The 65,671-nt window shown below is 43.1% G+C and overlaps 1 protein-coding gene across 2 annotated transcripts; it reads left to right on the top strand.

The window, feature by feature from the left end:
* Nucleotides 1-3,496: 3,496 nt before the first annotated feature.
* On the top strand, nucleotides 3,497-53,614 carry dnase1l4.1 (deoxyribonuclease 1 like 4, tandem duplicate 1). 2 transcript variants are annotated; one of them, XM_078543242.1, is made up of 9 exons: nucleotides 3,497-3,621; nucleotides 16,326-16,435; nucleotides 22,623-22,711; nucleotides 28,903-28,986; nucleotides 42,138-42,250; nucleotides 44,040-44,152; nucleotides 48,515-48,672; nucleotides 53,159-53,255; nucleotides 53,355-53,614. In XM_078543242.1, exons 2-9 carry the CDS (start codon nucleotides 16,355-16,357, stop codon nucleotides 53,421-53,423), a joined length of 804 nt encoding a protein of 267 aa, XP_078399368.1. In that variant the 5' UTR covers nucleotides 3,497-3,621; nucleotides 16,326-16,354; the 3' UTR covers nucleotides 53,424-53,614. The 2 variants fall into 2 exon arrangements, with proteins under 2 accessions (XP_078399368.1, XP_078399369.1); XM_078543243.1 differs by lacking the exon at nucleotides 3,497-3,621 and having other exon boundaries at nucleotides 16,328-16,394.
* The last annotated feature ends 12,057 nt before the right edge of the window (nucleotides 53,615-65,671 follow it).

A 65,671-nucleotide genomic window follows, 5' to 3' on the forward strand; every position in this document is an offset into this window, starting at 1 on the left:
CTCTGAAAATCCAAGTCCCAAAGTTCAACAGCATACTTCCACCTGCCTAATGGCTCAGTCGCTAACCCTACTGGAAATCACAGCACTCAGCTCATTAGGGTATTGCTGGGTAGGACTTAGGCATGAATGGCAGGGGCGGGGGGTGTAGTGGGTGCCAGGGGAACATAGTTGAAGGGTGATGCACTGGTTTGAGAAAGGTGAAAACATGGCTTAAACAGGAATAAGTAGCAAATTTGTAGCTGCAACAGAATGGAAATAGAATAATCTCTCAATCTGGGCAGGAGTAATTACTACAGTCAATCATATGAAAGGTCTTTCCTTTAACAGCATCCCCTTATTACACTGCCTGATGCACACGTACAAAATTTAATCAATCGGAGTGAGCCAGAGGAGCAGAATGTTATTTCCTCATTTTACGTTACAGATGGAACAGTGACATTAGGACTGCAAAAGACAAAAAGTGCAGCAGGAGGAGAATGACCCAACCCTGACTTTTAGGAGCCCCCACTGGTTATGCTGAGTTGTATCTACTGAGCAGATGGATGAATAGTTGCATTTCGAAATGCAGTCACCACAGGATTTTCGTTGTTAGCAGATGATATCTCCAAAACACCACAGAAAGTGTGTTCCTTTCCTTTGCAGACCACACAGTCAGTCAGACGACTTTGTGCAGTTACGCAGAAACCAGCTTGATGTTGAGAAAAGATCTTCTTCCTTTTTTTTAACGTATTGCCATGAAGGACACTTGATGTGCCCCCATGAATCTCAAGTCTTTGACGACCTCATAACACTTGGACCCCAATCTCGGGTGTCATGAAAGGGAAGTTAAACAGATCCTCAAATTTAAAGCATTGCTTCATGGAAGTGTGCAAGTACACACAAATGGAGGACAAATGTTTTCTGTGTTTGACAGATAAGAGTAGGTTTAAGGAACTGAGCTTGTGCCAAAAACAACACTTTGATCAGATCACGACACTCTATAAGAGTTTTTTTTTAAGAAAACCAGAAACCAAAGATTTTAAAATCAGCCCCAAGAAGACACAATACCAACTGCCATGTCCTAATTTATATTGTTACCTGTTCAACGCGTTACTGTCTGCTGTCTTCAAAGTGAGGAACAGTTTGGAAAAGCAGGAATGAATTTTCACTGCTTATAACAATTTGATCAAATTCAAGAGCTTCATTTATGATGCTCTTGGTTGGAGCCAGATCCAAGATAATTTATGTTTTGATATAAAGATAATATGCTATACATGATACACAACATAATTCTCTCTCTTCTTTGTACATCAGAAGCACAAATGAGGTCAAACTAGATAGGGGTGAATGCACAATTATGTTTTAACATAAACACTTCTTAAATCAAGTCTGAGCAAGCTCAGTCATCGAACTGAAATTATTAGCTGTTAATAGATTGGAAATACTTCACACCCCTTTCTAGCTATTAGACCACCTATTGGATGTAATCTCACACAGACTGGTTTTGGATTCAGTTTCAATGGGAGCAGGACCAACATGCACCTAAAGGAACCTTGCATTAATGTAAACGTTGTAAAATAACTGCAGCCTAAGAGAATACAAGAAAATGCAAACTACAGAAGGGTGCAGACTGAAAGCAAGTGTATTCTGCTTTTGACAATAATTAAGAGCAAGGCCTAGATAATGTTGGATTAACAATGTTAAAAGGAGCATGAAAAATAAGCAAAAATACAAGAAAACGAAAAGAGTGGAGTGAGATTCACAAAGGGTAACTGAGGATACCTAAAAAGAAAAATAAGTAAAGGAAAAAAATCACTAAGGGTAGCAAAGGACAAAAACAAGCATTAATAACAAAAGAGAAGTCAAAGAACAGCTGAGGTAGTTAAAAGATAAAGTGAGTTAAACTATTACAGATGATCAGGATCTGGCATCTACCCAATTCCAAGCTGTTCCAGTACAGTTACAACATTGGCATCTGCCCAACAAAGTGGAAAGTATAAAACAAAAACAGAATTACCTGGAAAAACTCAGCAGGTCTGGCAGCATCGGTGGAGAAGAAATCAGTTAACATTTCGAGCCTTCACGACCCTTCAGGGTTAACTGATTTCTTCTCCACCGATGCTGCCAGACCTGCTGAGTTTTTCCAGGTAATTCTGTTTTTGTTTTGGATTTCCAGCATCCGCAGTAGCTTTTAGCTTTTTGCTTTTATAAAAGTGGAAAGTATCCCAGTTATATCCTATCAACAAAAAGCAGGATAAATCCAATCTGGCTAATTATCGCCCTATCAGTCTACTCTCAATTATCAGCAAAGTGATGGAAAGTCTTGTCCACAGTGCTATCAAGGGACATTTACTCACCAATAACCTGCTCACTGATGCTCAGCTTGGTTCCACCAGGGCCACTCAGCTCCAGACCTTCATCCAAACATGGACAAAAGAGTTGAATTCTAGAGGTGATGTGAGTGTGACTACACTTGATATCATGGCAGCATTTGACTGAGTGTGGCGTCAAGGATCCCTAGTAAAACTGAAGTCAATGGGAATCGGGGCCATAATTCTCCTTTGGTTGAAGTTATATCCAGCACAAAGGAAAATGGTTGTGTTTTGTTGGAGACCAATCATCTCAGCCCCAGGGCATCACTGCAGGATTTTTTCAAGGCAGCGACCTAGGCCCAACAATCTTCAGCTACTCCGTCAATGACCTTCCCTCCGTCATAAGGTCAGAAATAGGGCAGTTCGTTGATGATCGCAGAGTGTTCAGCTTCATTTGCAACTCCTCAGATACTGATGCAGTCCGTGCCTAGATTCAGCAAGACCTGGACAACATTCAGGCTTGGGCTGATAAGCCCACTTTATCTGTTCAACAATAAATGCTGGTCTTGCTGTTAACGCTGTTACCTGAAACAGTTTGTCTTAGGAAAAATTAGGAAATTGAGCATTTACATTCAGTGCTACACCGCTGTGTCACATGGGGAGATTAGGCAGTTGTCCATAATTTTAATTTATTTAAGATTCCTTTGAATTGGAATTACTTTTCAGATACCTTTTTCTTTCCAAAACTTCAAAGACTGAGGGGTTAGCTTTCTTTTTTTGAATTGCATGAAAGCAACTTTGTGCATTTGAGATTCTATAATTTTACATATAGCATGCTCAGAAACAAGGGGTGAGCTCTAACAGAAGAAGGGGACTGCGCGTGAAGCTCTACTAGTGTTACATCTGAAATACCATTTCTTATCTGGGATATTCATAGCATTCCAGGATGCATTAGTCCGTAGCGCAGTTGATTTACATGATAGTGAGTGAGTGCGTGGGTGTCTCTATGCGTGGGAACATGCAAGATGCTCTTTGCCTTCAATAAAGGCATACCAAAGGTTCTTTGAACAACGTGTGGCTGGGGTTTCTAGTCTTAGATCTAGAGGAAGTGGTTATTGCAGAAAATATACTGGAACGCACGCAAACTCCTCCGGCATACCCATATTGAATTCAAACACAGGCTGTAACCCCTGTAAGATAGGTTGCTTTCTTCACTTCTAACGGCACAGCTCATCTATCAGGTTCTACCACATTTTAGCTGTTGCTCAAAACCTCCACAGGCTAAAATTGTTCACCCAAAGAAACACAGACCAGATCCTGCTGGTGACAGGTAAGGAACTCTTTCATTCGTTCATTTGCTTAATGCATTAGTACTAGTAGGGGGGTTTAACTGAAAAATGGGACATTACTTATTTTTCTCCATGGCGAACTACTTTTGAGAATGTGAAGCTTTGAAAAATAATGACTTCTGAGAATGCAACCTTTTCAGGAGAATGTTGACAATCACTCTCATAGTTCTTGTTAAAGAAACAATTTTGTCTCGACATTATTATGAGAGGACAGGGTTGCTGCTATTTGTAAATCAGATGAAAATTAGCCTGCAGTCTAAGTGAAATGTTGGTTATCAGCACTGTAGAAAAACCTAACAATGCAATGCTATTAAAGTGAGCTCAGCTTGAAACTACTTCCCCTTTTTGACACATGGATCTCAGATTTTGAGGTAATTTTATTCAAGATGGAGAGGAAATGTATGAGCCTGTACAAGTGAACCTGATTTTCTCATAGCTAGATGGTGGAACTGGTGGGGAAAAAAAGTATCCATTCAAAACTGGTTTACGTGATAATTTAGAGAACTGGAGAAGGTTTTAATAAGGAGATGGCCAACTTCTGCCTATGAGATGGTGATAATAAAGAGATGATTTTTCCTCTTGATGAAAGCCCAGGCAATTAGATTCTCCACAGAATGGGAAACATACAAAACATAGTCCAGAGTGTATTGCTTAGTCTGATGATCCATGTCCTTTTTCTGCTAAACACGCACCAGTTCAAACTGCAGTTTGCAAAAATACTCCTGACTGTATTCCATGATGTGTGAATTTTTTTTTGAAAACCTTTGTGCAAGTCTAAAAACAAACCATGCTAACACTAACTGCAGCAAAGCAAAGCTTGCAGTATGTGGTGGGGACAGGAAGAGGGACACAGACATAAATGCCTCACCACTGAGGACTATGCCCACATCCCATGAAAGAATAAAACAAAAATCAAAAAGAAATCTTCTGGTCATTATCACGTGTTCGAATTAGCTGCTAAGTTTCCTACATTACAATGTTGTAAGCTTGTATGTTGGCTCACGAAGAGGTCCAGAGGCTTGTTTGAATGACAATAACTGTTTATTAATAATATATAACTATATACTTATATACAAGATAGAGTTCTGACTAGGTGCTATCTTCATGCCAACTGCTACCAGACTCACCACTACACGCTACTACTCCCATGTGACTCTCTACATCATAATGTGAGCGATACTGTTTCCCCAGTCCCACATTAACCTTTACGGTCCCAAACACCCTAAAATTACACCTGCCCTCCAAGTCTTTACCCAAATGTATTTACAATTATATTGACATGCTAACCCTTCTCCCTCCAAGTCTCTGACTTTACAGATTCAGATGGTCTGGAGTCTTTATGACTCTACCAGATCTTATTCTTTTCAAGTTTGGAGGAGTGGTAATCTCAAATGCTTTGGGCTGATCTTGTTGGTCTGGAGTTGAAGTTCTAGTACTTGGTATTTCACATACTTGGGTGTCAACATCTGGTTCACTTTTTGAGCTCCTTAGAGTTATATTTTGCTTTGTTGACAATCTGTCTCCTTGGTCCGATATCATGGGCTTAACCCTCTCCTTCCAGGGGGAATGTTCTCTCCGTTCATTCATAGAGTGGATTCGGGTTTTCTTTCTCAATGGGGTCCACCATGTTCTTCTTGAAAGTTGAAGATTTACCTTATTCATGTTTTTATGTTCCTCATCCTTGAGCTCAACCTGCAGTTTGGCTTCTAAAGTTGCTCTCTGTTTCTTCATGTGCACTTGTGCCTCCCTGAGTTTTGTCTTGTTGAGCTGGTGGTTGCTTCTCTCCTGCTCCTGGGTCGACTTCATGTTTTGCGTGTGAGCTTGAAGCTTCAGCTTTGTTGCTGTAGATTCCCTGGTTCTGTGGCAGCAACTGTTTGACTCTGAAGTTCGGGCCCAACCTTCTGCTGCTGCTCCTTCTCTTCTGTATCTTCTGTTTTAACTGTGTTGGTGCCCATCAGGAGGTTTGGCTGATTTGACTGAAGAAGAGTGTTTTCTGTCATTTGGAAAGGAGCTGGAATAACTGCCTCTGCAAACGGTGAGGATAATTCCAAACTGACATCCCAGTCGAGATCATCAGCACTGGTGGACCTCCTGGGAGCCTCCAATTCAGTGTAGTTGACTACAGTGGTTGTTTTGATGTCTTCTGCCATTTTGAGGAGGATGAGGGCAACACAGGCCTCTCTGCTCAGGAGATAAAAGGGTTGATTGCAGATGACATACAGAATTTCGATTATTTGCTTATTGCCATTATGGAACAGCTTTTGAATGATGCCCGTGACTGGCAGTTGGATTCCTCCGGGACCATACAGTTGTGGGTCTGTCATCCATAGCCAGGGGTCTTTTAGCCCCGGTTCCTGATAGGACCATCACACTGGCCCCTGTGTCTAACTTGAAATTCATAATGGTGACCATTTACAGATATGTCAGAGTTCCAAAATGTGAATCCGGGGGGGGGCTTGATTTCTATCAAGAAGCATTGTTGGACTTCATCAAGGTGTGGCTCATCTATCTCATGGTCTTATTTGGAATCCTCCACACATCTTGAGGTTTTGGACTTGTACATCTTTCCAAAGTGTCCCAGATGGTTGCAGTGAAAGCACTGTACAGTGATTGATGGACACTACTCACGCCTGTGAAGTCTTTTGGTGCCACCATTTTGTATTTCGTTTGGGTATTGCTTTCCTTGCCCTGGAGATTCCTTGCCCTGATGTTGCTTTATGAGCTGGATTGTTGGGGTTGCTCTATACCACGGTTTAACTTTGTCACACAAAATGGTGGTGGACTTTTGATTGTCTGATGATTTGGATGGCTTTTTCCAAAGTCAGATCTTCTTTAGATCAGTGTACATCTGAAAGAGTATCATCTGCCACTCCCACTATTCTTATGAGGCCTCTTAATGAGTTCTGGCTTAAGGTCACCATAGTCACAGCCTTCAGCCAATCTATATTGCACTCTCTTGATAAATTTTTGCTCACCCCAACATTTTGTCGCTTCTTAGGTTAAAATTGGTGTCTAAGGATGGAATGACTTCTTCAAAGTTATTGGGAAAGTTCATTTATTCTTTGAATGGCAATTATGTCATTGGCAATTGGACCTACTGAATATAATAGTGTATTCGCTTATTCAGCCTCTGTCCAATTTTGTGCCTGGTCTGGCCCTTCCATCTGCCTTAATTGGTCTGGCACTGTTGATTTACCATCCATGGCTGTTTTCAGTCCAGGGGAGTACAGCTTTAATTTTTTTTAAATGGTGCTGAAGTAATCTTTTTTTTTCTTCCTGTGCTTCTGGGGATTTGGTGGGTTCCCAATGCAGTTGTGAAGCCATTTTAAATTTCAGTGATTCTGTAGAAAATATTTTGAACTAATTGTTTTTGGCCAGCTAGTTGTGAGATAGCAAATGTGAAGAAATGGCAATATAGTTTCAAGTCAGGATGGTGTGTGGCCTTGTGGGGAACTTGCAGGTGCTGCTGTTCCCAAACACCTGCTGCCCTTGTGCTTCTAGGTGGTAGTGATCACGGGTTTGGAAGCTGAAGTTGAAGGAGCCTTGCTGAGTTGCTGCAGTGCAAGATGTAGATGGAACACACTACGGCCATGGTGTGCCAATGGTGGAGGGACTGAATGTTGAAGTTGGTAGATGGGGTGCAAATCAAGGGGACTGCTTTGTCCTGAATGGTGTCAGGTTTCTCAGGTGTTTCTTGAGTCCAACAATGCACTCATCCGGGCAAGTGTAGAGTATTCCATCACACTCCTGACTTGTGCCTTGTAGATGGTGGACAGGCTTTGAGGAGTTAGGAGATGAGTCACTTTCTGCAGAATTCCTAGCCTCTGACCTGCTCTTGTAGCCACAGTATTTATGTGGCTGGTCCAGTTCAGTTTTTGGTCAATGGTAATCCCCAGGATGCTGATTGTGGAGGGTTCAGCGATGGTAATGCCATTGAATGTCAGGAGGAGATGGTTGCATTCTCTTTTGTTGGAGATGGTCATTGCCTGACTCTTGTGCGACGCACATGTAACTTGCCACTTATTAGCCCCAGCCTGAATGTTGTCCAGGTCTTGCTGGATATGGACATGCACTGCTTCAGTATCTGAGGAGTTGTGAATGGCACCGAGATGCAATCATCTGCGAGCATTGCCATTTCTGACCTTGTGATGGAGGGAAGGTCATTGATGAGGCAGCAGAAGATGGTTAGGCAGTGATGTCCTGGGACCAAGATGATTGACCTTCAAAAACCACATCCATCTTCCTTTGTGTTAGGTATGATTCCAAACAGTGGCGAGTTTCTTCCTGATACCCATTGACAGCTCTTTTGCTAGAACCCATTGATGTCACACTTGTTTAAAATACTGCTTTGATGTCAAGGGCAGTCACTCTCACCTCACCTCTTGAGTTCAGCTCTTTTGTCCATGTTTGGACCAAAGTTGTAATGATGTTGATTGGGGGATAAATATCAGCCAGGATACCTGGAATAAGTCCCCTCGAAATAGTGCCATGGGGTCCACTTGAAAAGGCTCAGTTTAATGTCAAATCTGAAAGACAGTGTAGTATCCTTATCAGTACCACACTGAAGTGTCAGCCTTGAATTTGTACTCAAGTTCTGGAATGGGACTTGAACCCACAACCTTCTAAGTCAAAAGCAAATGTACTCCTGTTAGAAAGCTCAAGCAAAATTAGAGATTAGAAAATGCCACCCTCCCCCTCCCTCCTAGATGAAGATACAGAGAGTAATGTATCAAAGTTTACTGTTGATAACAGGCTAGGTGGAACGGTGTGCTGTGGGGAGGACACAGAGAGGCTGCAAAGAGATATAGACAGGTTAAATGAGTTGGCAACAAAATGGCAGATGGAGTATAATGTAGGGAAACGTGAAGTTATTCGCTTTGTTCGTAAGAATAGAAAAGCAGAATAACTTTTAAAAGGTGTGAAACTTGTAAGAGTTGCTGTTCAAAGAGGCTTGGGTGTGCTGGTACAAAGAATGCAGATAGTTAGCATGCAGGTACAACAAGCAATTAGGAAGGCAAATGGTATTTTGGCCTTTGTTGCAAGGGGATTGAAGTACAAGAATAAAGAAATCTTGCTACAGTTGTACAGGGTTTTGGTGAGACCGCATGTGGAGTACTGTGTGCAGTTTTGGTCTCCACATTTAAGAAAGGCTTCATTTGCTTTGGAGGTGGTACAGCAAAGGTTCACCAGATTGGTCCCTGAGATGAGAGGATTGACCTATGATGAAAGGTTAAGTAAACTGGGTTTATATTCTCTGGAGTTTGGAAGAAAGAGTGGCAATCTCATTGAAACCTACAAAATTCTGAGGGGGCTTGATAGGATGGACATTGAGAGATTGTTTCCGCTGGTTGGAGAGTCTAAAACATGGGTGCGCAGTCTCAGGATTTAGAACTGATTCGAGGAGAAATTATTTCACTCAAAGGGTTTTGAATCTTTGGAATTCTCTACCCCAGAGGGTTGTGGATGCTCTATTGTTGAATACATTTAAGGCTGGGATAGACAGATTTTTGGTCTTTCGGGGGCATTAAAGGGACAAGGGGAGTAGGCAAGAAAATAGAGTTGAAGCCCAAGATCAGCCATGATTGTATGTAATGGCAGAGCAGGCTCGATGAGCCATGTGGCTTACTCCTGTTCCTATTTCTTTTTGTCTTCCCTCAGGACGTTTTAGATAAGCTAAGATGAGCAGAAAAGGTAATTAATTCTGAGGTAATTGATATTGTTAATGTAGTTATTTTTCCTACCATTTGGCAATGAGTTATAAAGGTATTAGTCAGGGATTTCTTCAGATTGGTAACTTCAATGGAAACCCTGGATAAAAGGAGTTATTGGCAGCTGATCAGAAGGCCACTGCCTCAACCACATCCCCTCCCACAGAAATTAGGAAAGATTTAATGGAGCAGTTGATTCACGTTGGGGAAATGATGACATAGTGGTAATGTCACTGGACTAGTAATCCAGGGGCTGGGAACGTGGGTTCAAATTCCACCATGGCAGCTGATAGAATTTAAATTTATCAATTGTTGTAAAAACTCATCTAGTTTACTGATAATATGCCATCCTTACCTGGCCTAAATATGACTCCAATCCCACAGCAACGTGGTTAACTTTGAGCTTTGAGATGCCACTCAGTTCAAGGGCCATTGGGGATGGGCAACAAATACTGGCAAATAAATATGCAAATCCTGGTCTTGCCCACATCTCATGAAAGAATGAAAAAAACACAAAGAGGTTAGGAAGATCAGGGGAAAATTTGTATGCCTTATGTCTGTTTTACACCTGAAGTATTCCAATTTGGAGTTGGAAGGCCTGTAGACATTAGGATGCTTGAAATGTTAATTAGGGGCCCATACCTGCTGAAGGTTCCTTAAGATAAATTAGTGACTGATGAGCAATGTAAACAGACCTGAAGGCTGCAAGGTAAACATATATAAAATATATATTTTTGGAAATGAAACAAAACACTTTCCACAGACACCATGATTGTGCCCCCCGACCTCCCCTCCCTGTCCCCCTCCCCAACATCACCAAGGACCTGCACCAAGTACCCCATTCCGGGACATGCCTGAGGGCAGATACCAGTAAGACAGGCGGCCTTAAATTGACGTTAATGACAGAAAATGCTGGAGCTGCTCAACAGGTCAAGTAGCATCTGTGAAAAGAGAAACAAAGGTCGGTGAACTTAGCACTGACAAAAGGTCAAAGTTTTCAGTCAAGGGAGCTGCCTATGGAGGCTAGGCTTTGTTGGGTGCAGAGATGGGTAGGCCTAAGTTTAATTAGCTTCTCAGCCTCTTGGGCAGCTCTGAGAAAGGATCGAGATGAATTTTTACTCCACCTTATTTGGAGGAATGCATTCACGATACAAGAAGCAAGTGTAGTGAGTCAAATGGTTTATTTTCATTCCAAGTAAATAAATCTGTATCTCTTTACAAAAAAAAATCATAACGCAATTCAGATAAATACACATTCCCTTTAATATTCCTGTAGAATATCATTTTGGACATAAATTAAAATCCCCTTGCCCTTGCTTGTATATTTAATTGACGTGTCGTGTGATTGGAAAATGGAAAGTGCCAAATAAATACCCAAGCAGCTCTTAGCTCGCTCTCATACACAGAGGACAAAGGAAAACATGCCTATTGGGCACAGAGAGATACTATTACAGCCAACATTGTAGAGGCAAGAGCAAAAGTGAACAAAGATCCGAAAACAAACTGGTTTGGAGTCAATTCAAGTGCCAGACTCTTGTGGGAAAAATAGCACAAAACATTTTACACAAGCAACAGCTTGTTCCTCATCCCACCATGTTGCTTCACACAATCAATCCTGCAAAATATCTCATTCTCCGCTTGTTTTCATTACCCTGTCCACCCGTGACACCTCGTGTTGATGGCTGGATATAATGCAATGTAGGTCGTAGGAACAGAAAATTCTGTAAACACTCAGCACCTTTGGAGCGAGGAGACCAAGTTCTGATAAAATATCAACTTGGCCTGTTCACCCAATCTTCCTCTCTCCGCAGATGCTCTCTGACCTGCTGAGTATTTCCAGCATTTTCTGTTTTTTATTTCATATTGTTAGCCACTTGTTTCTTGTTTTATGCAATGGTGTAGTCTTATATTGCATTAAATATGTAATTTTTAAATACCTGTTTCATACCTGGTGGTGAGGGGAGGGGGAAGGCCTTATTTTCTCCCATCTTTCTCTGAAGGCACTGACATTCTGAGTGTCCATAAGAATGTAAGAAATAGGAGCAAGAATAGGCCATTTGAACCCTCGAGGCTCTCCACCATTCATTAAGATGGTGGCTGACCTGATCACGGTCTCAATTGCATTTTCCTGTCTGCCCCCAAATGCCTTGACTTACTTGCAGATCAAAAATCTGTCTATCTCAACCTTCAATATATTCAGTGACGCAACCTCCACTGCTCTCTCGGGTAGAGAATTCCCTCTGAAAAATAAAATTCCTCCTCATTCTTATCTTAAAGGGGAGACTCCTTATTTTTAAACTGTGCCCCTTAGTTCTAGATTCCCTCATGAGGGGAAACATCCTCTCAGCATCTACCCTGTCAAGCCCCGCTCCCCTCAGAATCTTATATGTTTCAATAAAGTCACCTCTCATCCTTCTAAACTCCAATGAATATAGGTCCAGCCTGCTCACCCTTTCTTCATAAAACAACCCCTTCATCCCAGGAATCAACCTATTGAACCTTTGCTGAACTGCCTCCATTACAAGTTTAATCACTCCTTAAATAAGGAGACTAAAACTGTGTACAGTACTCTCGGTGCGATCTCACCCACACACTGTTCAGTTGCAGCAAGGCTTCCCTACTTTTATACTCCATCTCCCTTGCAATAAAGGGTAAAGGTCAACATTCCATTCGCCTTCCCAATTACTTGCAGTACCTATATGCTAACGTTTTGTGATACATGTATGAGGACACCCAGATTTGTGTATACCGCAGCATTCTGCAGCTTCTCTCCTGTTTTTCTATTCTTCCCAACAAGTGGATAACCTCACATTTTCCTTTATTATACTCCACCTGCCAAATTTTTGCCCACACAAGAGTCCAAAAGGGGTATAGATAGGTTATGTCATCCTGAGAACTGGCCAATAGTTCCCTGCTTTCTGTCTCACTCCTCTCTTGAGTAGGGTCATTACATTTGCAGTTTTCCAATCCATTGGGACCTTTCCAGAAACTAGGAAATTTTGGAAGATTGCAACCAATGCATCCATTATCTCTGCAGACACTTCTTTAAGACCCTAGCATGCTGACCATCAGGTCCAGAGGACTTGTCAGTCTTCAACCCCATTAGTTTTCCTAGTACTTCTTCTCTAGTGATCGTGAAAAGTTCCTCCCCCTTTTTTGACCTTGATTTTCTAGGGTTCTTGGGATGGTTTTAGTGCCTTCTACCGTGAAGACAGATACAAAACTTATTCAATGTCTCGGTCATTTCCTTGCTTCCCATTATTAATTCCCCAGGCTCATCCATTAAGGGATCAATATTCACTTTAACTACTCTCTTTTTTTAATATACTTACTCTCTTACTATTGCTCTTACTGTTGGTATTTATATTTTCTGTTACTTTAGTCTCATTTTCTAAGTTCTCCATCTTTTTTTTTAAGTTATCCTTTGCTGATGTCTAGAATTTTTCCAATCTTCCAGTCTACCACTAATCTTTACAATTTTGTATACTTTTTTTTCAATTTGATGCCATTTTTAACTTCCTTAGTTAGGCACAGATGGTTCACCCTTCTCATAGAGGCTTTTTTTCTCAATAGAATATACCTCAGTTGAGTACTATGAACTATCTCATTAAAAACCTGCCACTGCTTATCTACCATCGTACCTTTTAACCTATTTTCCTAATATACTTTAGCCAACTCTGTATTCATACCTTTGTAATTTCCTTTATTTAAGTTTCATACAATAGTTTCAGACCCAAGTTTCTCACCCTCAAACTGAATATGAAATGTCGTAATGTTACGGTCACTCTTCCCTAAAGGATCCTTTACTTTGAGGTCATTAATTAATCCTGTCCTCATTAAACATTACCAGGTTTAAAATAACCTGTTTCCACAATATATTGTTCTAAGAAACCGCCTGAATACAAATTATGAACTCATCCTCAAGGCTACCTTTGCCAATTTGATTTATTTAATTTATATGAAGATTAAAATTGCCCATGACTATTACAGTACCTTGCTTATAAGCTCCTATTATTTCTTGATTTATACTTTGCCGTACAGTGCAGTTACTGTTAGAGAGCTTATAAACTACTCCCACCTGTGACTTCTTTCTCATGGTATTTCTTATCTCCACACAATCTACATCAAATCAAAATCATTTTTCACTGCTATACTTATCTCATCTTTTATTAACAAGCTACCCCACTTCCTTTTTATTTCTTCCCATCCTTTCAAAATGTCAAATACTCTTGAATGTTCAGTACCCAGTCTTGATCATCTTGCAACCACAATTCTATATTGGTATCATATCATACTATTTATTTCTATTTGTGCTATCAATTCATTCATCTTGTTATGAATGCTGCATGCAGTCAGATAAAAAGCCTTTAATTTTGCCTTGCTACCATTTTTCCCTATACTGAGCCTACTTGCTGGTACACTCTTATGTTTGTATGCTCTGTCCCTCTGGTTATCATTACCCATATCACTACCCTGCGCTATCACCTTGTCCTTTCTCTTTAACTTTCTAAATATTCCCTCCCCTGAATCCTCCCCCAAGTATTTAGTTTGAAGTTCTCCCCGCGGCCCTAGATTTAAGATTTTCACAGACTTTGGTCCCAACGCTGTTTAAGTGAAGCCTATCCCAATGGAACAGCTCCCTTGGTGCTAGTGCATCATGAAATGAAACCCATTTCTCCTGCAATAATCACTGAGCTATGCATTCAACTGTCTGATTTTACTAATCCTATGCCAATTTGCTTGTGGCTCAAGTTGTAATCCAGAGATTACTGACCTTGAGGTTCCGCTTTTTAAATTTAGCCTCTAGCTACTCATACTCCCTTAGCAATACCTGTTTCTTAGCGCTACCCATGTTGCTGGTACCCTCCATGCACCATAACAGCTGGATTCTTCCCTTACCACTCCCTCCTCTCTAGACCTGAGATGTCCTCAACCCTAGCACTGAGTAGGCAACATAGCCTTCTGGACTCTCAGTCCTGGCTGCAAAGAACAGTATCTATCCTCCTAACTATACAGTATACTACTACTACATTCCTTTTTATTCTCTGAACCTGAATGTACCTTGTACCATGGTGCTATGGTCAGTTTGCTCATCCTCCCTCCAGTACCTGCTTTGGTCCACACAGGCTGTAAGAACCTTGTACCTGTTAGACAAGTGCAAGGGCTGATGCTCCTTCATCCTGTGCTACCATCTGGATCCCCATACCTGCCTCACTCATAGTCATACCCAAGTCTGAGGTACTTAACCTAAGGGGTGTAACTGCCTCCTGGAACCAAGTGCCCAGGTAACTTTCTTCCTCCCTGATGCATCACAGTGTCCAAAGTTTGGACTCCAGTTCATTAATTCTGAGCCCGAGTTCCTTGAGTTGTAGGCGCTGGTATTCACCAGCTCCCACATGCTACAGCTGCAATACATTGCCTGCCCTGCCATCTTTATTGCATTTAATCCAACTAATTAGGATTTTTAGTTTGAAATATTGCTCAACAATTATTTGTAGTTGTATTAAGTAGTTTAACTAGTTAAGCTACAAATTCAATATCTCCCTGTATATCTCCCCAGTCCTAGTTTAAACTACAGTCCTAGTTTAGAGAGAAAAAAGGACAAAAGCATAAAAGTCGACATCCAATCAATTACCTGCCCACCTAAATGATGCATTTAGATGTCGGCTCTCAGGTCTTACTGTCTCTCTCTCTGCTGCTCTTGGACCATTCCTTGTCTTGTAAAAGTCCGGAACAGCACCTCTTCCCTTGTTACACCGAATTCCCTCACTCATCAACTTCCTTCCTTCAAAGCTGTATTCTGTCGAGCTGGCCTCCATGCCACTTATTTAAAAAGGGCCTCACCTGAGTGAACATTATTTGTGAGGCCCCCACAGTGTCAGGGTGTTATTCAGTTTTAACTTTCATCTGTTGTTCACATACATGTACTTTCCAGAGAGGTCACTGGACATTGAGCAGAAGCAGGAATCTTGGCCGATCTTTCTCTTGCATCACCTAGAGGCAATTGTACCCAATTATAATGTCCCAATAATCATCCTAGCTGAGACTAGCTATGTCGGCACAGGTGACAGTTTGAATCTAAGACCTGCTTGGTCTCTATAGCTCTGTACTTGCTGCAACAATTGAGCACCAGGGAAGCACAACAAATCCAGTATTTGGTAGGTGTCCCCTTTTCATGGAAAAGTACCAGCGAGGATGTATCTGACCTCTGCTTAACAATGAAAGGAAGAATAATGGATATGTTTTGTTTAACTGAAGTTGCTAGGCATTATGACAACCATTATTCTCGAGCTTCACAAAAACCAGGTGTTACGGTTTTCAAAGCTGAGGGAGGGAGAGAACAAATAGAATCAGACAGAGTATAAGTTAAAAGCAAAAAACTGCGGATGCTGGAAATCCAAAACAAAAATAAAAACACCTGGAAAAACTCAGCAGGTCTGGCAGCATGTGCGGAGAGGCACACAGTTAACGTTTCGAGTCCGTATGACTCTTCAACAGAACTAAGTAAAAATAGAAAAGAGGTGAAATATAAGCTGGTTTAAGGGAGGGTGGGACAAGTAGAGCTGGATAGAGGGCCAGTGATAGGTGGAGATAACCAAAAGATGTCACAGACAAAAGGAAAAAGAGGTGTTGAAGGTGGTGATATTATCTAAGGAATGTGCTAATTAAGGGTAGAAAGCAGGACAAGCAAGATACAGATAGCCCTAGTGGGGGTGGGGTGGGGTGAAGGAATTGAAATAGGCTAAAAGGCAGAGATAAAACAATGGATGGAAATACATTTAAAAATAATGGAAATAGGTGGGAAAAGAAAAATCTATATAAATTATTGGAAAAAAAAGGCGGGGGGGGGATTATAAGTATAAGTATAAATTAAGTTGCCTTTAGAATTAAGCAATGCAATTCACTGGAACAATCCATTTTGTGACAACAAAAGTTCCATGTGTTAATATGGCTTGCGTTCTTTTTTCCTTTACTAGAATCCTCAATCAAAGACTTGAGTGTGAAGATGAAGATTGCTGCGTTTAACATTCAGCGGCTTGGGATAAGTAAAATCTCCAAACCTGAAGTTGTCTCAACAATTGTCAATGTGTGTATCATCATAATTTTAACAGTGCAAATTGTGCATTAATCGCCACTCAAGACTTCAAAGCCATTTAACAATGTAGATAAGATAACAACTCAAACCACGCCCCCATGCCCCGCTCCACGAAGACCATGATCAAACCCCCAAAAAAAACTAATCATTTAAAAAGAAGCATAGCAGAGATTATTAACTGAGCAGAGTTGGCACAGTTATTATTGTCTACTGTACCTTGATATTCAGGCCCCAACATGCATTCTGTGGAAAAATAACATATCCATTTGTGAGCAGTTAACCCACCTGAACCATTAACAGTAATGATAATTGTATAAAAGTAATTCAAAACGCTACAGCGAAGAGATTATAATAAATTGTCAGATTATTAGTGTTTTATTCCAGAGAAATTCAGTCCTTTTTGAGAATTGGTTTGCTTCACCATGTGGATGGTATTAATGGATGCAACAGCGGTTTCACTTGCCAGCTAGAGAGCCGGCGACAGCCGTGTCACCTCTTTTTGGGAAGGTCCACTGAATTAAGTGCCAATTAGGCACTTAACTGGCCAGTGATGGGCCTTCCCCAGGATCAAGGACTCCTGGGGCAAAAGTCCCACCTGCCGAGCACTGCCGGCCACTTGGAGGCCATCAACTCTTCATTGCTCAGCAGCACCACCTGGGAGGCAGTAGCTGCTACCAGTATTACACCTACCTGAGGCCTCAACTCACCAAGGGGCACAGGCAAGTGATGGCTGGTCAAGGTTGTGGGGGAGAGAGGAGGGGAGTTGGCACCCAAGGTAGGGAAATAGCTCTGTGCAGGCTCACCCTTTCCTGAAGACCTCAATCAGGTGCCTTTGAATGATGGAACCCTCCGGAAGCCTGCGAGCAACACAGCTGAGTTTGCTTTTCAGGCTCCCCTCATAATGAGTCCATTGCCCGCTGCTGGGTGAACACCATCGAAGGTGGAATGAGGCCCTTAAGTGGGCCTCAATTGGTGGTGGGCAGGAAGGCTGTGCATGAGCCTTCCCACCATGGACTTAATTGGGGCAGAGGCGGGAAACCAGCAGGGTCCCCACCTGCTCCCCACCTACCTGATTAAATGCCCTCACCACCAAACTAGCCATTGTGGAGGACATTAAATTCTGCTCTCTTTTTCTCCTTGTCTCTCTTTGAGTCTTGTTTCGTGCACGTGTCAATGTCCATTTCTGTGTCTACATGTGTCCGTCTCCTTCTCTTGCTCTCTCGGCATGTCAGATAATTTTCCCAGATTTGCACTAAGTGCAGTAGCGGGTGGGTAAAACAACGTTATACCCGCCGGCCGCGATGGCGGGTTTTATGCTGCATCGTCCCAAACCCGCCTCATTATTTATGCACTCCTGGGAAACACGCCGTTTCCATGGCAGGCTCTCATTCGCCTGCCAGCCATCACCCCACCACCGCATCATGCCGGGTGCCATGTTTAAAGACCAGCTGCAAGCACAGCACTCATTGCTTCCAGCTCACCATCGCTGCACAGAAGACATGGCCAGCAAAGGAAAAAAGACTGCAGTCCCCCCGCTTCAATGTCGGGTCCCTCGAGCGACTGCTGGGCGCCGTGGAGGCCCACCACCATGTCCTGTACCCCCGTTCTGGCCGCAGGATGGGCAGCAACATGACCAATCCAGCTTGGGAGGCGGTGGCAGCGGTGGTCAGCGCCAACGCCCTTCAGAAGAGGACAGCCGCCCAGTGCCACATGAGGCTGAATGCTCTCCTCCGTTCCACCAGGGTAAGTCACTCTTCTCATCACTCTCAACTCACACACTCACAAACCCATCACACATCCACAGGGCCCTCACTCACTGCCAATGCAAGGGACATCACCATTCACTCTTTCACACACACCGTCATTGTCCTCATCCCGTCCATGGGACCACTCACCACCCACCCAGGCCAGGTATACTTATCATCTGGCCTGGCAGGTGTCTTGCTTACTCTTTCTCCATCTCTATCTATGCAGGACAAGCGAGCACACAACAAGAGAGAGAGGTCGCAGACTTGTGGTGGCAAGCCTGAAATCAAGGTCCTCATGGACTTTGAAAACAGAGCCATCCAGCTGGCCGGCCACGCTATGGGCTGGTCCTGTGCTGATGGTGAGGTCGGCGGTGCTCTACAAAGTGAGGATCCAGCAGTGCAACATCCATCAGATAACCATACTGTGAGTGATGTGTCCTGTTTCACAGGCCACTGCCATGCACTAACTATCTCCCCTTGCTTCCACAGGCATATTTGCCAAAGAGCCGACAGAGTCCATGACCCAGTGTCTCCAATCGAGCCCCGAAGAAACCTCTGGAGTGGAATCTGGAGGCACCCTCCCTGAAGTCCCATCACAGCGCTCACCCACACCCTCCACCAACACAGAGATACATACCTCGGTGGGACCTAGCTTTAGAGTAGCCCCGGGATCACAATCTGGTGAGCACATCGCACTGTCTGATCCACAACAGGCGGCGGCAGGGACCTCCCTGGCACTTGGAGGACTGTTGGAGGCCAGAAATTTGCTGAGTCCAAGTCAGATGATGAGAGTCTGGACTCAGTCATGTCACAGCAAAGGTAAGCTCGGGAACAACAGGAGGGGATGTCCGCTGCATTCCTCAGATTGCAAGGAACGATGGAGGAGTCCATCTGCCTTCAGGCTTAGATGATAGCGCCAGCATGCCAACGCACCGAGGTCAACACTGGCAGGATGGTGGCCGCCATGGAGACCTTGGTCCAGAACTTCGCTCCTGCACTGCTGCATGAGCTCAACTCCATCGCTGATGCCATTGTTGGCCTCCAACAGTGTGTACGCAAAATGGGTGCCGGGCAGCTTGATCTCACTCCATCTACCCCTGCTCCTCAAGGAGTCAGCCTGGGGCCCCCGAGCATCCATAGGGAGGAGGATCAGCAGGTGTACCCCCTGGGGTCATCCATCTAGGTGACTCGGAGAGTGTCTAGCCGATCTGACTCCCCTCTTCCCGTGATCTCAGCAGCTCCAGCTCCACAGGCCAATGAGGGTGCTACTGCCACACAGCAGGACCCTGAAAGCAGTCCTGGGTCCTCCAAGTCTTGGCCCCCCAGAGGACACCTGCCAAAATCATCACAGACAGGGCATCACAGTCAGCAGGCTGCCTCCATCTCAGCTGTGGATGTCCAGGGAGCAACAAGACGTAGCGGCAGGGTTAGGAATGCTAAGAGGAATTAGTTGCACAGCCTGGGCACAGTTGTTAATCACTTGTACATACTGTTCACTATTGTCAATAAACTCCCAAGAATGCCTCCCTGCCTATGGCTCCTTGTTCTGATGAGCAGTGTTCGTGTCACTCTGATGTGAAACCTTTCTGCACAAGATAAAGGCAGGTGTCTCAATCCAGGGCCTCTTCCCTGTGCTCTGTGCAGCCTTCAGACCAAAGTAATGGTCCAGCCTCACACTCCCTGGAAACATTACTGATGCCCACACCTCGGCAGTGCTGGTCATTGCTGCTGCCAGAATGTAGTGGGCAGATTCCAAAGAGTTCTCTCATTCTCTCTGTGTGCTCTAGCACCTTGAAGTGGGGGCTGGCCCCCATCTCTTCAGCATCTGTGACCACTGATGCTGTGCTCCAGCTCCTGAAGGGCTCAGGTGCTGAAGGCTGACAAAGCATCAGAACTTCTAAAGTGTCATGGCTGCGTCTCTGTGATATGACCCCGATCACGGAGCACAAGTGAGCTGCCCTCAGCCAGACAGGGGTCAGGCATTCTCAGAGGCTATGTGAAGTTGTATGGAGTGTCCTCACTGCATGTCGTCATCATCCTCCTGCAATCAAGCGACTATTAGGGCCTCCACGGCATCTCCATGACAGGAGCATTCTCACAGAGGGTATTCACGCTGCAATAAGCCAGACGGGAGTCAAACGTTCACAAATGCGATGTGAGGAACTATGGGGTCACCTCACTGCATGCCGTCATCATCCTCCACAAATCTAGCAGCTATGAGGGCCTCTTGAGCAGTCCTGCCTCATCTAGCCAGTGCGAGGGCCTCATCCCCATCATCGTCGCCTCCGAGGACCTCATGAGCCTCACCCCCATCGACGTCCTCCTCATCGGAGGAGATGTGCAGCTCCTCCATCTCCTCCTCAGCCAGCTCATCTCCCCGTTGCAGCGCCAGGTTGTAAAGGGCGCAGCAGACGATGACGATGTGTGATACCCTCTGCGGACTGTGTTGCAGGGATCCACCAACCCGGTCCAGGCTCTGGAACCTCATCTTCAGCATCTAGATGGTCTGCTCCACCAAGTTGCGAGCTGCTGCATGAGCCTCATTATAGCGTCGCTCTGCTGCAGTCTGAGGCCGCCGCATGGCTGTCATCAGCCACAGCCTCTGCAGGTAGCCCTTGTCCCTGAGGAGCCACCCCTGCAGCTTCTGTGGACCCTGGGAGACTACAGGGATCTGTGACCGACTGAGGATGTAGGCGTAGTGCACATTCCCTGGAAATCATGCAGGACGCGTTTCTGGTGGTCACATACCAGCTGCACATTCAGTGAGTGGAAGCCCTTGTGATTGATGAAGTCCAGTGAGTGCAGCAATAGAGACCTGAGCACCAAATGAGTGCAGTCAATCTCATCCTGCACCTGTGGAAATCCCAAGATCTGGGAGAATCCAATGGCCCTGCAGCCTGGCTGCCCCGGTCCCGGACGAAAAGCACAAAGTTGTGTACCATGGAGAAGATGGCATCCGTGACCTCATAGATGCATTTGTGGGTGGCGGATTGTGAAATCCCACAGAGGTCACCTGAGGAGCCCTGAAAGGAGCCACTGGCATAGAAATTGAGCACTGCAGTCACTTTCACAGCCACTGGCAGTGGATGCCCTCCATGTTCCCTCGGCGCCAAGTCCTGCAGTAAGGGGCAGATGTGAGCAACCATGACTTGGGGGAGACTGCTCCTAACTGGGATGCTGAGATTGCAAGGGACTGGGAGCGCCTCCAGCAGTGACTGCTACATGGCCAGCAATGGCAAGGAGATTGTACAACATCTGCTGTCCAACTGCTCTGCGGTCCAATAAGGTAGCCGTGGACTTGCAGTCTGTGCCGGGGCGGGGGGGTAAGCTCTGGAGCACTTGGTGGTGGCACTTTTGTGCCTCCATGTTGCTTGCGTGGGCAGGCAGTCTCGGAGCCCAACTCTAATCATATCACTATGGCTGCGCCTGAATTGGCTCAGTTGCAGTTGAATGGTCAGTTTATACAGGTGTCCCTACTGCGTGGCCACTTCCCTCACCTACCATGCCCCCACCTCGATTTCTTGTGTGCGATCCAATGCCAGGGCAGCAGGCACCCCCTCACCCTGACAACAATCGCCTCTATGGCAGGGTAGCGCTTCACCTCGACCCCCGGCGCCCCTGAAGCCTGCCAAGCAACAGGCGACCCTGGCGAGCTATGCAGAACGATGCTGTTCACTCACCTCCAGTTGGCCCTGAGTGAAGGCCGCCAAGTGCACATCGCCTGTGCGCTGATGTGAAACACGTCGCCGACGTGGATGGACGATCCGGCTGGGGTGCAAGCGCCTGGTGGGATGGCCTTGTAATGATATGCTGATGTATTACAATGAACTTCCCGAAGATCATTGGTGGGAAACGCGGCCCGCTGTCAGCAGGCTGAGCGGACGATCGCCACCTGCCTTCCCGCGGTCGTGAAACCAATTGTGCCATATTGTCCGCATGTGCCACCTACCACGCCTGCTGCCAGCAGGCATGGAAAATTCAGCCCAATATGTGCAGGAGCTATGTGTACATATATCGGCGTCTTTGAAATTTATGCACATAACTCTTCCACCATTTGTATACTGATCTGCTATTGTCTCTCATGTGCAGGTACTTACAAGTGTGCATATATATTTGTGGCGGTTTATATATGTGTCTCCTTCCATGCTCATGACCAAGCACCAAAACACATTCCAAATAGATGAAAAATCATTGGCACACTTTATGTGACAAGCAAGTTACAACACAGAAATGGCTAGAGGGACCGAAATTAATAGATTACTGGCAATAAATGAAAGGATTTTAGATATGGAACATATTTCATCGAAATATCAAGAACATATTTAATTGAAATGGCCAAAAAACTTTGTAAAAAAATAGATCTAAAGATTTGTTTCAACTTGTTAGACTGTGCTACATGAAAATATTGTATAATTGTTACTTTCACTTAGATTCTGTTGCGTTATGACATCACCCTGATAATGGAAGTTACTGACAAGAAAGGAGAAGCAATTGCAAAACTGCTTGAGGAGCTGAATAAGTAAGTATAGTCACTTACCAAAACTTTTTTATTTGTTCATGGGATGTGGGCTTCGCTGGCTGGGCTCCCCCCTAACTGCCCTTGAGAAGGTGGTAGACATTTGGACATAGGCTGCCTTCTTGAACCGCTGCAGTCCCTGTGGTGTAGGTATGCCCACAGTGCTGTTAGGAAGGGAGTCCCAGGATTTTGACCAAGCGACAGTGAAGGAACGGCGATATATTTCCAAGTCAGGATTGTGAGTGGCTTGGAGGGGAACTTCCAGGTGGTGGTGTTCCCATGTATCTGTTGCCCTTGTCCTTCTAGATAGTAGTGCATATGGGTTTGGAAGATGCTATCTAAAGAGGCTTGGTGAGTTCCTGCAGTGCATCTTGTAGATGGTACATACTGCTGCCACTGTGCAGTGGTGGAGGGCGTGAATGTTTGTGGATGTGGTGCCAATCAAGTAGACTGCTTTGTCCTGGATGGTGTCAAGCTTCTTCAGTGTTGTTGGAGCTGCGCTCATCCAGGCAAGCTGAGAGTATTCCATCACACTCCTGACTTGTGCCTAGTAGATGGTGGACAGACTTTGGAGAGTCAGGAGGTGAGTTATTTGCCACAGGATTCCTAGCCTCTGACCTGCTCTTGTAGCCAAAGTAATTATAAGGCTAGTCCTGTTCAGTTTCTGGTCAGTGGTAACCCCCCAGGATGTTGATAGCGGGGGATTCAGTGATGGTAATGTCATTGAATGTTGAGTGGTAATGGTTAGATTCTCTCTTGTTGGAGATGGTCATTGCCTGACACTTGTGTGGCACCAATGTTACTTGTCACTTGTCAGCCCAAGCCTAGATATAGTCCAAGTCTTGCTGCATTTGGACATGGACTGCTTCAGTATCTGAGGAGTCGCTAATGGTGCTGAACATTGTGCAATCATCAGCGAACATCCCCACTTCTGACCTTATGATGGAAGGAAAGTCATTGATGAAGCAGCTGAAGATGGTTGGGCCTAGGGCATCACCCTGAAGAACTCCTGCAATGATGTCCTTGAGCTGAGCTGACTGACCTCCAACAACCACAACCATCTTCCTTTGTGCTTGATATGACTCCAACCAGTGGAGAGTTTTCCCCCTGATTCCCATTGTCTTCAGTTTTGCTAGGGCTCCTTGATGCCACACTCGGTCAAATGCTGCCTTGATGTCAAGGGCAGTCACTCTCACCTCACCTCTGAAGTTCAGCTCTTTTCTTTATGTTTGAACTGAGGATATAATGAGGTCAGGAGCTAAGTGGCCCTGGCGGAACCCAAACTGGGTGTCAATGAGCAGGTTATTGCTAAGCAAGTGCTGTTTGATAGCACTGTTGATGACCCTTCCATCACTTTACTGATGATCAAGATTAGACTGATGGGGCGGTAATTGGTGGGGGGGTGGTGGGGGGTGGGCGTTGGATTTGTCCTGTGTTTAGTGGAGAGGACATACCTGGGCAATTATCCACATAGCCAGGTAGATGCCAGTGTTGTAGCTGTACTGGAACAGCTTGGCTAGGGGCGTGGCAAGTTCTGGAGCACAAGTCTTCATTACTATTGCTGGAACATTGTCAGGGCCCATAGACTTTGCAGTATCCAGTGCGTTTAGCCATTTCTTGATATCACATGGAGTGAATCGAATTGGCTGAAGACTGGCATCTGTGATGCTGGGGACCTCCAGAGGAGGCCAAGGTGGATCATCCACTCGGCACTTCTGGTTGAAGATTGTTGCGAATGTTTCAGCCTTATCTTTTGCACTGATGTGCTGGGCTCCCCCATCATTGAGGACATGAATATTTGTGAATTGTTTAATTGTCTACCACCACACACAACTGGATATGACAGGACTGCAGAGCTTAGATCTGATCCATTGGTTGTGGAATCACTTAGTTCTATTTATTACTTGCTGCTTATGCTTTTTGGCACACAAGTAGTCCTGTGTTATAGCTTCACCAGGTTGACACCTCATTTTTAGGTATGCCTGGTGCCCTCCTGCACTCTTCGTTGAACCAGGGTTGATCCCCTTGATGGTAATGGTTGAGTGGGGGATATGCTGGGCCATGAGGCCCACAAATTATGGTTGCGTTCAATTCTGCTGCTGCTGATGGCCCACAGTGCCTCACGGATACCCAGTCTTGAGTTGCTAGATCTGTTTGAAATCTATCCCATTTAGCACAGTGATAATGCCACACAACACGATGGAGGGCATCCTCAATGTGAAGATGGGACTTTGTCTCCGCAAGAACAGTGCAGTGGTCACTCCTACCGACACTGTCATGGACAAATGCATCTGCAGCAGGCAGACTGGTGAGGATGAGGTCAAGTATGTTTTTCCCTCTTGTTGGTTCCCTCACCACCTGCTGCAGACCCAGTCTAGCAGCTATGTCCTTTAGGCCTCAGCCAGCTTGGTCAGTAGTTGTGCTACTAAGTCGGTCCTGGTGATGGACATTGAGGTTCCCGCCCAGAGTACATTCTGCGCCCTTGTCATCCTCAGTGCTTCCTCCAAGTGGTGTTCAATATGAAGAAGTACTGATTCATCAGCTGAGGGTGCGATGCAGTATGTGGTAATCAGCAGGAGGTTTCCTTGCCCATGTTTGACCTGTTGCCATGAGACTTCATGGGATCTGGAGTTGATGTTGAGGACTCCCAGGGCAACTTCCTCCCAACTGCACACCACTGTGCCGCCATCTCTGCTGGGTCTGTCCTGCTGGTGGGACAGGACGTACCCAGGGATCACGATGACGGTGCCTGGGGACATTGTCTGTAAGGTATGATTACGTGAATATGACTATGTCAGGCTGTTGCTTGACTATTCTGTGGGACAGCTCTCCCAATTTTGGCACTAGCCCCAAGATGTTATTAAGGAGGACTTTGCAGGGTTGACAGGGCTGAGTTTGCTGTTGTCATTTCTGGCACCAGGTGGTCTGTCCGGTTCCATTCTTTTCACACTTCGTAGCAGTTTGACACAACTGAGTGGCTCGCTAGGCCATTTCAGAGGGCATTTAAAAGTCAACCACATTGCTGTTTGTCTGGAGTCACAAATAGGCCAAACCAAGTAAGGGTGGCAGATTTCCTTTCCTAAAAAACCCATTAGTGAACCAGATGGGTTTTTACGACAATCGACAATGGTTTCATTGTCATCATTGGACTTTAATTCCAGATATTTCCTAAATTCAAATTTCAGCATCTGCTGTGGCGGGATTCAGTACCACTACCTTGGGTCTCGGGATTACGAGTCCAGCGACAATACCACTGTGCCACCACCTGCCAGCAATGTTACAATAGGATAGTGTGGTGGTACTAGGTTCACGAGATCCTCATGTCAAGTGGTGAAATTGAACTTAATAGATCTTGTAATTATCATGCAAGTGCAAATGGTTCAATATGTTCTTTGGGAAGAGAGTCTGCCGCTTCCAACCAGTCGCAGCCATATTGGTCTCCAGTTCAAACTATCTGCTTGAGTTTTTTTTTCCGCAGAAGTGGTTTAGCAAACTAGTTAGTCGTCAAGTGCAACTCGTGATAAGAAATAAATACAGCCTGCTTGGCATTGTTCACACCCTAAAAACAAAAGAAAATGCACAAGCTTAACCAAAACGAAAACAAAAATACCTGGAAAAACTCAGCAGGTCTGGCAGCATCGGCGGAGAAGAGCACAGTTGACGTTTCGAGTCCTCATGACCCTTCAACAGAACTAAGTAAAAATAGAAAAGGGGTGAAATATAAGCTGGTTTAAGGGGCGGGGGGGGGGCGCGGGGCGGTGTTGGGACAAGAAGAACAAGGCAAAAGAGAGATACGAAAATCCTGACGGAGAGAAGAGCAAAACTTCTTCAAGGTAGGCATTCCTTAAAGAGAAGTGGCAGTCAATTAAACACAGAGATAAAAGCAAAGAACTGCGGATGCTGGAAATCCAAAACAAAAACAAAAACAAAAATACCTGGAAAAACTCAGCAGGTCTGGCAGCATCGGTGAAGAGGAGCACAGTTGACGTTTCGAGTCCTTGATATAGAACCTCATGATGCCTCAGAAACACCTTAAAGCAGTTCTACAATCATTCTTATTAATTAGGCAAATGTAACAGTCACTCTCTGCATACTTAGATCGCACAATCATCAATGAGATGGATAGCCAGTTAACTTGCTGCGTGGTGTTGCTTGTTGCAGGAATGTTGGCCTGTGAAGTTACATCAGAAATGGACCCAGGGTGTGTTTAACAGAGACAACTGGAAACAGGCATGCAGGAACTTCCAACAGTTTATTAACTATATACAGTTATGTACAAGGATAGATAAGCATGAGAAGCACCTCTCTCTCTGAGTCCTAGAGACAGGTGAGCTGACATCACTGATGATATATACTAGCTATTCGCACTAGTCTGTGGGACTGCTCTCCCAATTTTGGCACAAGTCCCCAGATGTTACTAAGGAGGACTTTGCAGGGCTGACAGGGCTGAGTTTGCTGTTGTCATTTCTGGCACCAGGTGGTCTGTCCTGTTCCATTCTTTTTACACTTTGTAGCAGTTTGACACAACTGAGTGGCTTGCTAGGCCATTTCAGAGGGCATTTAAAAGTCAACCACATTGCTGTGGGCCTGGAGTCACAAATATGTCAAACCAAGTAAGGATGGCAGTTAATACCACAGCCTGAATACGAGGCGAACTTTTTGCTTGTCTCCAAATATTGCCATAGGACTTTTAATATTCACCTGTCTTGCAGGTGGCGCTTTGGTTTAATGCCTCATCCAAAGGAAGTCCAACAGTGCAATACCCCCAGTACTGGGCATAAGTGTTAGGTTTAGGTTATGTGTTTAAGGCTTGGAATGGGGCTTAAACCCTATATCCATGGACAGGGAAGAGCGTTGCGAAGTATGTCAAGCAGAACCAAAAGGCTGGAAAAGTTATACGCGTTGATGGTGATTCCAATAGCAATAATCTTACATCAAACTAGAAGGCCGGTTTTTTTTCTTTTTAAAAAGGCTTTCTTCTTTACCTCTATCTCTTCCCATTCTCTAAATCCCCTCATGAAATGTATCTTTCCTAGTCACTTCCAAGCTCCCAATTTTTGTGATACTGTGGCACTATTTGAAGAAAAGCAGAAATGTTCTTTCAATGTCTTGGCCAATATCTATGGCTCCACTAAAATAGATTGTGTGCTCATTTATCTCATTGCTGCTCGTGGAACCTAGCTATATGTAAATCAGCTGCTGCATTTGCCTATATTGCAGCAGTGACTACACTTCAAAAATAAATGATTGGCTGTGAAATGCTTTGGGAAATCCTAAGATGTGAAAATGCAAGTTCTTTCTTTCTTTCATTTCTTCAGTGTGAGTTTTATTCATGTACAGGTGCCAGAAAAAAGGACAATGTTCTATCACATGTCTCATCCAGCCTGTGTCAACGTGTATATTTTTAAATGATACCAGCTAGTGAATATTTCCTGGTCTTCCTCCTGGTGGGAGGAAGTACCAGAAGTGCCCCAAAGATGGCAGAAGCTATTTGGACTTGGCAGAAACTGAAGCTGACATATGTAAGTCATTGGCTTGATGGGAGTGCAAGGAAGCCTATACAAGACATTCTCCCTTAGTGGGGATATTTCAGATTTCAGACCAGCTACTACTGCTTCCCAGCACTTATCTCACCTTCCCCATGGATGTTGTGATAACACAGGTTTATACAGTGAAAACTCATTGCTGTCATTTGCACAGGGTGCACTGGGAAGAAATGGTCAATGACACTCCTGCAACATAGTGGGAGTAAAATTCGGGTTGGGGCAGTAAGGCAGCAGTTGCCTTCACTACGTGAGTTTTCTGTCATTCTACTCAGTGACCTTCCCCAATTTTGAGTAGGATCATGGAGGAGAGTTCCCGCTGCGTTGTTGCAACAGGCTGAGAGGGGTTACCACCACCACCTATAAAAAAGTTAGTGTTTATGTAGAGATTTTTACATTCTTTAAATGTCCCAAAGCACTTCACAGCCACTGAAGTACTTTTGAAGTATTGAAGTGTAGGAATGCTGGAATTCCTACTATAGACCAAGTAAGAATAATAAGTATAATTGTTACAGCATTATTTATTGATTATGATGTACTGGCAGCATAACATGGTTACTGACTCAAGGGTTTCAATATATAGGTTGGAGATGTCTGACTGCTATTTCCTGATACTCTGCATTTAATTTTTTATTTTTTCTATGTCTGCAGACAAGCTCAAAGCCATTACTCATCCAAACTAAGCAAACCCCTGGGACGACGGACTTATAAGGAACAGTACCTCTTTATTTATCGGTGAGTGAAGTAACAATGGAAAAGAAAGCAAACTAAACAAGGCACCCAAATGTCCGATACGCTATAACTAATTAGAAATGGTTGCCAATATTGTTTATAAATAGGTCAAATGCAGTTAAGAATTTTAACTAATCTGATGAACAGGAAACTCCTGGGATCTGGTGGAAATTTGTTGGAGAATAAAATCAGAGGCATATGAAACCAGCATTGTACTTACTAATAAAGTAGGTTAGCGAGGCCAAAGTCAAGTTATTACTTCTTTTATATTGACTCACTCCTACCAGCAAACCCAGTGTTACGGACATGGGAGGGAGGCAAACTGAACTCCTTTATTTTCTCGCCATCTGTCCGTAAGAAGAGGCGTTTTCGTTTTTTGAAACAGGCTGTGGCGTGTTTCCCCAAACCGTCTGTTTGCGAAGTCAATTTTTAAAGTGACTCACAACAAACTATCTTTAGAGTTAAATCAGAAGTATAGTTTATTTACACATTCAAACTGGGGAATGGTGCAACTTCATACACACGCACAAGCACGCAAGAAGAAGGTAGGAAAGAGAAGTTTTACAACTTTGAATAACTTAAAGATAAAACATCACAGATATGGATATCCATTCACGTCATTGCCAGGGTGCAGAAAGTCCAGTGAGGGTTCCTTCATGGAGGAGCCACACTTCAGGTGGGTTCAGCTAGCTGAAGCAGGATTTGCAGAATTCCTTTACTGTTGATGGGGACGCAGTGAGATGAGGTTGGTATATAAAGACTTGGTCTGCTCAGCAGGTGATGGCAGGAATCTTCCAGAGAAACAGGGTCCAAGGAGACTTAGACTTGATGCAGGCTGGCTGTTGGTCAGCCTGGAGTCCTGCTTTGATGTTTGCAGGCTGGAGTTTATATAGCAGACTGAGTTGTGAGCCTAGAAATGTAATTTTAAAACTTTCCACAGGCCAGAAGTTTAGGCCATGTGATGTTGCCCATTAATGAGTCAGTTTCAGGCTAACAAGCAGTTTCTATGCTTCTGGTCAAAATCCATTTTTCACCTCAGGAGCTGGAGGCACTAAAAGCCACCATCTACACGTATAACAGGGTCAGAATTTTTAGGTCGGCGGGCGGGCACGATCGGTGGGCCTGGGATCGGCCGGGGAACGGACCCCCGACCGCAATCAGCCCCTGACCGTGATTTCATGCTGGCTGGCCAGCCAGTGTGAAACACACATTGAGAAGCTCAGCGCTGCCGGGGTGGGGGGCGGAAGGAGAGCAGGTACTGATATTAGTACGGGCGCAGGCGAGCGCTAACAGAAAGCTCCCTGAAGGCAGAGAGCTGCCTCAAGGAGCTGAAAACCTGAAAAGCATTAAATAAAGCTTTTAAAATCAGGAAAAAAAAATGTGCAAGCATCACAATCACCGGAACATATACATAATAAAAATGTCCATAGATTTTTATTTTTCTTTCGTTTAATAACGGAAACCTCATCCTGCCCTTGGACGAGGTTTCATGAAAAATGCAAAGTCTGCCTGGCCGGTTCACCCATCCGCCAACCATAAGGTTGGACGGACCATGAAAAATTGGAGACAATTGTACCTTTAAACACCTTAACTGACGGCGGGCACGCTTCCGACTTTTGCGTGTGCCCGACGACCAAAATATCGCACGAGCACGGGATGACATTGGGACACTCGTCCGACGTCACCTCGCGCGATTTCACGTCCGATTGGGTCGGACGCCCGCCCGTCCACCCACCGAGCTAAAAGTTCTGCCCCAAGTTTCGATGGCTCTCCCTTTGTTATTGGACCAGGCTGGGGAGACAGATAATCTGCTGGTCTCTGGTTTCATTGATTGTAAAGTGTCCTCATAATGAAAGGTGTGAGATTCCACAAGGGTTGAGGGTTGAGCTTTTGTCCTGTAACTGCTGTTCGAAATTTCCAGAAACTGTAGCCAACTTGTGAAACATGTAACCTGTAGCAGCTATCTTTTGGTTCAGCAAAGTCCACTTTTTAAATAAGCAAAAAGGTAAGGTAGTTTATGATCTCCTTCATGTCCTAGAGACATGACACCAGTCTGTCGACTAAATCTTTCAAAACTTGGCCAGCTTGGTCAATGGTGGTACATCACTATCAAGCCATTCATTCTGGTGCGAATTGCAGTTCTCCCTAACAAGAATATATTATGTCCTTGTTTCTCTCAGAGCTTCCTCCAAATAATGTTCAATATAGAAGGGTGCACAAGTGGCGATCAGCACAAACTTGACTGTGCTTGATCAGATGCCACGAAACTTTAATGCAAAGGAATGTTAGAGCCATTCCTCTATGTCCCCATCTCTGATGGATCTATCCAGCTGGTGGGACAGAATATACCCAGGGATAGTGGCGGGGGCTAGGATGCTGACTGTGAGTATGATTAGATCAGGCTGTTGCTTGGCTAGTCTGTGGGACAAGTCTTCCAATTTGGGATGTGCCCCAGATAATGAGTAAGACCCCTCAGGTTCAACTGGATTGAGATTCCATTAGTTTTATCCTGCTATGATTGTTGATGTCAAAGGATCCTTGCAGTTTTATTATTATTGAACATTTCGCAGAAACATCTGGAAAAATTTCTTGTCCAATACATTTAAAACTTAATGGAGTAATGCAAGTGGAAAAAAATATCCAGTGGGCTCTGCTCCAGACACATAATCCTTACTCAATTTTCCTCTTTATATTTTACCTGAACAATAATTTACATCCACATTTTAGAGATGAAATTTCATTCCAGCTGCTTTGTAGGCAAACAAATCACCAAATTTTGCACATATAGAATTAAAAATAATTAGGCAATCATTATTTTGGTTGGTGCTGGTTGAAGGAAGTATGCTGGCTGGGAAAACATTCTCCCATTGGTCTGAAGCAGTTTGGAACCTCAAAGACAGGCCTGATTTGGGAAGGTGTTCAACAAAATGCCACACAAGAGGCTTATGAAGAAGAGGGGAAACCTGTGCAATTAAAGGGAAAGTTGTGGCATCAATACAGAATGGGATCAATTACAGAAAGCAGAGAGTGTTGGTGGATAGATATTTTTCAGCCTGGGAGGTGGTTTGCAGTGGTGTTCCCAAGGATCAGTTTTGGGTCCATTGCTCTGCAATTTTTATAAGTGACCTAGATTCAGGTGTGGGAAGCAATGTTATAAAGTTTACAGATGATATGAAACTTGGCGGCTTAGTGATAAAGGATAATTGTAGATTTCAGGATGACACAGTTAAGATGGTGAAATGGGCATGGCAGATGGAGTTCAATGCAGGAAGTGTGAAATTATGCACTTTGAGAGGGCTAATATGGGAAAACAATATTGTGGATGAGCAGAGACCTTGTCATCCATTTACACAAATCCTTAAAAAAGTGGCAGGGCAAGTTGATAAGATGGTGAAAAAAAAAGCATATGGGTTGCTTGGACTTATAAATAAATAAAAGCAAAGAGATCATGCTAGAACTTTATAAGTAACTGATAGACCTCAGCTGGAGCATTGTGGGCTATTCTAAGCGCCACATTTCAGGAAAGAAATGAAGTCCTTAGAAAAGTTACAGAAAAGTTACTGAGGAGGTTTACCATGGATGAGGGACTTCAGTAATGAGGAGAGATTGGAAAAGTTAGCATTATTTTCCTTGGAACAGAGGAGAAGAGGACCTACTAGAGGTTTAAGAGGGCGAGAGGTTCTTTTCAGCAGTTGGAATATGTTTTCACTATCTATCTGGCAAGAGGGTCAATAACCAGAGGTCATAGATTTAAAGTTATTGGTAAAAGGTCTAGGTGAGAGATGATGAGAAATTCTTTTCAGGGTTGTTGGGATCTGGAATAATCTACCAGAAAAGGCAATGGAAGCTGTTTTCATGAATAATTTTACAAAGAAGTTGGATAAATATGCATGGATGAGGAATTTAAGAATTCGAGACAAAATGCGAGGGTATGGGGCTAAGCATAAATGCTCGTTCAAAAAGTCAGCACAGGTATGACAGGCCAAATGGCACCCTTTTGTACTGCAAATTTCAATAGTTCTGGGAAGCCCTTCCCCCACCATATTTATTTTTGAGCAATGGATATTTGTAGGATTTCTATGTTAGACATTGCACAATAGGTTCTTCCAAACAGAAGAGCTAAGCACAGGCAAAGGTGGCAAAATGTTTGCTGGCAACTGAATCCAAGTGAATGTCCATGAGTGGTTGTAACAAATATGAGGAGGATATCTTGTTTCACAGGCATTTTGTTTTGAAATGCAATATATTCTGTCCTAATAGGATGGAATGGGTGAGATATTTTTAAGGAGCCTTGAAAGCTAGTCAAAACCTGCTTATACATTGCTCCCCAAAGGCTGCTTCACACTTCCTGGCTGTCGCTGGGATTATTAGGAAAGGTAAGCGCTTTACTGTGATGGTGTTGAGTGTGCATTTCATTGGTGATGCCACAAAATTGTTATAACATCACTGCATGCAAACTTTTCTATCATCTTCATTATAACACAAGAGCACAAAGACATCACTAATCCGTGCAGATAGGCTGGACAGAAATGCACTGGTCAGCTCTCTACATGGAACCGTTGGGCTCTGCAGGAAAACCAGCTGCACATTGTTCATGACAACAGCATCTCAATAGGTTTGTTCTCTTGAGCCTGGGCTGCAATGTAAAAAGAAGCTAAAGTCGCATATTCTCATGGTAGCTTAGAACAAAATGACTGATTACACTGCAACCTCTCCAGCCCAGAAATCTATGGTTCAGGAAATGCCAGTTGTCCGTAAATTTTTTGAGAACACCTAAGCCGCTCACGGACTTGCCACTCAACTGTTCATGTGCTGTAACAAATCGAGGAGGCATGGACTTAGTAAAGACAATGAACGTTTAACTCCTTACTGTGGGCACAGTATTTTTGGAGGAGCAAACAGAAAAGGTATCAAGTACAGTATTAAAATGTTAAATGTTTCAGGTACATATTTAGATCTATGGTGTTTTCCAGTTCATATACATGTGGTTAGGCATTCTAATGTCATTTTATAATCCAGAAAAATTTTAGAAATCCAGAACTGACTTGGTCTCAAGCATTCCAGACTGAAGTGGATGATACATGTAAATGTATATTTATTGACAGTGTATTATAAAATAGGATGATGTGTGAACACTGGAATCCTAGGTGAACACATAATCAGGAATACATTGCTTTACTGCTGGAACTGGCTTTGACCAGGATTACACTTCTCTACTGCTGGAGCCAACTGAGTGCTTGGAAAGGAACCCAGCGCTCAACTGTTGGAGCCACTGGGGTTTCTCTGACTAAGACTGCACCTCTGGTGGAGACAGTGGAACTCTCCAAACAGGACTGCTGCTCTCCACTGCTGGAGCCGATTAAGATCTCTGGATGTTGAAGCTTTGCTGCTGAAGATGCTATAATGTGAGTCAAGCTTTCAATCTCTTGAGCTACCATACTTCATTCAGAACTCAATGGCCTGAATTTTTCAGTCGGCGTGCAGGGGTGGCAGGAGTGGGTGGGGGCGATCGCGGAGCTGACCGCTGTCCGCGATTGACTCCATGCTGCCATTTTACGCAGGCGGGCCAATTAAGGCCCGCCCAGCGTAAGATGCGAGCCGTAGCGCTCAGCGCTACCTGTGCGGGCGGAGGGGAGGAGGGAGAGTCGGGGCCAGCGCTCTTTCACGCGCTGAGGCACAAAGCTGCCTCAGGGAGATTGAAGCACTTTTGAAATAACTAAAGGGTTCGAAAATTTAATTAAACAAGTCCCCTCATGTGACTGTGTCACATGAGATGGGACATGTTTTTAAATTTCAGAATTTTTTTTTAAATTTAAGTGGTAATAGCTTTAGGAAACCCCATCCCGCTCGTGGATGAGGTTTCATTAAAAACATGAAGGCCGCTTGGCCTTTTTGCCTGCCTGGCAACCTTAAGGTTGGATGGGCAGTGTAAACAATGACATTAATTAATTTGTTAATCGCCTTAATAGGCCTATCAGTTATCGGCGGGTGCACAGCCAACTCTGGTACGCGCCCGTCGAATGAAACATCGTGAGGCAGTGCAATGACGTTGGGACACATACCTGACGTCATCGTGCATCATTTTACACACCAGCATGTCATGCCCGCCCCTGCATGCCAACTGAAAAATTCAGGCCAATGAGTCATATAGCAAACTAAAAATCAATCACTTGGAGCAGTTTCCAAATAGATGAGAGTAGTTACCGGATCCTGAAGAGAAATTTGCATCTGATGACCAAGGTTATGACTCACAGACAGATGCATGGGGTTTTATTAAGATTACATAATAGAGATGTCCTAATTGGATTAAATTGCCTGCATTAGCTGCATTAAAATGCCTATGCGGACTTGAGCAGAATTAGAACTAGTGTAGATGTAACATTATGCTGAATTCAATGCTGACACTAGTATGTATGTTCATGATTTAGTCCAAAGTGTCCAAGTATTTGTCTTTGGCTATTTTTTGGAGCCTTGGAGTAATAACAGTTAAAATTAATATTGCAAATCATTTGCATATACCTCAAACTTTTACCGATGAAAGATACAAAGTATCGCTGAAGAGACCCTCTGTCAAAGCTTTTTGTCTTGTACTCATCAGGACAGACACAAGAATAGCAAATCTCAAAGGGAGCAACAATTTATACTGCATGAGAAGAGGGTCCAGATTGGTTGGCAAGTGGGCTCTGATTGGTGGAGGCATTGCCATGGAGAATGCACCAGGGAACAGTTAACTGCCAAGTTTTGTTTAAATTCAAACTAGGCAAGTTAACTCTGATTTGTCAAAGCATTGCCATAGGGAATGACTTGTCCCCCAAGTTTTTGTTTAGTTGAAAAAGGCACAATGTGTGGACATGTTCTTTTTGTCTGAAAAGGACAGGGTCCTGTGTGTGAATATATGCAGCTTTAGCATGCAAAAGTGAGCCACACTGTGAGCCCAACAGATAATCTTAAATTAGTTGTTAATGTAATTGTTAGCATTAAGAATAATTGTTTAGTAATTGTTGTCCAATCTGATTGTGCTAAGAATTACACTGTCCTTTCGCTGTTACCTGGTGCATTCTCCATGGCAATGCCTCTACCAATCAGAGTCCACTTTGCCAACCAATCAGCACCTCTTCTCATTCAGTATAAATTGTTGTTCCCTTTGAGATTTGGTATTCTTGCATCTGTCCTGAGGAGTGCAAGACGAATAGCTTCAACAGCATGTCTCTTTTCTTCAGCAATACTCAAGCTCTGTACTAATAAGTGATTATATGACATATTGGTGCCATGATACCCAACAGAGCTAAAATTGTTGTTTCCAAAGCTGCTGGTCCACAAAAAACAGGAAAAGCACTGAATAAAAGATAAAGGCACTAGTAGGACTAGGTTGCCTGGATACAGCTCAGTTGTTAGCACTCTTACTCCAAGACTGAGCATTGTGGGTTCAAGCCCCACTCCAGAGACTTGAGCTCATAATCCAGGCCGACACACCAGTGTAGCATTGTGGAAACACAACACTTTGGAGGTGGCATCTTTCAGGTGACACATTAAACAGGGGCCCCATTTGCCTTTTCAGGTGGATGTGAAAGATCCACAGCACTATTCTGCAGAAGAGCTGGGGAGTTCTCTTTGGCGCCCAGGCAATTTCTATCCCTCAACCAAAATCACTAAATTAGATTATCTGGTCATTGCTGTTTGTGGGATCTTGTGAACAAACTGGCTGCCACATTTCCTGCATCCCAGCAGTTCAAAAAGTAATTAGTTTTTTTTTTATTCATTCACGGGATGTAGGCTTCGTTGGCTGGGCCAGCGTTTATTGCCCACCCCTATTTGCCCTTGAGAAGGTGGTGGTGAGCTTCTTTCTTGAACTGCTGCAGTCCATGTGGCGTAGGTACACCCACAGTGCTGTTAGGAAGGGAGTTTCATGATTTTGACCCAGCGACAGTGAACGAACGGCGTTTTATTTCCAAGTCAGGATGGTGAGTGGCTTGGAGGGGTTCTTCCAGGTGGTGTTCCCATATATCTGTTGCCCTTGTCCTTCTAGCTGGTAGTGGCCGTGGGTTTGGAAGGTGCTATCTAAGGAGCCTTGGTGAATTCCTGCAGTGCATTTTGTAGATTGTACACACTGCTGCTACTGTGCATCGGTGGTGGAGGGAGTGAATGTTTGTGGATAGGGTGCCAATCAAGCAGGCTGCTTTGTCCTGGATGGTGTTCTTGAGTGCTGTGGGAGCTGCACTCATCCAGGCAAGTGGAGAGTATTCCATCACACTCCTAACTTGTGCCTTGTAGATGGTGGACAGGCTTTGGGGAGTCAGGAGGTGAGTTACTCGTCACAGGATTCCTAGTCTCTGACCTGCTCTTGTAGCCACAGTATTTATATGGTAGTCCAGTTCAGTTTCTGCTCAACAGTAACCACCAGGATGTTGATAGTGGGGGATTCAGTGGTGGTAATGCCATTGAACGTCAAGGGGTGATGGTTAGATTCTCTCTTGTTGGAGATGGTCATTACCTGGCACTGGCGCGAATGTTACTTGCCACCGGTCAGCTCAAACCTGCATATTGTCCAGGTCTTGCTGCATTTGGACATGGACTGCTTCAGTACCTGAGGAGTCGCAAATCATGCTGAACATTGTGCAACCATCAGCGAACATCCCCACTTCTGACCTTACGATGAAAGGAACATCATTGATGAAGCAGCTGAAGATGGCTGGGCCGAGGACACTACCCTGAGGAACTCCAGCAGTGTTGTCCTGGAGCTGAGATGACTGACCTCCAACAACCACCATCAACTTCCTTTGTGCTAGGTATGACTCCAACCAGTGGAGAGTTTTCCCCCTAATTCACATTGACTCCAGGTTTTGTCAGGGCTCCTTGATGCCACACTCAAAGGCAGCCTTGATGTCAAGGGCAGTTACTCTCACCTCATCTCTGGAGTTCAGCTCTTTTATCCATGTTTGAACTAAGGCTGTAATGAGGTCAGGAGCTGAGTGGCCCTGGTAGGACCCAAACTGGGTGTTAGTAAGCAGGTTATTGCTAAGCAAATGCCGCATGATAGCACTGTTGATGACCCCTTCCATTACTTTACTGATGATCGAGAATAGACTGATGGGGCAGTAATTGGCTGGGTTGGATTTGCCCTGTTTTTTGTGTACAGGACATACCTGGGCAATTTTCCACATAGCCAGGTAGATGCCAGTGTTGTAGCTGTACTGGAACAGCTTGACTAGGGGTGAAGTAAGTTCTGAAGCACAAGTCTTCAGTACTATTGTTGGATTATTGTCAGGGCCCATAGCCTTTGCAGCATCCAGTGCCTTTAGCCATTTCTTGGTATCACGTGAATCAAACCGGCTGAAGACTGGCATGTGTGATGTTGGGACCTCCAGAGGAGGCTGACATGGATTTCTGGCTGAAGATTGTTGCAAATGCTTCAGCCTTATCTTTTGCACTGATGTGCTGGGCTCCTCCATCATTGAGGATGGGGATATTTGTGGAGCCTCCCCCTCCAGTGAGTTGTTTAATTATCCACCACCATTCATGACTGGATGTGACAGGACTGCAGAGCTTAGATCTGATCCGTTGGTTGTGGGATAGCTTAGCTTTGTCTATCACTTGTTGCTTATGCTATTTGGCACGCAAGTAGTCCTGTGTTATAGCTTCAACAGGTTGACACCTCATTTTTAGGTGTACCTGGTACTGCTCCTGGCATGCCCTCCTGCACTCTTCATTGAACCGGGGTTGATCCCCTGGGTCTCCGGATTACTCATCTAGTGACAATACCACTGCGCCATCGCCTCCCCAGTTGGCTGTAAAGAGTTTTGGGACGTTGTGACTATAAATGTGAATATAAATATATAAATGCGAGTTCTATCTTTTAAGGGCCAGATTGCCAGGAGTCTCGGGCGGCCCTAAAGCAGCAGATTGGACACCCTTGATTTCTGCCACATGTGATAGTTTCCAACAATGTGTTTACGGATTTCATGAAACTGCTGAAACTACTTCAGAGCATGCAGTTGTCCTGTGCCCCCCACAAACTCCTCTACTCCCACAAAAAGTGAACTCCTCTAATTATAAGCATCAAATACCATGTCACCAAATTAATTCAAATACAAGAGGTGTCCTGAAACCAACCAGACAAATGTTATCATTCCATCTCTTTGTAGACTCACCTACCTAAAGCTCGAATCTCATTCAGCTTGGCAGGTCCTTGTTGCAGCTGTACCTGCTGTTCTTGGGAACTTTACTTCCAAAATACAGCTGATAGTATCAGTTACCTTCTCCTGTGGCAAGTCTTTGTGAATACATGCTGTAAACATCATTAGAAAGTCAATGTTCCCACTGCCCTCAAAAGGCATGTAGGCGTTTCCTGAGTGACTTTGTCCTATCTGGAAACCTTAATTTATTCAATGCACACAGTCTTATGAGCCACAACTAGAGACATTGTTGAGAAAGCTTGAAATGTGATTAATGGGTTTTTTTTTATGTACAGTACACTGATAGTGGTGATTGTACATGAAACATTAATTACTGCCTTTTTAAAATTATATCAGTTGAACTCTCGTAGCATTGCACAAGGGGAATTAAAACTGTCATCTTCAGGTGAAGTGGAGTTGGGAGGAAGAGCTAATTGGCTTCTAATTTAAAGTTGTAGATTGTCATTATTCTTTAATTTCCATCCTTAATTTATGTGGCACTTCCACTGGTAAGTAGTGTGTAATTACAGTATAACAAATTTAACATTGTACCATTTCCATTATAATTGCGAGGATAGGAATTTATAATTCCTATTATGTATTTATAATAAACACATTGATTAGGGAACACATGCAGATGCAAGGTACTTAATATAGATGCTCCAATTTTTCTTTAAAAAAATATTTATATTATTTCCTAAGACTTCCTCACACCCACTCCTCCATTCAGAAATAGTTAAAATTTTCCTTTCCTTTGCACAAGACACAGCCTCTACCTAATACAGTCAAATCACACCCTCACTGCACATTTCTGCTTAATCCACAGTATTCCTGCACTATTCACCAACGGGCTTTTTTCTACATACATTGTGATACACCCCTAAAAATCATTTTCAGCCTTTTGGGTCTGCATTTGTGCCTGCAGCAGCTGCGAATGAAATGGCCAACTTAATGTCCTCTATATCACTGATACACGATGATACTTGCGCTCAGAAAATAAAGATTTATGGCTGAAATGAACTTGCAATTGCTTACTTTGAAATCCTATTACTGCCACATATTTTACATTACAGATACTTTACCAAGAACATTGGCAGGAGAAAAGTGAAATCTGAGAGCTTAGTAATGTTGACAGCCATTATGACTTCTGGAATATAAAGCAACCGTAGGCATTTATCACCTTTTGTCTAAAAATTATCTTAACACATCTTCCCTTGTTGCCAATTTTTTCCCTTCCTGCTCAAGACGACTGACTCCTATTGCAGCATGGTTCCATGGATGCTGGTAGCTCCTCTTGTCGCAGCCATTTGTCACCCATGAGTGTGTCCGTTATTTATACAAGTTATATTGTTAGAATCAGAATGTGGTTTCCAGATGGAGAGGGTAAGGTAGGAGGAGCCATTAGTCATTGTCCAACTGTAAAGGTGATATCTGTTAAGCACCAGACAGCGTCAGCTGCAAAGTAATTTCTATCCAATAGCCATGGCAGGTAATGTGCACCTTCAGGAGATTTTTGTGGGGGGTGGGGGGCAGTGGGGATTAGGGGCTGTGGTTTTCACTTTCCGCCAAGGCGCAAAACTTTGACTTCACATCCTCCGCCCGCTGTATAACCCACTGGTTTTCCCTTCCATCGACCAAGAGAAAAGAAAATCAGGCAAGGTGTATAACGGACGGTTGATCTGCTAGCACCAGTTTTCCCATAGCGCCAAATCTGAAAAATTACCCCTGTTGCCATGTTGCCCCTTAGTCGATCATTTTAGCCAATTTCCTGTAGCTTTGTTAACCCAAATCTACAGCGGTTAGAGTCACTGGCTGGAATTTTCCAGACCCCCACAGCGGGCCAGCGAGCCACTGAAATCTCCGCTCACATCGGCGGGACCGGAAGATCCCGCAGGCGTGAGGGGCTGGAAAATTCCGGCCTTAGTCATGACTTTTGACGTACATGAAACTTCTGGGATGCTAAGGTCAGTTAATGGTTCTCCATCCCCAAGTTTAGAATGGCCAATCACGAATTCTGAGACTTAAAAGCTTCTGTGAACCAATGTTATCCAAGTCTGCTCATTGCTCGACTTAGCTCAGCATTAAGAACTTTGGGATAAAAGCAAAACACTGCAGATGCTGGAAATCTGAAACAAAAAACAAAAAATGCTGGAAAAACTCAGCAGGTCTAGCAGCATCTGTGGAGAGAGAAACAGAGTAAATGTTTTGAGTCTGTTTGACCTTCCTTCAGAACATTGAGCATTGCTGCCATTTGACACATCACTCCAGTGCAGGTGAAGCAATGCTAATTTATTCCATCATATTCCATTATGATATCACTTCCAAGCGGAATAATCAGATTTATTAAGGAAGGTTAGAATGCTAAGGCAGCCGTAAAGGAGTATGTCAATTGAAAATTTCGAGCCCAAATCTACTAAAATTAATGCTGATGCCCACATCTTAGAGTGGAATAAATGAGCAAGAAAAACTAATACTTTCATTCAAGCCATTCATCCGAATTGTGATTCAGAGACTCCATGTAACTGCTCAAATATATCTCTCTAAAATTAAATACTAAATTGTGGTTAGTGGTTATGAACCAGATGATGTCGCAATTCAGATTTAGGCACTTCTGATATGATCTTTGCAGGACAAGGAGGATACTCCCCCACTTCATTAGCAATATGCTCTTTAGAAGCTTGTACAATATGTGCTAGAAAGGCCAATTATTTGTTTAAAAATAAATGATGTGACTTCCAGGAAACCCGAAGCTGTTAGACCAAAAAATAATCTGGTAATTGTATCACTGTAACAACTAAGGGCTTGTTCTACAAGTGAATAAAGACAAGACCCTAACAAGAGGTAAGCCAAATTGTAGCACATCTACCACTGCATCAGCTGAGATCCCCTAACCCAGTGATCAAAACTGGGATCTTCCCAGTCTGTAAGGCTTGGTTCTGTACTCCTTAATCCGCCTAACCAACTCATATATTCTCCATGCAGCGATGATATTGTGCAAGTGGAAAGACTCTTTCAATATGATGATATGCAGCCAGGTGACGAAGATGCTTTCTCCAGGGAACCATTCGTGATTCAGTTCAAATGTCAAACCACAGGTATAGTTCCTCATTGTTCCACAGCCAGAGATGGGAAACTGTCACAGTTAAACCATTCCTGCGGCTCTTCCATATGCAAGTAAGCAATCTCAGCAATATAATCAGAAAGGCCACTAAAATGAAATGGGTGGAGGGGGTGGGGGGGGAGGCAAATTAATAAAGAAGGCAAGTCATCCTTTATTATTCTCATGTGCTTCCTTGCATTTATTTTAAGAGCAGCATTTGGGAATTACGTGAAAGTCACATTCCTGAGGGAATGGGAAAGTGAACAAGGTAAAAGAGAGTGACCCAAAAATTTAAGTGATTTATTTTAAAATAAATTTGCCTAAAACTTTCTCAAACAGGTCAGGTGTTGCAAAGTGCTTCCTCTTTAACCAGAGTTGTCTCAAAACAGTGGGTGAGTTCGTCAGAACCCAGCCAGGTTGGTGGGTGGAGTTCAGTAGTGAGGGAAGGAGTGGATGGTAACATCTCCTTGCCCCTTTATATACAAGAACATCGAAAGTTGTGCTGCTGCCCCCCAAAAACACAATTAGGAAAACGTATCCTTTTTAATATGTTAGGTGTCCTAGCCGAATTTTTCATTGTAGGGATCCCATAATGCAGAGAAAAATAGTTAATCAATGGCTTTTAACTGACTTTTCTCTGAATTACGCAGACACAACATGTTACTGTCTCATGTAAACATGCAGACAATGTGGTTTTATACTTTCCCAAATTCCCTTCTGTACAAAATAAGGGATCTACTGTACAGGGCTGTGCCAATAGAAACATTGGGAATGTTCAAAATTTTTGCATACCAAGAGAATCAGATGCCTACAGAGAAATGAGCTTTGTTGGACTAGAATGGCCATACCACCATTTTGAGTTCTGATCTGAAGACCTAGTTCATTTTCAACTGCATGGGAACCATTGAAAACTGCACTGAGCATTATTATCTGCAGTTATTATGATACTTGGGGACTTGATCAGCTTTCTGCTTGAAGCATATCCTTTACTTTCAGATATTACTACATAAGAGGCAATGGGTGGGTGCAGCAGTCTATGTCTACACTGCTGCATGTCTAACTACGAATGCAGTGCAGTGAAACCTTTAAAATATATAGTTCACGTCTATATCATTAATATGCGAGTTGTCATTTGTGTGTCAAATTGTACACTATAAAGGTAATGTTTCAGGTGCCAAAGCATTTTTACACTTGAGGAATGTAGCTGACAATGGATTTGCAGCTTTCTGACCACTGATTAATAACACCATATAATAATGGCCCCACCTGCAGGACATTGGCGTGTCATTGGCCTAAAGGATTGCCACACAGTTATGCAGACCTGACAATCAGGTTTCCATATTAAATGTCAAAGGCACTACTTGTACACAATGACAAAAATAAAAAGGAGGAAAAGAAAGATAAGACAAGAAAGTGTCGTGAACTAAAATATCCTGTTAACTGCATTAGCAAAGGATCCAGTGTTTGCTGATCAGCAAAACCATAAACATGAACAATGGCTGTAAACTTGTATTACACTTTACACTGGAGATTGTAATTCAGCAGCAGATTTGTAATTTGCCTGGATTTATTTGTGTAGTATTTAAATAGCTTGCTTGCCATTTTCTGGCAAATACATTGGGCAAATTTGGTACAGTGTAATGCAAGTGAAAGGGTAACAAAAAGGGAATGGGGCATTGGAACTTAAGGTCTACAGGATCATGTAGCTGAAATTGAGAGTTTTATTAAGCACTGGATAATAGCTATGCTATACTGACTTTAGCTTGGGCTTTTACATACTCTAGTTGTGCAGGACTTTGTGCTCATTCCTCAGCACACATGCCCTGAAGATTCAGTCAAGGAAATTGACGAACTCTATGATGTCTTCCTGAAGATCAAAAAGGAGTGGAACATTGAGGTGCATTTTCAGATTTATTCATATTTGTATGTTTTGAAAGCAATACCATGCAGGAAGGTGCCACATATACATTACATTTTACAGCATAAGTCATGGAATTAAATGATATACGTTACTTGCCATCATTTATCACTTTACCTGCCCTGTTCCCAGTCATCAAAAAACAGCCACTACAATAGTCACCAGCAGTTACACAGCAGTCACATGCCCACTTTATTTAATATGGTGAGTATATTAACCCTTTTATTACAAACAGGCATTCTGAAAAATAAACTCATTTTAACCTAGTGTCCCATTTAGCCCCTATCTCAGAATGATATTTTGCCTCTGGAACTAAATCCTATTGTTCAAGTTTATGCATGATACCTGAGATGGTGACAAAGTGGGCCAGAGCCAAGATAATCTTTTCGCTTCCAGATCCTGAGTTTGAATCCAGCCAACTCTGAAGGGTGAAGGTCTCCTCTCACTCTGAACTCTAAAGTGGAGGAAGTTCTGGACAATACACATTAACAATACAAAGTCCTTATAATGATCTATCTAATGATAGATTCAAAACTACAATCACCCCTTATACAGTTCATAGAAATAAAAGCAAAACACACCATACCAGAATTGTTCTTGTTTCAAATTCTGTTGCATGCACATTCTCTGGCCATTTTAATGCAGATTGTGATAGAATTTTCTTCATTCCAATCTGACGTGTAAACCTCCTGCTCATTTTTCCCAATCTCTTGATAACTCCTCCTCATGGAAGCTCCTTCCTATCTCATTTGCCTTTCTGCTTTTTGTTTGTAGTTCGCTTTCTTTCTCTTGGAATTGCACTCCCCCTAGCCCCTGTCTAATTCTGAGTTTCTTCTATGTCCTACATCACTTTACCCCTCAGCCTTTCTAAAGATACTTTCTTCAATTTTTGCTTCTTTCTCTCGGCCTTGTTAGTGCTGCCTCTTTTCAAACTCCTTGCAAAGACTGACAGCTCCCTGCTAATTGACAAGCTGTCAAACCTGGTTCCAATTACCCACCTGTAGCTTACAAGATCACAAGGCAATTATGATTTGGGAACCACTGAGATTTCATTGGTTTATCCATCCCGACGCACATTATAGCTTCTCTCTATTGGAGCCACACAGTGTGAAGAAAATATTCCTGATTTGCCTGAAAGTTACCCTTTACTAGTTTAAATTCTAGATTTAGCCTTTTCGGATCATTTACCATCCTATAAACCCTTCCCTCGGAGATGAAAATTTGTTCAAGTGTTCCTTCACAGCTGAGCTCATGATACTTGGGAGCAGCCTTCAGCACTTGAGTGTTTCCCTCGTGTCTGGGTCCTCAGAATGGACATAGTACTCAAGGTTTGGTCTGACCAGAACATTGCATGGTTTCCATCCCCAGACTATCCCACTTAGAGTAATCACCTACAGAATAGAGGTCTGGCTGCAGGTGACCATGATATTTTGTTGTGAAGAATCAGTGCCAGAGCCCCAGCGATGACTGCAGCTCTGCCCTGATCTTCACTCACTGATCAACAATTCTGTCAAAGAAGTAAATCAGGCCAAGGAGGTGGGAGAAAATTCAGGCTGACTGACCAATCAGATCACACAAAATGGATGAATGGACACAGACAGGTGCAATTTTGAAATAACAAGAAGGTGGAACTAGAGAAAGGGAATGGGGAAAGCTAATGGAAGGCAAAATTAGACTGGAGTGGAAATGACAGATGGAGGCAGAAGGTGCAGGCTAAGATGAGGGAAATCAATAAGGGGAATATGAAAGATAAGGAGGATAGAAACTGTTGATTGTTAGGGAAATCTGTGAAAAGAAGGGGGCAAGGGATAGATTTGGTGTGGGGCAGGGAATTCACAAATAAGATAGACAGAAGTAGTAAAATGAAATTCACTTGTATCAGAATTGGTCCTAGAGTGAGAATTACACTTGAGGCAGCGCTCACTGACATTGCTGTTGATTGAGAACTCAAAATGGAAATTGGAAAATAGGGACCAAAAATCTTATATCTACTCTCGTCTCCTTTTACATAGAATTGCATAGAATATATAGCACAGAAACAGGCCATTCAGCCCAACCTGACCACTCAAGAGTACTCCTATTGTTCCTCATCTAACTGTATCAACATAACCCTCTATTACCTTCTCCCTCATGTTTTTCTATCCTCTCCTCAAATGCATCCAGATTATTTGCCTCAACTATTGTACAACAGCACTTCAACCCTGTCATAGCAGGTTCCACATTCTCACCTCTCTCTGGGTATAGACATTTCTTCTGAATTCCCTATTTGATTTCTTGGTGACTACCTTATATTGATGGCAAGTGAGAGTTTTAGCGACCACATTTAGTTCCTTCATTGGCACTGTAAGCAATAAAATTACAGCAATCATACCACAAACAATCAGACTTAATAAACTAATTAAATGAATTTCAAGAGTAATTCTCTTGCTATCCTAAAGGGTAGCCATTTAAGATGACCCCACTTCCATTTATATCCTCCAACTGTTTTCCAACCTGAGTCATGTCTGCCATGGATACCTTCCAGGTTCTCATCCAATACTATTCTTCATGTATGAGTGTGAGGGGCGAATGCCAACAGGCTGCCTGATAGCTTGAAGGGATCATCAGAGATGAGTGCTACACATGTGCGTTTCCCTGGAGGCATCATTGGCTGACAATCAGATGGCTAAACCCAGGCTTGATTTGCCCCTGCCTAAATCTGAAGCATCAAAGCTCATTGTAGCATCTCTAATGTTTCTCCAAGCTGAGACTGACAAACTCACATATTTTTCAGACTGGAGGATGGTAGACAGTAGTGTTCCCCAAGGATTGGTTCTAGGACCAATGCTTTGTTTTTTGACATATATAAATCTGGATATTGGAATAGACAGTAATATTTCAAAATTTGCCAATGATATGAAACTTAGCAAGCAGTGAGGATACCAATTACCTGCAACAGGACATAGATAGGCTAACAGAATGGGCAGTCAAGTGGCTGATGGAAATTAATGCAGAGAAGTGAGAGGCGATGCATTTTGACAGAAAGGATAAGGAAAAGCAATATAGACATTATGCACAGTTCTAAAGAGTGTGCAGGGACAGTCAGACCTGGGAATGTATGTGCATAGATCTTTGAAGGTGGCAAGACATATTGAGAGAGTGTTTAGCAAAGCATGTGGGTTCTTGGCTTTCACAGAGACATTGAGTACAAAAGCAGTTATACTGAACCTTTATAAAGCTCTGGTTGGACCACAACTAGAGGACTGCATCCAGCTCTGGTGACCACACTGTAAAAGGGATGTGAGGATCCTTGAGACGGTGCAGAGGAGATTTACTGGAGTGGCTCCAAGGATGAAGTATTTTAGCCACAAGGTTAGGTTGGAGAAGCTGGGGTTGTTTCCTTTGGAATAAAGAAAGTTGAGGGGAGATTTGATAGTGGTACAAGATTATGACAGGTTTGGATAAGGTAGACAAGGAAAAACTGTTCCCATTAGCTGATGATACAAGGACTAAGGGGAAACAGATTGAAGGTTTTGGGCAAGAGATGCAGGAGGAGTTTTTTACACAGTGAGTGGTAATGACCTGGAATTCGCTGTCCATAAGGCTGGTGGAATCAGAGATGATCAAAAGGAATTTGGATGGACACTTGAAGAAAAGAAATATGCAGGGCTATGGGGATACAGCGAGGGAATGGGACTGACTTGATTGCCCCATGGAGAGCTGGCATACACATGATGGGCCAAATGGTCTCCTCCTGTGCTGTAAATGATTCTATGACTCACCGCTGACCCAGTATCGAACCTGATACTTTCCCGATCTATATGGCTCAGTACTACACAAGGTGGTGCATTTCAGGACAAGGTGGCCACCAGGACAGTTCAAGTCCCTTTGCCTTGGTGGATTTCCAATCTGTCTAACTTTGAAACCCTAAATCTTACTCCTCAATGTTGGCATCACAGCATATAGGACACTGTCAAGCATGGTAGTGAGTTAGGACAGGCTGCTTTAGAGGTCAAATAAAGTAACTACTTAAAAAATTAAAAGAATTTATGTAGGGTAAAAAACAATCATCTGGAAGAATGAAAAGCATTTCAGCACTTCAGCCTGGAAATGACTGTGAATGTATTAGTAGCCACATGCTTAATGATATTTCTTTTTAGAGGGGAATTAACCAATTTAAAGTAAATGTGTTTGTGTGTTAAAATAGTGAGCAGAGGAATGTTATACAACCACATTTAAGCGACATCTGTTAATATTACTAAAAGTTATTTCTAAGGTTAACTAGCTTAATTTAATCAGACGCTGCACAGGAGGGGGTTTAATCATGTCATACCGCACCTGACAGATTCCCCCTTTCCACAGAACATCATGCTACTTGGGGACTTTAATGCTGATGGCAGGTATGTATCGAAGAAGCAGATGGAAAAAATACGACTCAGAAAGGATAAAAATTTCCACTGGCTCATTGGAGATGAAGAGGACACTTCTGCTAGGCTAAAGACGGACCAGGCCTATGACAGGTAAAGCACAAATCACATGCATGAGAACAGAATTTTTTTCATATTCATTCATGGGCTGTGAGTATCGCTGGCTAGGCCAGCATTTATTGCCCTTCCCTAATTGCCCTGGAGAAGCTGGCGGTGAGCAGCCTTCTTGAACCACTGCAGTCCATGTGGTGTAGGTACACTCACAGTGCTGTTAGGAAGGGATTTCCAGGATTTTGACCCAGCAACAGTGAAGGAACGGTGATATATTTCCAAGTCAGGATGGTGTGTGGCTTGAAGGGGATCTTCCAGGTGGTGGTGTTCCTATTTGTCAGCTGCCCTTGTCCTTCTGGATGGTAGTGGTCGTGGGTTTGGAAGGTGCTGTCTAAGGGGCCTTGGTGAGTTTCTGTAATGCAACTTGTAGATGGTACACACTGCTGCTACTGTGCGTTGGTGGTGGAGGGAGTGAATGTTTATGGATGGGGTGCTGTTCAGGCAGGCTGCTTTGTCCTGGATGGTATCAAGTTTCTTGAATGTTGTGGGAGCTGCATTCATCCAGACAAGTGGGGAGTATTCCATCACACTCCTGACTTGTGCCTTGTAGATGGTGGACAGGCTTTGGGGAGTCAGGAGGTGAGTTACTTGTCGCAAGATTCCTAGCCTCTGACTTGCTCTCATAGCTACATTATTTATATGGCTAGTCCAGTTCAGTTTCTGGTCAATGGTAACCCCTAGGTTGTTGATAGTGGGGGATTCAGTGATCGTAATGCTATTGAATGTCAAGGGACGATGGTTAGATTCTCTCTTGTTGGAGATGGTCATTGTCTGGCACTTGTGTGGCACAAATGTTACTTGCCACTTGTCAGCCCAAGCCTGGATATTGTCCTGGTCTTGGTGTATTTGGGCATGGACTGCTTCAGTATCTGAGGAGTCACGAATGGTACTGAACATTGCAATCATCAGCGAACATCTCCACTTCTGACCTTATGATGGAAGGAAGGTCATTGATGAAGCAGCTGAAGATGGTTGGGCCGAGGACACTACCCTGAGAAACTCCTGAAGTGATGTCCTGGAGCTGAGATGATTGACCTCCAACAACCACAACCATCTTCCTTTGGGCTAGGTATGACTCCAGCCAGTGGAGAGTTTTCCCCCTGATTCCCATTGACTCCAGTTTTGCTAGGGCTCCTTGATGCCATACTCGGTCAAATGCTGCCTTGATGACAAGGGTGGTCATTCTCACCTCACCTCCGGAGTTCAGCTCTTTTGTCCATGTTTGAACCAAGGCTGTAATGAGGTCAGGAGCTGAGAGACCATGGTGGAACACACTGAGCATCAGTGAGCAGATTATTGCTAAGCAAGTGCCGCTTGATAGCACTGTTGATGACCCCTTCCATTACTTCACTGATGATGGAGAGTAGACTGATGAGGCGGTAATTGGCTGAGTTGGATTTGTCCTGCTTTTTGTGTACAAGATGCGCGTGGGCAATTTTCCACGTAGCCGGGTAGATGCCAATGTTGTAGCTGTACTGGAACAGCTTGGCTAGTGGTGTGGCTAGTTCTGGAGCACAAGTCTTCGGTACTATTGCTGGAATATTGTCAGGGCACATAACCTTTGCAGTATCCAGTGTCTTCAGCCGTTCCTTGATGTCATGTGGAGTGAATCGAATTGGCTGAAGACTGGCAACTGTAATACTGGGGGCCTCTGGAGGAATCCGAGATAGATCATCCATTTGGCACTTCTGGCCGAAGATTGTTGCAAATGTTTCAGCTTTATCTTTTGCACTGATGTGCTGGGCTCCCCCATCATTGAAGATGGGATATTTGTGAAGCCTCCCACTCCAGTGAGTTGTTTAATTGTCCACCACCATTCATGACTAGATGTGACAGGACTGCAGAGCTTAGGTCTGATCCATGGGTTGTGGAATTGCTTAGTTCTGTCTATCACTTGATGTGGTCCCCCTCAATGCTTCCCCCAAGTGGTGTTCAACATGGAGGAGTACTGAGGAGCTGAGGAGAGGGGAGGTGGTCAGGTTTGGGGGTGGTGGTACATGGTAATCAGCAAAATGTCAGTTCCATGTCTTTGCTTAATTACCTGGTTCCCTTCTCACCCCCAACCTACCCTACCAAGTTTTAAACTCATTTGCTCCCTCATTTCTTTAAGGAGACCCCTCCCATCCACAACACATTATTTTTAAGTTGAGAGGACAAGTGGGATTTCTGACTGCCCATACAAAGCTGTGAAACTGGCCCTGGGTGACTCCAGCCCCACCTCTTTTCCAGTCACTCACCCAAAATTGCCTGGGTTGCAGTTGTCATCTCTTTCTGACGACATGGCCGAAGTAGGTGCACTCATGGGTGAGGTGAACACACCTCCAGTCACCTCTTCAGCCTGTTTCTTGGTTGCTTTGTATATCTAACATCACTGCCTGATTAAAAGGTGATTGAAGGGTTACTGCCAGCAACAAGTTGATAAATTATTCATGCCACCTTTTCTCCATGGATTGCTTTTAAAAAAATTCTAAGGCTAGAACTCTGCGATATTATTACCTTCATTCAGGCTTCAGTTCCCAAAGGCATGTTTAATAAAACTTACTGCCAGCATGCGATATTCTTTACCCATCTCAATGCTGGCCATCTGTTATGCTGTATGCAATATTAATCCTTAATTAATGTAACTCATTGAGTCGTGACATTTTACATACAGCAGGAAGCTATGTACCCCTGTGTACCTGAAAGAGCTTTTCACTTAGTCCCATTTCCCCCTTTTTAGCCAAATCCATAAAAAATTTTCTCTTTCAGGTTCCGCTTCTGTTTCACATTCTGTTCGTCCACTTCTGTCTTACTAGCTATTACATATTTTGCTTCCACTACTGTTTCTGCTAGGAGATACTGGCTAAAGTAGGTACACTCATGGTGCACCTCTGCTTTCTGAACTGTGTCATGAGATTTTTTTACATCCACCTGATGAGGGAGAGTTTAAATCTCTCGCCTAAAAACAGAATCTCCAGCAATGCAGCACTCTCTCAGTACAGCGCTCTCTCAATACAGCACTCTCTCAGTACAGCACTCTCTCAGTACAGCACTCTCTCAGTACAGCATTGAAGTGTCATTTAAAACATCGTGCTCAAGTTCTAATTGGACTTGAGCCTTCAATCTTCTGGCTCGAAGATGAGAATGCAAACTAACATTTATGGCTTTTATATCTCATCCTGACACAAGGATGCAATCAACATCTCTCCCCCTTCACCGTCCCCAGACATGTGACATTCCCAATTAGTTGTTAGATGTGCAAGAGCAGCTTACTGAATCTCTCTCCCTCCTTTGTGAAACTCTTCATCTCTACCTCTTCCACTGGGACAGCAATACCTCACCCTGCCAGGAACTCTGCACCAAGATATCACCTATGTCAAATGGTTTAATTAACTATAGGATGAAAGTCCTATCTGCTTCCATTATATAAGGGGAGAGAGCGCAAATCAGAAGAGCCAATCACCAGTTCACTCTGAGGGAAAACACACTTAAAGCCATTTTCAAGTGGGAAAACTTTGAACTAGCCGTGGGACACAAGAGATGACAAGAGTTGTCAACACTGTGGAAATATAGGAATGAGCTTTTTACTCTGCTTACAGTGCAGGTCTATTTAACTATCACTTGCTTTGGCTATCTTCTCTCAGTGAGCTGCAAACCACACAAAGTTCAAACTGCAACTAAAAAAACTCAGCAAAAAAACACCAGATAAATTGAAACTAGAGAATCTCGCTAAGCTCCACCCATCCCCGTAATAATGTATCCTGCTCTGGGATGTCCTCAAACTGACCTTTAGATTAATTATCCCTCATTTACAGATCAAAGAAGAAATTGTTGAAGTAAACGGGTTTTCGCAACCTTTCAGCATTCACTGAATGCTATTAAATTAATTTAGCTCTAACTCCCAAGACAAAAATATATCTCCAGAATGCCATTACCGCAAGAACGGTCTCCAGTCCTTTAGCTAAGTAAACCCACTTGCTGTTTTGTGGCTTTATTCCTCTAGCTGTTAACCTCTTAAGGCAACATGGCGCCAAGCTTTTTAAGTGTAATAGGTTCCAAGCTTGCTTTAATTGCATTTATCCCATTTTCTACAGTTAAACTTTTATTCCTAAAACTAAAAAAATGCCTCAAATATTATAAACCACAAACCAGTTTTTTTGCAACAATTACGGAAACACATGGAATGAGATGATGAACAAAGAATAATACGGATCACAAATTAATTGTAAAAAAACGAAGCCGTGTTTGGTGTGAAGAGTGAAATACATACAGCATGTCAGTTTTAAATCTAAATGAGTGCTTCTCACTCTGAATGTGTCAAGCTTGGATAAGATTGCATCCATTAACATTATATGTTTTTTGTTTCCCTGTATAAAACATCTCATTGCAATGCAATATTTCTCTTGATGTTTGCAAGTCCACAGTGAATTCTCTGTTTGCACTGTTGATGGCACTGTGTCTGATTTATGACTGTTGCTGTTGTTGACAGGATTGTTGTTTATGGCGATACATTTTATCAGGGGATTGTTTCAAATTCAGCAAAGCCCTTCAACTTCCAGGAAGCATTGAATCTGACTGAACAGCAGGTAGGTCAGATAGTAACTCAGATTGTGATATTTTTTACTGAAATGATAATGAATGAAGTACCGAAATAATAAAAAAAAAGCTTGTCTCTTTATGATCAGGCTTTGGACGTGAGTGACCACTACCCCATTGAGGTAGAACTCAAATTAATTGAGGAGGAGAAAAAATAAACCCGACCCGGACAGAATCAGTGAACACGAGAGCACTGAGTAGAGTCTGGACAACACTGGAAAACAGCACCAATCATGATTTAATACTTGTATCTTGATGAAATCTGATGTCATCTTAATAAATGTATCAATTACATTTCAGTAGAATAAAAATCCCCACTTTTGCCATCAGGTGCAGTGGTAAATATAAATGTCTTGCTTATTTTAATAGCAGCAACCCACTGTTTCTAGTTATTGGGAACAAAAGCACAGAAATGGGTGTCTTCACCTTTACCAATGAAAACCTTGAGTGTCCATTTGTCAGTAGGAAACTATAGTGCCAAGTACAATCAGGGAAGAGCAATGCACAAATTTTGTGGGTTCACTTGAGCACTGTTGCCCCAGGACCACTTAGCAAATGCAAAGGCTAGTGACTGTCGACTGAATGCTTGCATCAATTCCTGGACTTATACTGTACTGGGATGATGCGTTTGTCATTTTTACACATATTTAACAATGCTTGCATTCTAAAGTTAATGTTCCAATGTTCAAGTTCTAAAGAATGAGACTGGAGAAAATAATAATGGGGAACCAGGAAATTGCAGAGGAGTTGAAGAAATAATTTGCTTCAGTCTTCACAGTAGAAGACGCTAATAGCATTTCAATACTAAATAATCAAGGGGTAAAAGAGGGGGGAGGAAATAAATACAATAACTATCACTAGAGAAAAATTACTAGGGAAACTAATGGGACTAAAGTCCAATAAGTCCCCAGGACCTGATGGGTTGCATCCTAGGATATTAAAGGTAGTAGCTACAGAGATAGTGGATGCACTGGTAGTAATCTTCCAAGAGTCCTTAGATTCTGGAAAAGTCCAGAGGATTGGAAAACTGCCAATGTAACACCCTTATTCGAAAAGGGAGGGAGACAAAAAACAGGTAACTTTAGGTCAGTTAGCTTAACATCTGTTTTTGGGAAAAATGTTACAGAGTCTATTATAAAGGATGTAATAGAGCATTTAGAATTACATAATCTAGTCAAGCAGAGTCAGTATGACTTCATGAAGGGGAAATCATGCCTGACAAATTTCTTAGAATTCTTTTGAGGAGGTAGCTAGCAGGATAAAGGGAAACCAGTAGATGTAATATATTTGGATTTCCAAAAGGCGCTCGATAGGGTACCGCACGCAAGGCTTCTTAATAAGATAAGAGCCCATGGTGTTGGGGGTAATATATTAGCATGGAAAGAGGATTAGCTAACTAATAGAAGACAGAGAGTTGGGGTAACGGGGGCATTTTCAGGATGGTAACCTGTAACTAGTGGAATGACACAGGGATCAGTGCTGGGGCCTCAAATATTTACAATATATATTAATGACTAAGATGAGGGAAGTGAATGTACTATCGCCAAGTTTGCGGGTGACACCAAAATAGGTGGGAAGGCAAGTGGTGAGGATGACACAAGGAGTCTACAGAGGGATATAGACAGGTTAAGTGAGTGGGCAAAAAGGTGGCAGGTGGAATATAATGTGGGAAAATGTGTGGTTATGCACTTTGGCAGGAAGAATAGAGGAGCTGAATATTATTTAAATGGAGAAAGACTGCAGAAGGCTGCAGCATAGAGGGATTTGGGAGTCCTTGTGCATGAATCCCAAAAAGCTAACATACAGTTCAACTGGTAATTGGGAAGGCAAATGGAATATTGGCCTTTATTTCATAGGGAATGGAGTATAAAAATAGGGAACAAAAACTAAAATTGCTGGAAAAACTCAGCAGGTCTGACAGCATCTGTGGAGAGGAAGACAGAGTTAATGTTTCGAGTCTGTATGACTCTTCTGCAGAACTAAAGAGAAATAGAAATGTGGTGAAATATAAGCTGCTTAAGGGGGGTGGTACAGGGGGAGCTGGATAGAGGGCCAGTGATAGGTGGAGGCAAAGGAGAGATTGCCAAAGGTGTTATAAACAAAAGGTCAAAGGGGTGTTGACGGTGGTGATATTAGCTAAAGGATGTGCTAATGGTGACATTAAGGGTAGAAAGCAGGATGAGCAAGTGGCAGATGGCCCTAGCGGGGGTGGGGTAGGGGGAAGGGATCGAAATAGGTTAAAAGGTGGAGATAAAACAATGGATGGAAATAAATTTTTAAAATAATAATAGAAATAGGTGGGAAAAGAAAAAAAAATAACAATTATTAGAAAAAAGGGGGTTAAAAAGGGGGTGAGGATGGAAGAGAGAGTTCATGACCTGAAGTTGTTGAACTCAATGCTAAGTCCGGAAGGTTGTAAAGTGCCTAATCGGAAGATGAGGTGCTGTTCCTCCAGTTCACTGGAGCATTGCAGCAGGCCAAGGATGGACATGTGGGCATGACAGCAGGGTGGTGTGTTGAAATGGCAATCGACAGGAAGGTCTGGGTCATGCTTGCGGACGGACCAAAGGTGTTCCTCAAAGCAGTCACCCAGTCTGCGTTTGGTCTCTCCAATGTAGAGGAGACCGCATTGGGAGCAGCCAATGCAACAGACTAATTTGAGGGAAGTGCAAGTGCAAGATCCTTCACTTGAAAGGAGTGTTTGGGCCCTTGGACGGTGAGGAGGGGGGAAATAAAGGGGCAGGTGTTGCACCTTCTGCGGTTGCATGGGAAGGTGCTGTGGGAGGGGGTTGAGGTGTAGGGGGTGAAGGAGGAGTGGACCAGGGTGTCCCAGAGGACTCGAAACGTTAACTCTGTCTTCCTCTCCACAGATGCTGTCAGACCTGCTGAGTTTATCCAGCAATTTATGTTTTTGTTTCAGATTTCCAGCATCCACAGTATTTTGCTTTTATAAAAATAGGGAAGTCTTGCTAAAATTACAAAAGACAGCTTTGGTCCCCTTATCTAAGGAAAGATATACTGGCATTGGAGACAGTCCACAGAAGGTTCACTAGGTTAATTCTGGGTATGGAGGGATTTTTTTTATGAGGAGAAGTTGAGTAGGTTGGGCCTGTACTCATTGGAATTTAGAAGAATGAGAGGTGACCTTATTGGAACATAAGATTCTTAGGGGGCTTGACCGGATAGATGCTGAGAGGTTGTTTCCCCTTGTGGGAGAGTCTAGGACCAGAGGGCATAATCTCAGAGTAAGGGGCCGATATTTAAAATAGAGATGATAAGGAATTTCTTCTCTGAGGGTAGTGAATCTGTGGAATTCTTTACCGCAGAAGGCTGTAGAAGCTGAGTCTTTAAATATATTCAAGTCAGAGATAGACAGATTTTTGATCACTAAGGGAATCAAGGATTATGGGAAAAAGGCAGGAAAATGGAGTTGAGGATTATCAGATCAGCCATGATCTCATTGAACGGCAGAACAGACTTGATAGGCCAAATGGCCTACTTTTGCTCCTATGTCTTATGGTCTTAAAAATGAAAGGTCATCGACTGGAAACGTTAATTCAGTTTACAGTTTGACGTGCTGAGTAGTTCCAAAGTTTGCTGGTTTTATTTCAGGTTTCCAGCATCTGCAGTATTCTGCTTTTGCTTTTGAGTGCCCCCCAGTTTCCTGGCCAATATTTATCCTTCAATCAACGTCACAAAAAAATAATAATCTGGTCATTATCACATTTCTGTTAGTGGGAGTTTGCTGTGCGCAAATTGGGTGCCACATTTTCTACATTACAACAGTGACTGCACTTCAAAAGTATTTGTCTGGTTGCAAAGTGCTTTGGGATGTCTAGTGGTTGTGAAAGGGGCTGCATTAATGCAAGTCTGTCTTTCTTTCAATGACACAAGCAGAGAAATGCACAGAAGGTCATTTATGGAGATCAGTGTACCAGCAGGGCTTTTCTATATATTTCGAGAGGTTAGGTGACCATTCAACATCCAAGTAAGAGCACTGTACTGAGTGAGGGAGAGTAGCATTATAGAATTGGCATCCATTTCATCCATGCTTAAATCTGCCAGTAATAGTTTTTATTCCTGAAGGGGAAATTACACATCCTGAGGAAATAGGTACCAGATCAATAGAGACATAACAGCTGAGCAGATGAAGGGCAAATTACATTTAATAATGAAATATGTAACATCATGAAAAAAATGGTTAGCCAGTAAGTATAGCAGTTAAAATGGCATGAGAAAGCCAAGTGGGTAGTGATCAAGCATTGGGACCGTTATCAGAGATTGACCGTGATGGCTAAAGAAAAAAAAATATTGGCAGCCTTATGAGAGATCTAAAAGGGTAAAGTTCATTACTCCCACACTGTTAGCAGGGAACTAGGTTCAAAAGGAGAACTGCGTGGAATTCATTGCACAGAAGGGGGTTATGCTGGGTTTGTACACGATTGCTGAAACCATATTTGAGCAGTGTGTCTGGTTTGTTTGACCATTTTATGGAAAGACAGATATTGAAAATAGCTTTTTTTAAAAAGAGAAAAGAATGGTTTGAGATAATACATTATTAAGCTAAAAAGACAGGCAGAGTGAACTAAATCTGTTCTCACTGGCCTCGGACACGTGACTTGAATGAGTAACTGCTTTATACTTCTGGGGAAATGGGCTTAATCAGCTCACCTCTCAGAATGAGTTCAAACCCAGCCTGATGAACAGAATCAAACTGATCTCTGAGGGCTACATCTTAAGTTAATTTGAAAAATTTCAACCTACTCTCTAGCACACATGATCCAATAGTTCCAAATTGCTAATTAATAATTTAGCGATGTTACTTAGAAGGGCCATGAGGTCACTGCTGGTATGCAGTGGAAATTCCACTTAGTCAGTAGGAAGTACTTTTCAGTATGCTTGACTTTTTTTTTCTATTCATTCATGGGATGTGGGTGTCGCTGGTTAGGCCAACATTTATTATGCCCTTGTTCAGAGGGTATTTAAGAGTCAACCACATTTCTTTGGGTCTGGAGCCAGACCAGGTAAGGACAGCAGATTTCCTTCCATAAAGAGCATTAGTGAACCAAATGGATTTTTACAACAACCGGCAGTGGTTTAATTCCAGATTTTTATTGAATTCAAATTTCACCATTTGCCATGGTGGGATTCAAACCTAGGTCCCCAGAGCATTACCCTGGGTCTCTGAATTATGGGTCCAGTGACAATGCCACTACACCACCATCTCCAAAGTCTAATGTGATTGGGGTGAACAACAACTTGCCTTGTTTCTATACCCTTAACACGGTAAAACACCCCAAGGCACTTTACAGGAGCATTATCAAACAAAATTTGACACCACGTTAGGTAGGTGGCCTAACATTTGATCAAAAGGTATGCTTTAATGAGCATTTTGGAGGAGGAAAGTGAAGTAGCGGGGTTTAGGGGGGTGGAATTTCAGACCTTAGGGTCTGAGGAACTGAAAGCTGTCAAGGATGCAGCATTTACAGGAATAGAACATAGGACTTTGGAGCAGGATTAGGCCATTCAGCCCTTCGAGCTTGCTCTGCCATTCAATAAGGTTACGACTGATGTTATTAATAATATGAATGCTGAAGAGGCCAAAATTAGAGGACCACAGATAGTTGAGGGTTGTAGGACTGAAGGACATTAGAGATAGAGAGGTGTAAGGGATTCAAAAACAAAGATGAGAATTTTAAAACCAAGATGTTGCTTAACCAGAAACCAATGTAGATCAATGAGCACAGGGGTGAATGGGACATGGTTAGGACACAAGTTTTGGATGAGATTAAGTTGATGGAGAGTGGAAGATGGAAAGTCAACCAGGTATGTCTTGGACAAAAACTAAAATACCTGGAAAAACTCAGCAGGTCTGACAGCATCTGCAGAGAGGAATACAGTTAATGTTTCGAGTCCGTATGACTCTTCAACAGAAGGTATTTTTGTTTTTGATTTCCACCATTTGCAGTTTTTTGCTTTTATCAGGTATGTCTTGGAATAGCCATGTCAAGAGGTAACAGCAGTAGCTGAACTGAGGTGGGCATTGGGGGAGGGCGGGGGGCATTGTCAGTGGAGGGAACAGCATAGATAGATATGGAACCTGATGGTCAGTTTTCCAATGGTGTTCTAAGGTGCAGCATGTAGATGTGAAATAGGATGGGCCCAAGGATAGATCCTTTTGGAATACCAAAGGTAACGATGCAGCAGCAGGAAGAGAAACCATTGCAGGTGATTCCCTGGCTATGACTGAATAGATAAGACGGAACTAGGTGAGTGCAGTATCACTGGATAATGCTGGAGAGGCTTTAGAGGAGGATGGTGTGATCAACTGGATCAAAGACTATAGGCAGGTCAAGAGGATGGGGGGGGGGTGTAATTTATCACAGTTAGTCGCAATATCATTTTTGACTTTGATAACAAGGTATAATGGGATAATTTTCCTGTGTACACCATATGTAGTGAAATCAAACACATTCTTTACCAACGTATTTATGAATTCACTAGTGTACAGAAGAAACCTTCGCTTATTTTGGTGCCGAGTAGGAAGTTGTTGGATTTCTTTCTTGTTCGCATTAGCTAGTCTCACTGGCTTAAACACAAGAGTACACACACCCAGTTGTAAAAATGAAGTATCAGGTCTTTATTGAGACTCCATACTTCACAATTCCACTATGAATGCTCCAATATAGTGGTTCACTCATTCATATACCACTTTTACCTTTGATCTCTACACTCATGCAAAGTGCCAATGAATTGTAGCATTAAAATACTTACAAAATCACAACAGGATAACACGAACATTTCAGAAATTCACTTCCAATCATTTTATGACCTTAGTTATACTGCCCTCAAACTCTTCTGATCATATTATTACCATAAATACAAGTGACCAAGCTAGCATATTCCAGACCTTCACACACATGCCTGAGTGAAGCTACTACATTCCATCAACAGCAACGCCAGCCCTTGCAATTTGTCAGCGAGATCGATAAGCACAATGAAAACCACCTCAAAGTCAACATCATCCATACTTGGGACATTTTTTGCCATTCCCTCATCATTCTTGAGCCAATATCCTGGGACCATCATCACTACAAGATCTGCAGTAGTTGAAAGCAAAGACATACCATTTTCCTCAAGGCAACATGTATAATAAAACTAGTCTTTTTAGTATCACCTACATTAAAATTGAAAAAAAATCAAGTCCGAGCACAAAATTAAGTAAACAAAAATAATCTACAAGTGAAAATGAACTTGGGCCAAAAATTCAGAAACAAATCAAGGCAAGAGATCATTTTCACATATCTTGACAGAATGTGTAAGTTTGAACTAGAAGCCACCTACAAACATTTATTTGTTCCTACATTCCAACATTGCCACGAATGCAGGAGTTTCACAGAGTAGTTTTAGTCCCAACTATCTTCAGCTGCTTCATCAATGACCACTCTCATCATTAGGGTAAAAATGAAGCTGCTGTCTATCACAATTGCAGTGTTCAACTCCATTCACAATTCCTCAGCAACTGAAATGGACCAAAACCCATATGCAACAAAACCGGGACAACACAAGTGCCAATCTCGAACAAGAAATCTTAATCGCTGAACTATTGCTGAATCCCCCAACATCAACCAAGTCAAGGTACCAGTCAGAAGTGTAATGGACTACTTTCCCCACTTGCCTGGATTGATGCAGCTACAACATTCAAGAAGCTTAGGCTGAAGTAGTTCATTAGATCAGCACAGTACACCAACTTGAGCTCCTCCTGAGGTCCCCAGCATCACAGATGCCAGTCTTCAGCCAATTCAATTCACTCCAATATCAAAAAACAGCTGAAGGCATTGGATACTGCAAAGGCTATGAACCCTGACAACATTCCAGTAATTGTACTGAAGATTTGTGCTCCAGAACTAGCCATGCCCCTAGCCAAGCTGCTCCAACACAGCTACAGCACTGGCATCAACCCAGCAATGTGGAAAATTGCCCAGGTATGTCCTGTATACAAAAAGCAGGACAAATCCAATACTGCCTTTACCACCCCATCAGTCTACTCTCGATCATCAGCAAAGTGATGGAAGGAGTCATCAACAATGCAAAAAACGCAGCACTTACTCAGCAATAACCTGCTCACTGATGCTCAGTATGGGTTTCAGGGGCCACTCAGCTCCTGACCTCATTACAGCCTTGATCCAGACATGGACAAAAGAGCTAAACTCCAGAGTTGAGGTGAGAGTGACTGCCCTTGACATCAAGGCAGCATTTGACCGAGTGTGGCATCAAGGAGCCCTAGCAAAACTGGAATCAATGGGAATCATGGGGAAAACTCTCCACTGTTGGAGTCATACCTAGCACAAAGGAGTATGGTTGTGGTTGTTGCAGCAGGGCCTGAACAAGATGACCTGGACAACATCAGGCTTGGGCTAATAAGGGTCAAAGTAACTTCGTGCCACACAAATGCCAGGCAATAACAATCTCCAATAAAAGAGAATCCAACCATTTCCCCATGACATTCAATAGAAATACCACTGCTGAATCCCCTACTATCAACATCCTGGCAGTCACTGTTGAGCAGAAACTAAACTGGACCACCCATATATAAAAAAAATGACTACAAGAGCAGGTCAGAGGCTGGGAACTCTGCAGAGAGTGACTCACCTCCTGACACCCCCCCCAAAGCCTGTCCACCATCTACAAGGCACAAGTCAGGAGTGTGATGGAATTCTCTTCCCTTTGTTATGATCCTTGACCAGACCCCCAAGTTTTTGGTAAGATTCAGTTAGGGGCCAATAACGTTTTGTTTAAAATGGACAAAGTTTGAGATTCAAGGCACTTGCTAAGAGGATAAAACCACAAGATTCCATGGGTTTTGAACAAACAAAAATAAACTTTACTATTCGAGATCAGAAAGATAAGACAATTTACAGTATCTATCTTATACTTTAGCATTCAGGGTTACTATGAGGTACATATGAAATAACAGGCAACCTGTGGTCGAATCCAATACGCTGCACAATAAATGGTAGATGTGACCAAGACAGAGCCCCATGGACTTCTCAACAACTCACCCAGACATCAGTAACACTGTCAACCAATCTCTCAAAATCGGTCTCTTTCACGAGGGATTTCAATCTTCATCTTCAAATATCTAACCTTGGGATTCTCTCCAAAAGTCATTCCAACTCAGACGCTATCAAAAACGGTACACCTTGCAGGGTTTCAATCTTGTCTCCAGAGATTCCGTTCCCCTGGATTCCCAACTATGCACTCAAACACCAACTTACAACTTCAGCACTTCGGTCATACCGGACAGACTACTGCTTCAAAAGGGGTACCTTTGCTCCAAAAGCCCGGAGCATAGTTGCCAACCTTTATGGATTTTCAGGGCTTCCCTGAGCCCTCTTCGATTACCAAAGCTTCTCCTGAGCTCCCTTCAATTAAAGTCTGCTACCCACAGCCCTTTCCCTACTTACTTAACTTTGACATATTCCTGTCCCAGGACCCTGCCTGTGACTCTTCCTTTGGGAGCTCTCCCTGTCCCCTGCCTGGGATGCTTATTCCCAATGGCACTCCACTCCTGGTCACATGACCCAGGTTTTTTTTTGCTGTTTTCCATCTGCGCATCGGTGCGCTGACCCATTCTTGGCCCAAATAACTTACACTATTGAATTGCATGTGTAGCCCACTACCAGTCTGCACAGGTGCAAGAACTCAGAGGTCTGTCAGGTTTTGGAGCTCCCAACCTCCCACTCTCCAAAGAGGTAAGTGTAGTTTTCGTAACTTGCCTGGATGAGTGCAGTTCCAACAATACTCAACACCATCACGAAAGAAGAACTCCCTTGATTTGAACACCATCAACATTCACTCCCTCCAGCACTGATGCAGTAGCAGCAGTATGTACCTTCTGCAAGATGCACTGCAGCAACTCACCAAGGCTCCTTTGACAGCACCTTCTAAACCTGTGACCTCTAACACCAAGAAGGACAAGGACAGCAGATAAAGGTGGTAGCGTTCCCATGCAAGTTCTCCTCCAAGCTACACACCATCCTGACTTGGAATTATATCACTATTCCTTCACTGTCACTGGGTCAAAATCCCAGAATGCCCTTCCTAATAGCCTTGTGGGTGTACCTACACCACATGCACTACAGCAGAACAAGGTGGCTCACCACCACCTTCTCAAGAACAATTAGGGATGGGCAATAAATGCTGGCGTAGCCAGACATGCCCACATCCTGTGAAAGATTGAAAAAAACTTAAGCATCACTGCCCTCACCACTAGTGTACCAAGGCTTCAATGTGTTCTATTTACAGGATACAGTAGAGTAAGTCACCAAGGTTCCTTCAGCAGCATCACACAAACCCACAATATAGAACAAAGAGGAGCAGGTGCTTAGGAATGCTGACATCTCCAAGTCACACGCCCCAGACATATTGCTGTACTTCATTTACCACTGGTTCAAAATCCTATCAGCATTATAGGAGTACTTGAACCATTGCAGTCGTGATGAAAGGTACCACCATCTTCTCAAGGGCAACGCGGGATTGGCAATAAATGTTGGATTTACCAGTGTTACCGATATGCCAAGAACTAATATATAGAAGTCCTACAACAGACTATCAAATGTTCTAGTTAAGTAAATCATTAAACTTTTCTCAAAATGCCTAAACTTATTTGTTCCATCCTTTGGAAAAAAACACTGTAAAAGGTTTAATTTTAATTGCGTTAATATCAAATGGATGCTAAATTTACTAAGAAACATCATTAAAGCTGCAAAGGCTATTAGAATGAGTCACTGCACTTCACAGTAATTCAATGTTCCTGAAGCACTTTGAGGTATTACTGAGAACTGATAAAGTACTATATAGTTGAAAGTCCTAATGTTTTCTGGCAGAGTGCAATGTTCCAGCAGGATATGCTACTGCCAGAGGCAGCAAAATGATTTCAACTTTTGGATGGTGCAGCATTACCACCTGCTGGAAAACAGACACTAGTACGAGAGAGAAAATTCACTATTCGTCACAAAACTGAATGTTACATGGGGAAGTGTAAATATTATTTACATGCATAGAATTTACAACATCGAAACAGATCATTCTAGTGTTTATGTTCCACAGGACCACCCTCCCACCCGACATCATCTAACTTGGTCTGCATAACAGTCTATTTCTTTCTCCCTTTTGCATTCATCTACTTTCCCCCGGAAGGCATCTATGTTATTTCCCTCAACTAGGCCATGTGGTATCAAGTTCTGCATTTCTAAACATTAAGTTTCTCCTCAATTTCTTACTAAATTTAGCGACTGTTATACTTCCAGCCCCATTTCATATATTGGAAGCAGAAAAATCTGCTAACAGGAAAAACAAACAGCCTTTTAATGTAGGTGGTGCAGTGTGGCTGAAATTTCATCATCAGGAAGCATACTGACCTATTCTATTTTCCCCCAGTGAAATGCAATCCCCAAAATCCAGGAATCCTAAGTAACGAAAGCATAATTGAACTTAAGTCATCAGTATTCCTAGTTTTGTCCCACTCTTGCTCTTTCTACCCTCTGCTCCAAAGGCAATCAACCTTCAGATTACTTTTGTTTCATTCCTGCCATTTGTAACAAACAAAGTAATTTTTATAATCGACAAGTCCACAACCTACATTCAAACTTCTAGCAAGTTCTATCTGGAGTAATTTGCAACAATTAACATAAACCTTTTTTAAAAAAAAATCAGGAAAGCAAGTGGGGTTTTAAGCAAGTTTTAACAGAGTTTTAAAATATAGTTTGACCCCCTGAGTATTTCCAACATTTGTTTATATTGTGTGCATTCTTGCCACATTTACTGCTGTACATATTGATTCCAGTGGATGTACTGGTTGGCACTTCTCAAGCTTTTAAAATGTATGCACATTGCATTCAATCCTGTCAGCTTGAGTAGTTTTTAATACATTTTTTAAAAAATCAAAAGTTCCACAAAATCAGATTAAAACCTCCCGTTTTGCATTTGACTGAAGTTAAAAATAGAACATCTCTGCATAAACTGAAGAAAAAATCTATGCTGCGACACAAAGATTGTAAACTCAATTCAATGGGAGGCTAATCCAATATTTATCCATCACTATTAGACATATTTGTAGTGAGAAGCAATTATGTAAGGAAAACTGCAATAAAGGTCTTCTCTCTGGACAACAATCTGATAATTTTTCTTTTTCTCCCTTTCACCTGGTGCTGTGATCAAATTCTTTACATCTATCCAGGATTCATGCTGTCAAGCCCTGCACCTCTCCAAATCCATTGCCACCGCTTGGCCCAAGCTTTGCGTAGGCATCTGCCAGTCCCTTTGGAAATGGATAATTGGCACTGATGCATACTAAGCAATATCAACTCCTTCCCAAATGGCACGAAAGCAACAATGACTTGTA

The sequence above is a fragment of the Cetorhinus maximus genome, chromosome 6 (assembly GCF_964194155.1).
Source record: "Cetorhinus maximus chromosome 6, sCetMax3.hap1.1, whole genome shotgun sequence".
NCBI lineage: Eukaryota > Metazoa > Chordata > Chondrichthyes > Lamniformes > Cetorhinidae > Cetorhinus > Cetorhinus maximus.

Bases quoted from the DNA above. Each gene is read 5' to 3' on its own strand.
- dnase1l4.1 (XM_078543242.1), top strand. From the start codon at position 16,355: ATGAAGATTGCTGCGTTTAACATTCAGCGGCTTGGGATAAGTAAAATC. The intron at 28,987-42,137 runs GTGAGTGAAGTA...TTCTCCATGCAG, and splicing joins CAGTACCTCTTTATTTATCG to CGATGATATTGTGCAAGTGG. The intron at 53,256-53,354 runs GTAGGTCAGATA...CTTTATGATCAG, and splicing joins TGAATCTGACTGAACAGCAG to GCTTTGGACGTGAGTGACCA.